The following is a 72,089-nucleotide window of genomic DNA, read 5'->3' as shown; positions in this document are numbered from 1 at the left end:
TGACAATTTCTTATCGAACAGCGCTTTGAAGTTTTTGAAATCTGCCAAGTTCCATATTGTGCACTGTGTATTTACCTGATGTCTAACTAGTTGTTGCCAGTCCTATGGTGTTAAAATGGCCAAATTGGAGAGTTTCTTTCTTTTTCTTTCGATTAAAGCACGAACACTATCTGCTTCTATATGTGTGTGCCTTTTCAGTAAAAACTTTTGAGTGATCGTCTTTATTTGAGGGTACGTACGCAGTATCCATAAATAGCACAATATAATACTTATATTTTTATTTTTTCCATAGCAGTTATCGGTCCAAAGAGTGATGTCCTCTACTTGACTACCTGGAATTGTATTGTCAGCCCATTTCAAAATTGACGAGGCAATTTCATTTGCACCTCGGGCCCCTTTTGATTCGTCCCACATCATACATTGCACAGAAGAATCACTGGCATCATATAATGTGAAATCTAATGTCCGAAGCTTCTTTTTGTAGAAACTAATACAAATGTTTGTTAGTGGTGAAGGCAAATATTTTTGCAAATCACCAGATAGTACTTTGTATTTTGGTGACTCTTTTGCCATTATAAAGTCCAATTGTTTTAAGTTATACCGAGTTTTAGATTCAATTAGGTGAGCATCATGATCAGCCTGTACACTGGTTATTTCATCTGCAGTAAGATTATTTTTCAATTGAGCGGTGAATGTACTGCATCTATCGCAAATGTCTCTTTCGGGTGGTTTAAACGACAACTTGAAGTCTTTATTAAAAATATCTGCGTACAACCACTTTTTTGCTCTGAGTTTTGGATCTTCATGTCTTTCATTGCATTCATCAATGTACAGTTGATACATCTTTTCTATTGTAAGTTCTATGCCCAGATAATTTCTCTTACTCCTTTCTCTGGAATAATGACTCTCGTACTTTGGGAATGATTTAATATGTTGATGTATACTATTTATGATTTCGGTAGGAGTTTTATTGATTGGCGTGTGTCTACCTCTTTGATCAGCTTTTATTAACATAACCTTGCACACCTTCAATAGCTGATTGTTCACTGTAAAATAGTAGTGTAGTGTATTATTTTTAGATTTGGTAGAATTTAGGTCTTTTTTCTTGATCGAAGAGTAGGTTGGATGTCGATACATGAGATGATAAATTGCTTTTTAACATACGAAAAGTTTGTCTCAGTCCAGTATGAGTTGAAAATTTTTTGTCTTTCGTATTCTGGCAATCTTTCAGAGCATTTCATGCGACACATGCAAGAAGGCTTTAACATTTTTGCAAGCATGTTTTTGCCTCTTTTACTGAGATACTCTTTCCCACCAGCTATTTTTCGTTTGCGAACATTACAGGCCCAATTTTGTTCATTTACTACACGTTTTTTACCTTTTTGTTTGATCTTAGTTATATTTTGTACCTTTCTTTTAACACATTTCTCTTCTTCTAAAATAACTTTATTATGTTCATTGAAATTGCCTGCATCACTGCTTATGGATAAATCGTCCTGAAGAAGATTTTTTGTTATTGCCCCACTAATCTTAGGAGTAATAATAGCTTTCTCTTTTACCTTTGTTTTAGCTGGTTTACTTATACGTCTCATATCATTGTCGTCCAATTCTGAGCTTTCACCACTTAGAGGCTCATAGATTTTATCAATATCCGAATTTTTATCTCCAAACTAATTATTATTTTTGTCCACTTCTTTACCATTACTTTGGAAGTTACTGTAGTGACCAGGTGGTTCTGAAACAATTAGATACCGTTTTTTGTTGTTAATGATAAAAATAATATTTATGTAAACACATTTTTGAACGTTATTTCTTTTTATTTAGATTTAGCGCAATTCCGTTATCTGTGATGGCAACAATGAATTGTTTCACGAACCATTGTGTCCAGTCTGAACCAGATATATGTAAGAGAGGCTCTCTTACATATCTCTGGTCTGAACACTGGTTTACATTGGGAAAAAAAGTGTACCATTTTTATATGACGGGAAGTGTACAAGGGTACATAACACTATGTCCGGATGGTAAATGACGGTGCACACATATAGTAGAGGTAAACAACACCAAGTCCACATGGTGTTGTTTACCTCTGACTGGAAGTGGACTTGGTGTTTATTAAAAAGTCGGTAACTTGCCGTGAAATTGTCTCTGGACATAGTATGGTTTACCTATGTGTAGAGCCAGAAAAGTTATATTCAAAAGTGCAATAATCTAAATTTCGATAAAAATGGACATAGTGTCCTTTACCTCCGGGGTACACAGTTATACATAGTAGTTTATTACAGAGCTACTTAAATCTAAAACAGTATTTTTGATTAATTACTAGGTGTACAATAAGGTTAGAATGTCATATTTTACAATTGTAATTAGGGTTTACAAAATATTAATAGTTACAATTTGTTTAAAACATTAATATCTTTTAGGTAGTTAAACATATTTGTAACAATGTGCTCCTTAGACTGCTTTTATATTGTTAGGTAGTGAGTGTTTTTGTCATTCACTGATATATTTATGATACTCTATTAATATATGTTCTACATTAATGTCGCAGTTACATAAGTCAAAAATAGGGCGATTTAATTTGGAGATTAGGTAGCTGTGTTAGTCTGCTATTACCTATACGTAAACGGGTTAGCTTAAGAAACAGCTGGCGATTTAAATTTATCTCGCACCAAGATTCGGTTGAGAGCTTTCAATATGTAGAATCGATTGAGAATGATTCCATTCGTTTTTCCAATCATTTGTCACTTTTTCTTTAAGAAACTATTTGTAATCGGAAACAGACATTAAGTTCACTAACACTGAAGAGGCACTGTGTATTGCTTCTTTGGTATGAAAATCTGCTTGTTCATTTCCTTTAATTTGTGATGGAACCCATATAAAGCGTACTTGCTGCCTCGCGTTGTTTAGCAAATGTAATTGTTCTTTTATTAAAATACCTATGGGATTACTGGTATATAACTGTTTAATCGTATGTAACGCACTGAGAGAGTCGGTAATTATGACCGAATTTGGAATTTTTTGGTCACGTATATAAATGAGGGCTTTCAGAATTGAGTATAGTTGAGGAGGTAATTTTTATAACCCCACATGTCCACATTGGCAATTTTTTTAGGAGAGTAAAAAAACCGATTTATTTATATTATTTCACCAAAACATATTTTATGTAATATAGTTTATAGTTCAGTATTAATTTATGAGCTAAGAAAACTACTTACTTGTGTAGAAAGTGGTATAACAAATTAAAAATATAATACATATGAAAGTTGTTAGATGTGGGGTTATTCATGAAACACAAGTCACATGTGGGGTTATGAACATAACAGGTTTGGATGTGTGGTGTTTAGATCATATAATTTACTATAGTTTAGCCTAAGATTATTTATTTTAGTGTAGGGTTGGACTTAAAATTGGACAAACTAGTAAGCACAGTAAAAAATATATTAAAAATAAAAATTAATGGGAAAATCCCAGTAGTTGGCTGTATACCATCGTTTAAAAAAACATACAGAAGTTAAAACACTTCACCATTGTATTTAGGTATATAAAAACATATAGTTAAAACTTTTATAAAAAGTATCACATAAAGTGTCGTCAAAATTTATACAGTAGCATAACGTTTTCGATTTAATCAGATCATCTACATAAGGCACTGAAGATACGACATACTTCGACAATGCTCACCGATTGTTAAAGGAAGATTATACGCTGATGACTTAGTTTTACTTGCCAAAGGAAAAAACTGTACATCTATTCAAAAACATTTACAACAAACAATAAATTAGTAAGATTCATTGTCTAGGACTATCGGATTACAATTTTCACCGACACAAACTAAATGTTCACACGAAAACGTAACACTCTAACTCCACATCTGAAGCTATATTATCAAACCCTCAGTTTCACAAATAATATCAGATTTTTAGGTATGGTGTTCGACCAAAAGCTTTCCTGGTAAATACATACAGAAGAAGTTAAAAAATCATGCCAATCAGGATTAAATTTTATGAAAATTGTTTCCAGCAAAAACTGGTGAGCAGATCAAAATACACTATAACATGTATATAAATCTTTAGTTAGATCCAAACTCGACTATGGTGTGATAGTTTATTCATCAAGCAAACTATCAGTATTGAAAAGCTTATAAACTGTTTAAAACATAGCTCTACGAATAGCTACAGGTGCGTTTCAAATGACACCAGTTAAAAGTTTATAATGCTTAACAGTAGAGTTTAAGTTTACGATGCAAATACCTTTCTCTTTCATGTGCTTCTAAAATAGCTAGTAATAAAGAACACCCTACTTATACCAATACTTTCACAGATCGATTTCAAGACACAATCTCTACAATAACACTAGATCCACCATTTTATGAAAGAGTTAGAAGAAACCTTCATGATCTACATCTTGAATTTCCTGAAATTCTCCTAACAAATTTCCTAAATTCTCCACCTTGGTAAATATCAATTTCCAAGATTATTACTAACCTTAGTATACAGGGATAAGTGCCTTAAGAACCCGCAAAATAACGCAAAAGATAGAAAACATAATACGTTGTGAAATAAAAAGAGATGCAAGTGGTAGAGGTGAGAAATTATCGATATAAACCTATAATTTACTTTACATTATATTAGATCTATCGAAAGTTTCCCACCTTTAGACATTAGCTTATTATGAGCTGGTTGACTTCAGTCATAGTAATACGTATCACGTAATGTAAGTAAAAACAGTTCAAGTACGAGTATGTTTTTATCCAAAATTAAAGTATTGATCAATAATTAACTCTGATTTGAGACGTCGCATACACTCTTCTCAATACAGAATTATCATAGCTTGTTATTCTGTATTCGTCAACACAGAATTAATTATCAAATTACTACAAATTAAACTGTTTACTTACATTTGCTTTATTGCCTTCAATCAGTTTTTACTTTATGCGAAATTTAAAAAATGTTAATGTTCGACGTCATACTTGTAATATTATGACTGAAGTCAACTAAAATCGTAAGCTAACGTCTAAAGGTGGGAAACTATCGATAGTCCTAATCTAATGTAAATTAGAGGTTTCTATCGATAATTTTCCACCTCTACTACTTTCATCTCTTTTTATTTCACAATGTATTATGTTTTCATCTTTTGCGTTATTTTGCCGGTTCTTAAGGCACTCATCACTGTATATAAAAAACAAGTGGAAGTTCTCTGGACATACCATAAGACAGAAAGACGACAGATGGAATAATATGATTATACACTGGAGACATATAGTTACAAACGAAAAAGAGGAAGGCCACAAATGCTATAATCAGATGACTTGAAGGAACGCACAGACCCTAAGTGGATACAAACTGCCTACAATGGAGAGACGTAGAAGAAGGAAGAGGAGGCCTATGTCCAAAATTGGACAGCAAGGGCTGTATAGATAGATGGATGGATAGATATATAAAAAAAGTGAGACTATAATAGACCTGATCAAACAATCATTTTTATAGAAATGGAAACTTATAAAGTCACTATAAGATATACACTGACGCATCCAAATCTTTAGACGGTGTAGGTACAGCCATCGCCACACCCAATACATCCTTAAAATTTAAATTCAATCCCATTACTTCGTCATACACTGCAGAGTTCTTTGCAATATTACAAGCACTTATCCATCTAAAAGAGTCGAAACAGTCCCCGTCTCTCATAATAACTGATTCACTAAGTTTACTTCACACTATCAAACGTTTATATACCAATAATTGAATTGCCTCACATATCCAATCAGAAATAGAGATTCTAAATATTAATAAGATCAGTGTTGACTTCATGTTTGTTCCATCACATTCAGGACCACAAGGAAATGAAGAAGCAGATGGACTAGCCCGGTTAGCATCCTTCAGCCAGGACTCCATTCTTATTAATGAGGTTTCTTCAGATGACTTTAAGTCAGAAATAAAATATAAAGTGTTAAGTGCGTGGCAAAATAAGTGGAGTGCATCACAAAATAAACTCAAGAAAATCAAACAATTAGTTAAACCGTGACTCCAACCCACAGAGAATAGACACGACCAACTTAGAATAACACGTTTGCGACTAGAACACAGTAACTTTACACATAAATACCTCTTTACGCGAACTGTGCCGCCAATGTGTGAAAATTGTCAAGTAACAATCTCCGTGAAGCAGATACTAACTCAGTGCAAAACATACGAAGCAGCAAGAAAGAAACACACTATCTTAAATAATATAAAGGAAGCCTTAGGAAAAAACATGAACATTAAAAACAAAATAAGTTATCTTAAAAACTCATAACTGTATCAATTGTTCTAATTTTTTCTAACTTTACCTGTATTATATTATTTAGGTCGCTAATAACCCTTGTGGTTATAGCGTAAATAAATAAATAAAAAAAAGTAAATAATTGTAACATTATCACAACTAATCTATAATCTATTTCTAATGAGTGTAGAGTAATAAAATCTCATGAAGTATTCAAAAGCGCTACAGGGTAATCCGTCAATAATCCGTCAATAAATTCCGTCCGCATTGCAAAATTCTGTCGTTTCATAAAGAGCAGGTAGGTATCACCCTGTTTTAAGGGATTAGTCCATTGTTATCGACAGATAAACACTGAGCCAGAGGCGCGCTAGTGGGTTAATTGACAAAAGAATATGCATTCTTAAAAATCATATTAAAGGAAATAAAAATGTAATACAGCAGAACAGTGTTATTAAAAAAATATAAAATGTAACAATAAAATATATACGAACCGAAATCGGGAAATACTCACAAACACACACGAATGAACTTTACATATTGAAACACTTGTGGGGAGTTTAAATCAATTTATTCACAAAAACTACAAAAACTTTACTGGATACGTTATTACAATTCTACATCACTATAGTCTTCATCCGAAGAACTGTCATCATCCCCTGGTGTTATAATTATAGGGTCAACCACCTGATCGACCAAGTTGTCCAGTTCCCACATTTTATCTTCCTCTTTTAAAACATGCTGGATTGCTTTTTGCCAGTTTTCTGATGTGATTTCCATAATGGCTTGATCAAACAATACCTTGACATCTTTCATTTTAAATGTGGTATTGTGCCTTGCAACATATCCTTTAACTTGTGCCCATATAAGTTCTATGGGATTTAATTCGCAATGATATGGCGGTAGGCGTAGCACAGTTACTTTATACTTTTCTGCTACATCTTCTACGGCATATTTTATGAAGCGAGATTTATGTTGTTTTACTACGGCTAGTAGTTCCTTCTTTATTGAATTCGTCTCAAACTGAATACCTTTATTTGACAGCCAGTTAATAATTTCTTGCTTTCTCCAAGCTGAAGTTGGTACCTTCTCTATGCGCCTTGAATGGTAGCTTGCATTATCCATAACCACGACCGAATCAGCTGGAAGAAATTTGAACATTTCCCCGAAGTAGTCTTCGAAGACATCCGAATTCATGTCATGATAATCTCCCGTCCGACACGACTCAAAGCTTAACAAACCTTCTTTTAAAAATCCTTCTTCGCTTCCAATGTGAGCAATTATAAGCCTCTTCCCTTTTCCCGAAGGCACTTTAATACCCGTCGAAAGGCCTTCTATGAAAGCTTGGCGAGCACTTGTTACATTTTTATCTTGCCACATTTTTTGGACTATATAACCTTCGTTTATCCACGTCTCATCAAGATAAAAAATTTTCTTGTGCTCTCTGCGGTACTGTTTTATAGTTCTCAAATATTTTCGTCTCCAGCAAATGATTTCATCACTTTCCAGTAATAGTGCCTTTCGATTGTGCTTTTCCCAGGAAAAATTCATACTTTTTAAAGTTTTCCATAAAAGTTTTCTGGATATCAAAGGAATATCGTTATCTTTGCTTATCTCCATTAGTATTTTGTCAAGGGTGGGTATTTCCTTTTTAAAATAAAACGAATGAACTTTTCTTCGAATGTCACGTTTGGTGTCTTCACCTAAGATTTTTATTGGTCTTCCTGATTTTCTCTTGCATGGACTTAACTGGCCTGATATCTTTCTTTCTCGCAATAATTTAAAAATCGTGGACTGTCCAATTCCAGTCATTCGGGCACATCGCTCAACACTTTCTTGCACAGACAAACTAGGGTGATCGTGTTTTATGCAATCATATACATTTAAAATTATAACTTTTTCACTAACAGATAGCGGAGAATTTTTTACACCTCTTTTCTTTGGAGTAAATGTCGCCATTTTATAACTTTTTCACTATTTCTATATCACAATATTACTGTACGTTTAATTGGTGTAGTAACAATTACTAACTCGAATGTCGAATGTCGAATGATAATAATAAAATAAAAGAGGGATTATAATGAAAGTGTAAGTAACACCTCATTACGCGTTATTAGTCTTCATGTTGATTTATTTTAGTTCTTAGTAATATTAGGAGGTGCGTCATACCCTTATCAGTTTCTTCTAATGCTTTTATTCGTTCAGTAAGGAAGTGAATTTGTTTTTATAAATAAAAATGTAATTAGCTTTAATGACCATATAATGGAATACGAGTTTGAAGAATAAGTTAATCGAAAAATTAAATAAAATTGGTTATCACAAAATATCCAAAATATGATATTTTGAGGTACATCAATTTTTGACGACGAAGTTGACATCCGTCCATTTGCCTACGCCCATGACGACACCGAAATTCAGGCAAATTTTATGACACTTCATGATTTATTACTCTACACTCATTTGAAACCAATTATAGAGACTTCAAACCTACATGTAGAAACTAACTCCAATCTCAGTGTTATTAACCAGGAAGCTTTTTGGATAATTAATGACTGTTTTTGTCTTTATTCATTTAAGTTGTTATTACGGCGCGGCGCCGCCACAATAATGGCAATCGTTTAAAGTTTTTTTTTTCATGTAAGCACCGCTTGTACATAATGACGTCAGCATTTACGGCAAAGGTATATTTTAATTATAATTATAGCTTGTTATACACCGCGTATAATATATAAAAGGGATTTATTAAAGTCCTCTGCTGACCTGCAGTAAAAACTGACTCAGTTTTAATTGCCTTAATGACCGAGTCGTTGACTGCAGTAAACCTTCAATTATAAGTAATAGGTAGCGAGCTATTTTGTACTTCAAGTTAATCTAACTGCATATTTAAAACGCATATATAGAAAGTGATTGTGGTTTATTGTTTATAATATAAATATAGAATGGAATTTAGAAGCTTAAATAAAATTAAACTATTACCTTTGACTCAGAAGCAAATCTCTTAAATATTTTTTGAGTAGCCAAAAAAATATTTAAACAAGTATTTTTTTATTATATTATAAAGAAATACATTAAATACATAATATTGGTACAATTATTAATTATCAATTTCTTAACTATTTTATTTATTTAGCGTATGGACTTTCACAGTACGATAAATATACAAATACAATAGTATATACATATATATTAAATATATTATTTAAACACTAAAGATAGAATGAATGACACTAAATATTAATGTCCAATTTATATAGCCATTCAATTGCTTCTGGGGAACATTCCTCAAGGTCCTGGAGGTTTCCACGGTAGGCACGATTCAAACAGTCTGAAACACAATGGCTTATGGTCTGTCTAGATTGTCCGCAATCGCACTGTGGACTTTCTGCACGACCCCACCTGAACAGCGAATCAGCACATTTACCATATCCGGTACGTATACGATTAAGCCTTGCCTAAGTGGACCGGGGCAGATTTGATCCGATGAAACCCTGAGTTGGGGTGGTATCTTAATATAGTCCGATTCTACTGTTGGCATCCATCTTGTTGTCCATTGCCTATGTATATCATAGGAATTACCAATTTTTCGGGCAGATCGTATTGGAGGATTTCTAGATCTCAGTCGCTGGTGCTCTTTTAAAATGTCTGGGATATCTTGATGTATTGGTAATTGTACGTTGGCTACAATTTTCTGGTACTCTCTCACTAATGCTGCTTTACGGCATAGATCTGGTGGAGCAATATTGCTCAGAGTAGGCAGCCATCTCACTGGCGTTGGTTTTATTGTTCCAGTGATTATTCTCATGGTTTGGTTAAGTTGGACATCGATTTTGCTTGTATGAGCACTATTTAGCCATACTGGTGCACAATATTCTGCCACTGAAAAAACCAAAGCTAGAGCAGAGGTCCGAAGAGTATCTGCAGAAGCACCCCAAGTTGTTCCAGCAAGTTTTGATATTAAGTTATTTCTTGTTCTTAGTTTACCGGCTGCGTTTGTAAGATGACTTTTGAAGGTGAGTGTTCTATCAAGTATGACGCCTAGATATTTGGGGTTGTTGTTATGTTTGATAGCTGTATCATTTAGAGTTACATTGAGAGTATCGCCCGCAAGTTAATTCGACAGGTGAAAGAGACAGGTTTCAGTTTTGCTTGTGTTAAGACGTAAGCGCCAGTTTTTATAATAGTTACTTAGTGTAGTTAAGTCCTCGTTTAGAGCACGTTCTCCTGCTTCTTTACTATTATCTTGGAAGCCAATGGCCAGGTCGTCAGCATAAGCAAATTTTCTCGATTTTGTTTTAGGTATATCTGCTGTATAAAGGTTAAATAATAAAGGAGCTAGCACTGAGCCTTGAGGTAAGCCGTTGTTAAGTTTTCTAACGTTACTCTGTGCATCATTCATATATACCTGAAACAGTCTATTAGTCAGTAGATTGTTTATCAGCTGACAAGTTTTGAAGCAAGGTATGATTTTCATCAGCTTATAAATAAGGCCCTCTCTCCACTCAGTGTCATAGGCAGCCGTGAGATCTATAAATGTTATGGCAGATTTTTCACGTCTTTCAAAGCCAGCTTCAATAAATGTAGTTAAGGACAGCACTTTGTCACAGCAACTTCGTCCTCTTCTAAATCCAGCTTGTTCAATTGGTACAGCATCCTCAATGGTGTTACATATGCGGTTATATAAAAGTCGTTCTAGTAATTTATAACAGCAACAGCAAAGAATTTTTTGAGCCACTGTCGTGTTTTTGTACCAGTGTGGACTATAAACTCAGGATACATTCCATCGAAGCCTGCTGCTTTTCCTGTTTTAGTTTGGTTAAGCGCTTCGTTTATTTCATCCAATGAGAAGGCACGTGAGTATTCTGATGTTGCGGGAGTATTTGCTTTAAGTTGTTTAAGAGCTCTTTGTACGGTAGATGTATGAGTTTTCTCAGATGGCGCTCGGGAGTTCTCAATTATTCTATTGGCTATTTTATTTGGCTCAATTGTTGATTTGTTTAAGAGTTGCGCTCTGCTTGCTTCGTCCAGTTTGCGGATCAGTCCCCATACCTTTCGACTGAAACGTGAGAAATCAATATGTTTTACGGTAGACTTCCATTTATTAAGTCTTGTTGAGTCCAGTGACTTCAGTAAGTTGTCACCAATTTCGGGATCTTCTGATTTCAAAAATTCGTCATTCTTAACTATGATTCTTCTTTTAGAAAACTAAATTTCCTGGTAAAGCCTGGTTTCATAGAGGAAATTAGATAAGGTTTTGAAATTAATCTGGCGAGCTGAGAATATTTTGTAGGTTTTGACTCAAAAGATTCTTTTTTCTGTTGTTGTTGAAATAGAGACAGTCTACGAGAATATGTTTAACAGATAGAATATTACCACAGTGTGTACATGTAGGTGGATCTTGGGAAGTGATTAAATGTTTATAAGTTAGTCTTGTATGGCCTATTCTAAGTCGGCGAATTAAGATTTTGTTTTTTCGTGTCATGCAAGAAACCTTAAGCTTTTTTACGGTGAGATGAATATCACAAAGCTTGGAAGGGATTTTATTCCAGTGATCTTGCAAGACATTTGGAGAATACTTTTAAAATACGACTGTAAATCTGTATATAATTGTATGTTTTCAGTCTCCATATTAGAAGATGCCGTTTGTTTTGCAAAGAGGTCGGCTAGTTTGTTACCAGGGATTCCTACATGAAACGGAATCTAGATTATGGTTATGGATACTCCCAGTGAGATTAAACTATCAAAAGAATTTTAAATAGCTTGAACCAAAGAATGTACCGTGTACATACTTTTGAGAGATTAGATAGACGCTAAAAAGTCTGTATATATTGCTACTTTTTTATAAACTGGTGATAATAAGTTTGCAGCTTAGAGAATAAAGAATAATTTAGCAGTACGTATGCAGCAGAAGAGCGGAAGATTACAAGATATGATTAAATCTGTGTTTGAAGTTACAGCACATCCAACAGCTATATGAATCTTAGAATTATCTGTGTATAAAATTTGGTCAAACCTGTTGTTAGCAATTAATTCTTTAAAGGTTTGTCTTAGAAATTGTGGATTTGTCTGATGCATATCATAATTAGTTAACGAGAGGTTAAAATCTGCTTTCAATTTATTTCAGGGATGTTTAAGTGATATTAATATTGGAGTTGTAGCTGAAAGATCGATGTTATTCAGATGTGGTGAGAGATACTGTGGCATAGATTGAAGTTTAATAGAAGGAGAGTATAAAAGGTCATTACTAAGTAATTTTTTCTTAGGCTTGATTTTCGCTGTTAGCTGAGATTCGAGACGAATTCTTTAAAAGGAGTTGCCGGCGACGTAACCAGAGAGGAAGTTCATTAGCTTCTCTGTAAAAAATTATCTGTGAGGCTCGACCTGAAGGCTCCAAGGCAGACTCGAAGTGTAGTGTTGTGTAAAAAATTAAGAAGTTTTAAATCTGATGGGCTAACTGACATCCAAAAGTCTATTTTAGAACGAATAAGACATTTTTTAATTTGAAGTGCGGAGTCTTCGTCTGTACCGCAATGATAATTGGACAGAGTTTTTAATATGTTAAGATTTGTCATGCACTTAGTTTTAAGATATTTTAAATGGCATTTCCAAGTAAGTTTACTGTAGAATGTGAGTCTTAAATCCGTATACTCTTTACTGCTGGTAGACAAGTATGGTAATTTTAGGATTTATCGTACTGGCTGTCCTTAATCCAAACATCCAAACCATTCTCTCAGGTTCTTAAGCCATAAAATTCGTCTTCTTCCGATGCTTCTTCTGCCGTCTATCTTTCCTTGCATTATGAGTCGCAGAATGTCATACTTCTCGCCCCGCATCACATGTCCGAGATACTGTAGCTTTCTTTATTTAATTGTAAGTTCAACTTCCTTTTCTTTACCTATTCTTCTCAGTACTTCATTGCTCGTAACTCCATCTACTCAGGAAACCCTCATAATTCTTCCATAGGTCCACATTTCAAATGCCTTAAGTCGTCTTATTGTGTCATCTAAGATTTAACGTCCATGATTCCACTCCATAGTATACGTAACATTTTGTTAGGCGTACTTTAAGAGCTAATGTTAAATATTTGCCACATAGAATAAAATACAATGCATCTATGTTTGACCACTGAAGAAAATAGGCCTGTGTTCTTTCAAAAATCAACTTTTTCGTTCATTTAACTGTGAATTAGTGCGCTTGTCGTACAGTGAGCACCTAAAGCCAATAACTTCAAAAGGATGTAGCTTTAGAATGATTGTTTTTTTTTTAGTGTCTATACACTTATATAGTTTGAGTTTCTAAATCTTATACTATATTAGATTAAATATAGTTATAAAGTACCTTTTAATTTTAATTATCTTCAGTGCTTGATACAAGTGAAGTATTATAGTAAAAACAAGGAAAAGACAGTTAAGATTTTATTTCACGTATAGGGAGCTTGCGCATCCGTTTATACGTATTTCAGCCCAATAGGCATCATCAGAACGGCTTTCGCAAGCGCTCTGAACGTGAAATAATTCTTCTCTGTCTTAGGAAGCAACTATAACATGGCTTCGTATAGACGCAATGTAGCGACATCTGATAATAAAATCGTAGACTAATTTTCGAAACCAAATTCAAGAATTCCGCTTTAATCTGTGCCTTCTAAGAATTGCAAGGCAAAAACAGACGTTGATAAAGGTGTTAAGAGAGACATGGGGAATCTAAAACTTGCATTCCACAACATATCTTTTCAACTAAGCAAAAATTATAGTAAAGTATATTAACCTCAGTGCAGTGTAGCAGTCATCAAGATTTACTGTAAGTTATCATAATCAATTACCTTCAATTATCTAGGCGACTAATATGGTTATCATATTATCTTCAACTATCTGGGCGAATCTGCGTTCGATTATTTCTTCTCCTGTAGTTAGGGTTAACTACTGATTTTGCTTTTAATTTAAAGAACATTTAATATTTGCTTACAAACTTTCAAGCAGATATTAAGAACTTCTAAATTACGAAAATTTAATTCTCAGTTAATCATTAAACAACAGTGCGAGATAGATAATTAACTTAACCAAGTGCGGGTTGGTTAAATTTTTATTTCTGTAATCTTTTTGTATTCTTTGAATTTAACTTTAATTAACTTTGTGTTATTTGTTATTCATTTTTTTATTTACTATACCAGTTTCTCGAAATATGCCCATTAAACAACAAAGAGAGACTTTCTTTAATCAACTTTAGTTGAATATTTTCAAATAGCATCAGACTCTCTTCGCTGATAATTTAATTTGTGTATGATTCCATTATATTGTATTTGTAAAGACATTTATCAATCATAATTTTATTTATTTTTTATATGTATATCACCATTTAATAATTGATGGTGTATTTATTACTTGAGTGTACATTCAGCCGCCTAAATCATTGTGTTGTTGAATATATTGTTTTTGTTTTATGTGTGAATTTTATTTGTTGACTCCCAACAAGTTTCCTGATAACATAATAACTCTGAATATTTGCTTATTATATTAACCTATTATTATACCTTCGACCGGAAGAAAGATCAAGCTGATTAAGTTTCGTAGGTAAGTAGGTGGACGGAGACCACCTAATATATTTATTATTTGTTTATATAGTGTGTTGACCAAATTTATTTAATAATTAACTGTTGGTATCTTTTCTTGGATTTGGTCTCAGAACCAAAATATTTTTCTTTATCTTTTTTCTTTTTTCTAAGGTTTCTGAATTATATCCTTAAACTCCAAAAAATTAAGTGGCGCTCTTTTCCTATCTTATCTTATCTTTGATAATTTTACCCATCTATCTTTTTGTTTATTTCGGTGTCTTTTCTAATACGTCTTATTCTATCATATCTTTACTTATTTCATCAGTTGGACCCATTCCCGGTTCCAAAAACTAGTTTCGAACCCACGACTCGCTCTCCACCAATCATCTGGCTGCCGTCCGCAGTGTCTCCATTGGTGACCTTTCTAGCACCATCCAAAAAAGGTTTCCGAGGTTATAGTTTATTTTTATGAACGAGAGAGTAATTAGCATAATTTTAACTGGTAGCTCCGACCACTCCATGGGGTGCTCAAGATTAATTGAAAAATTACTTTGAATAATTGTAAAACATAAATGAATTATTTCAGTGTTATAAAGTGTTATGTGTATGTAAACAAAAGTGACCTCTTTTATCACACACTATATTAGAACTGACTGGCGTACATTAAAAAGGGTTTTAAAAAATTCACATTTTTTTTAATTTTTAAAAATTACAAAAGAGAAAAAGAGTTTTTAAAACCGTCTAAGGTATGTTAAATAGATGAATAAAAATATTAATATAAAACTTACAGCTACTTGTTACAAATCCAAATCAGATTCAGAAGATGAACTTTCAGAACCAAGATTTATAATAACTGGCTCGATCATTTTATCAGTAATATTGTCCAGCTTCCACATATTTTCCTCTTCTTTAATAGTGTGATTTACTGCCTTTTCCCAGTTTTCAGGTTTTACATTATTTACGGCCTCCAAAAACAACTGTTTAACATCATGAATTTTAAAAGTGGTATTTTTTCTTGAAACTTCAATCTTTATCTGTGCCCATACCAGTTCAATCGGGTTTAATTCACAATGATATGGTGGGGATCTAAGTACTGTCATTCCACGATTTTTGGCAATTTCATCAATTTCGTATTTTTTAAATTTTTCTTTATGAAGGGCACACAACGAATAAAGTTCCTTTCTTATAGATCCGGGATGGTACGTAATATTTTTTGAACTCAGCCAATTCTGCAAGTCTTTTTTTACCCACTTGGTTGTGGGCAGTCCTTCTATAAGTCTGGAGTGATAACTTGCATTATCCATTACTATTACACAGTTCTTAGGAAGAAGATCTATCATTTGTTCGAACCATTCTTGAAAGACATCAGCGTTCATGTCTTCATGGTAGTGACCGGTACGAGTTGATTCAAAAGTTAATAAACCACCTTCAACAAAACCGTCTGAACTGCCAATGTGTACTATTATCAGCCTGCGTCCCTTTCCTGATGGTGGGTTTAAACCAGTAGATAAGTTATTTACAAAAGCGTGCCTTTGACTTGTAACAGTTTCATCCTGCCACAATTTATTTGGTGTATGACCCTCGTTGATCCATGTTTCATCAAGATAAAATATTTTTCTTTTTTGGTTTCTCATTTCCTTTATGGTTCTTAGAAAATGTCTTTTCCATATGACAATATCGCTTCTTTCTAATAAAATATACTTTCTGGGATTCTTTTTCCAGCGGAAGCCTATTTCTTTTAAAAGTTTCCATAACGTACTTCGACTCATTTCTGGGTAATCCTTATCATCTCGAACTGAGACAAGAACTTTATCCAATGTTGGAAATTCTTGTCTAAAGAAGAATTCATGCACTTTCCGTCGAAGTCCTTCTTTAAAATGATATTCTATTTGAAATTTTGGTTTCCCTGGAGCATTACGTGGCATTTGAAAACTACCACATTTCTCTTCTTTAATAACTCTGTAAATCGTAGATTTTCCAACACCAAGTGTACTGCTAACTAACTCAACGGTCTCATCAACACTTTCACATAAACGTTTGTCTGTAAATGATTTAAAACAATTAAATATTAATGTTTTTTCATTAACTGTTAGAGGACCAATTTTTCGGCGTTTACACGGCACTTCCAAATTTTCCATAACACTAGTATACACAATAAACTGCACCTTGCAACTGAAGTACCTACTTTTAGTGAACTGTTAAGAATTTTGAATACGCCACTTGGACCTTTCTATATACAAAATGGAAAAACCCACTATCACATTTTCTGTGGAATAAGTTTAGAAGGTAATTATCTAGTCAATTACTGTCGTAGATTCCTGGAATTAAAGAATTAAATGTTTGATTGTTGAAACCCTTACTTCGTGGAATGCACTCATTTCAGATAAAATAAAACGTTTTATTTTATCTAAAGAATTAAACTTTATTTTGCAAATAGGTAGGTACTTATTAAACTTTTATTGGTTATATATAACCAATAAAATAAACATCTTACATTTCTTGCAAATTCATTAGTACCTGTTAACCTCCATCACTCCGACACTGGCAACCTTATTTAGGGATTAGTAACCCTCACAACTATTGTATTCTATTCTGCTCCAACCTTTATACCTGGTGGTCATACTCAATTTAAAATTGTTTTCCTATATACTTCTGTAAACTTGTTGACAAATATCTGTTTTTCATTGAGTCACCCGTATCAACAGTTTAGGGATTTGCATACATAATTTATTGTTTTATTACTCTCTCATACATAAAAATACACTATAGAATGGGTCATTTTGTTAGTATTAAAACCACATATCGCAGTAAAAAAAGCACCTTAAGATTTATTTTTAAATTGGGCGGTTATTTTTCGTGCAACTCATGTTTTCTCAGCCTTATAAATTTCGTTATTGTGTGTTTCGCTGCATACCGTAAAGAGTGTATTCTAAAAAATAACAATGGTGCCCAATTATTTTTAATATATGTCATACTATCTTAATACTTGTAATCCCATGTTAGACACCTTCACGATAAACAAGTACTAGTTGTTCATGTTAATATTCCTTTTATGGACATTATAATAATTTATAATAATCATTTTTCTTATATTAAAGTACAACCATTCATTCTAAGCGTGTATTAACATTCTCCTCATTTACGTTACGGAATGTGTCCTTGCTAGTTTACTATTTGTAAAAACCTAATAGAGAAAATAGTTCTTGGTAAAGGTAGTAGTAGTAGGCGACGCTGCAGTGATAATACAGTGTGATCTGAGCAAGCTGATGAAAGTTATTAGTTGAAAATACTTAAAAGAAATATTATGGTTTCAGAGAATGTTCGATACATTATAAATTATTCTTTTATGAGAGCCATATATTAATTTGTTGCTGCTTTGAATGTTGTCATATATTTTTAAAAATGGTCCAACAAGTTAATTGGTAAAAAGTAAAGTAAAGTACCTTAAAGTACCTTATTATAAGCTTTACATAAAACTTAAAATTTGCTAACAGGTTGACTGCCGATCTATATTTTAAGATCACGGCTGACACCAAACATTTTATTTGCTATATTTGTAACGAATTTATTTTGCCTACCACATGGGGTATTACTATTAGGGGTAGAAAATTGGGGACAGAAACTATGGGGGCGAAGATAGGACAAGTGAAATAAACGCTACTTGTGCGAACGGCACTCAGGGTTTGTTAGGAGAGCTGGGGTCGTGGATAAGTAAATGACAAAGGGTCAAATTGGGGGCAACTACAAAAATATGAAACAAAAAGGTCATTAATCTCTTGGGATAAACAAAACAAAAAGAAACAGGAAACACTTCTAATAATTTATAAAGAGCGCCACTTCGAGGTGCCTAATTATAACTATAACAACAACTAGTTGTAACTAGGGAAATAATTATCAGAAATGCAAAACATATCTTTTTCAAATGAAACTCAAAAAAAGGTTAGTTAGAAAAATAAACAAAATGTTAAGAAACAAATTTAACATTTATTGTTGTGTCACCACAAACAGTTATAAAATGGACAATGCAAAAGCGTTACAACAATAGTCGCAAAATACAAAAATATGAAAAAAACTTACATGTGTCATCTGTTTCCAAAATCCAGGAGTTGGAGCTACTACATAAACTTACAAATGTTACCGCACAGAGATTAACCTTTTTTTTTAATAAACAAAACAAATAAATATCGAAAAGAATAAAGCTAGCTGTCATATGTTAACATTAAATTTAAAAAAAACTGAACAAATAAATTGACAGCTAAAGTCAAACCCTAAAATTTTACTATTTTAAAAATTACAATTTTTAAATTTTAACGAAAGCAATTATTACTTTTTTTTTTTAAATGTCTGTGTTTACTTTAAAATCTAAACAAAGTTACCTGGATTTCATAAAAAACACAAGTTTTAATTTATTATTCAAATTCAAATAATAAAGCTAGCTGTCATATGTTAACATTAAATTTAAAAAAAACTGAACAAATAAATTGACAGCTAAAGTCAAACCCTAAAATTTTACTATTTTAAAAATTACAATTTTTAAATTTTAACGAAAGCAATTATTACTTTTTTTTTTAAATGTCTGTGTTTACTTTAAAATCTAAACAAAGTTACCTGGATTTCACAAAAAACACAAGTTTTAATTTATTATTCAAATTATTAATTTGAAAACGCAATATCGGGCGGTTTGAACAAAGAAATATCGAATAATTTGCACCTTTGATATAAACAAACAATAAAATGATTTATTATCGACTTGGCTACACAAACAGAACGAAATATTATTTGGGTCTTAAATTGAAAGATACGAACTAAGAAACATTGAAAAAATTCTTCGTTATTATAATGCATATATAAGGGGATTTCAATTTATCACATATACTTTTCCAATATATTTCAATTGCTACATATTTACAATTTGTTTTGCAAAATGTAAAATAAAAAGTAGCTCATAAAAGATTTAAGAGTTGATTTTTTGTACAAAACGTAAGAAAAAAACTCACTCCATTCGGAGTAGCGTACTAAAATCTTTATTAAGTGCCGAATACTCCGATCGGAGTGTACATGTATATTGTGTTAAAAACTTAACAAAAGACATGTTGCATTTTAAAAACAAATTTAATATAAATATTTATACAGTTCTGTGATATTCATAAAAACACTGGAGGCAAAAACCAGGTTTTTCAGGACATATTTTACATTCATGGACCGATTGCTTTCGGATTTTCCTCAATCTGCATGCTTTGCATTCTTTTCTTTTCACCCTTTTAGATTATTTAGTTCCCTTAGTCTCTTTTGTCGTTTCTTCTATTTTGCTAATAGTATGAGCAATAGTCGCTGTATGAGTAGAAACTGTAGGTAAATGTGCAATATCGCGCCCGGCTAGCAAACTCTAATTATATGTAACCAAAAATCGCACAAACGTAAATTATCAGACTGAGAATACTTATTGAATAAGAAATGTGCATTTATAAGGCTCATTTGCAGCACATGTACAAATATTTTTTTGTACCAACGGATAGTTTTACGATGACATGGATAATAAACCATCATTTGGTCTTGCCTGTCTTCTCCGGACATAAACGCATTGTACCCAATTATTGAATCGGGTTTTTCTGATTCCTGTCCTCGTTTGTTTCTAAAAACACCCATTTCACTGCCAAACTCTGTACTAATGTATGGCACATTACGTTTGTCACGCCATTTTCCAACATGTACTCCATCAGAAAATGCAAATATATTCTCTCCCCGTTTTAAGTTTGCTGTGATGCCCTCTTTTGGATTGTCTTTTCTATCTATTCTTAAAGTTCCAGTACAGTATGTATTTTTCTGTAGTAACTTAGACGCCAACTCAACACTATTATAAAAATTATCTAGATATACGGCATGTCCTTTACTTATATTGTCACCTCGGGGGAACAAATAAGGGTCTATACACCTTCTGTTATCTCCGGGTGCTCTGTAGAGGGCTTCGAATATCGCAGTCGAGAGCACCTCTACCCAAGTCCATTTACTTTGTATGGACTTGTAAATATTTATCTTCTGATGGCTTGTCAGGAAGTACGGGATGCAATAAAACACCTAAAAAATAATAAATCTCCAGGAAGTGATGGTATACCCGCGGAACTTATTAAATGTGGAGGTGCTACTCTGACTAATCATATAAATAAAATCATACTGAGAGCCTGGAATGAGGAACAAATCCCAGAAGAGTGGTGTATTGGGATCGTTTGCCCGCTACACAAAAAGGGCGATGAATTAGAATGTAGAAACTATAGGGGAATAACCCTCCTTAATACAGCATACAAAATATTTTCGAGTATTTTATATGGTCGCCTGAGTGAATATTCAGAGGAGCTTCTTGGCGAATATCAAAGTGGTTTTAGGCCTGATCGATCAACAACAGACCAGATCTTTGTGCTAAGGCAAATACTGGAAAAAACCAATGAATTTAATATCGACACATACCATCTTTTCGTAGATTTTAAATCGGCCTATGATAGTGTCCTGAGAAATAAATTGTATGAAGCCATGGATGAATTCCACATCCCCGATAAACTGATAAGATTGGTTAAGGCTACAATGCGTAAAGTTGTTTGCAAAGTCCAAATACAGGGCGAACAATCACAGGCATTTGAAACGCATGTTGGGCTGCGACAGGGAGATGCGCTGGCGTGTCTCTTTTTCAACATAGCTTTGGAAAAGGTGGTCAGGGATGCCCAAATAGACAGCAGAGGAAACATTTTTAATAAATCATCCCAAATTTTGGCATATGCAGATGATGTTAATCTAGTTGCACGCACAACACGCAAGCTAGAAGAAATGTATACCACCTTGTCAAACGCCGCAAAAAATATGGGCCTGCAAGTAAATGAAAATAAAACTAAGATAATGGCATCAACACCCAACAATAGAGCCAGAAACATCGGCCACCAATTCACGGTTGATAATTCTACCTTTGAAGTGGTGGACAAATTCACATACTTAGGCTCCTTGATCACCAAGGAGAACGTCATGACGGAAGAAATCAAGCGAAGAATAATCCTAGCAAACAAATGCTATTTTGGACTGAGTAGACATATGAGAAGCAGAAACTTAAGCCAAAAAACAAAAATAACCATATACAAAACCCTTATACAACCAGTGTTGACATATGGGTCGGAGACATGGACCATTTCCAAGGCAGATGAAAATCTCCTGCTTATATTTGAACGAAGGATCCTGAGAAGAATATTTGGTGGCATCTGTGAAAATGGTGTTTGGAGAAGGAGGTACAACTACGAGATATACCACAGATATAAACATATATTTGGAGGTAAAGACGTAGTATTCTTTATAAAAATAGGAAGACTAAGATGAGCAGGACATCTGGCAAGATTACAGCAGAACAACCCTCCTAGAAGAATCCTTATGTCACAACCTGTGGGAAGTAGAAATAGGGGTAGACCAAAACTCAGATGGAGGGATGGTGTAGATGAGGATGGTAGACAAATAGGCGCAGCAAACTTGCAACAGTTATCAATGGATAGAACTGACTGGCGTAATAGACTTGGGAAGGTCGAGGCTCTTTTATAGGGCTGTAGCACCAATGATGATGATGATGATGGCTTGTCTTGAAAAAGACAAGATATTTCTTACATGACAAAGGTACACCAAGTCGAAATAAAGCATCAGGTCGTGGTCTTCTGAAGGCTTGTCTTGAAAAAGACAAGATATTTCTTACATGGCAAAAATATAGGTCGAAATAAAACATCAGATTGTAGTTGAATAATATCTCAGCTACAGAGTATAATTGGAACAGCAGGAAGCAGCGCCCCAAGAGCACTAAGCTCTCGGAGGGCCCGTGAGGGACTGACCTGAAAATCGTCAAAAAATAAAAATGTGCCGTTCGAGTGATAAATAGGGATTTCCAGGTCAAGAGCCAATGGGAAAATTCGAGGCGGGGCGATGCGCATCGAAATGCGCGCTAGTCCACAGACTATGGCATTCGATGACAATATTAGGCCATTTGGTTCTGTAAGCATGTATATTAAATAATTTAACGCCATAGTTATGGCGCTTGTTTTGAATATACTGCTTAAATTGTAGACGGCCCCTCCACAGTACCATACCTTCATCTAATGATAGCTCTCTTCCAGGGTAATTAATCTCATTAATTTTTTTATTGAAAAAATCTACTACAGATTTATCTTTCCAAGACGATGAGTTGTAGGTGTTTGTGAAGTCATAAAATTAATCTATTTTGTGCCATATATTTTCTAAAAACTGGTATGTCAAATAAAAATCAGTTTTTCAGTAGTCGTTTAGACGACTTAAATGAATTGTTCCCGTGTGGAGAAACAGACCCAAAAATATTTTTAATTCGTCGAAAAACTAAGTCTTATCTCGGACGCCTGGGACTGGAATGCGGCTATAAACCAACGCCAATGAAATAATTTACTCCGATCGGAGTGGCCGGCGTCATCGAAGATGACTACTAGCATTTTGAGATAAAGATTTTCTCTTAGGTAAAACTTTATCAACGTCAAGGACTGTATTATAACGCTTTGTAAGATGATTTCTGGAGAACATTTCTTCCACGGTTTCATTACTATTTTCTAAAAATAGTATGTTTTGATAAACAATATTGATTGTTATAATTTATAGCTTACCCAAACGTTACATTCTTTATTTCCTTTAATCACACAACATTTAAACCTTTCGAAATTTGCCTCTTTCTCTATCTAATCGAGTATTCTGAAGGCGCGTACACATCTGGCGAACGCATGTGACCGAATTCGTTGGATGTTTTCGATGTTCGATGGAAAATTTGGTCTTTCGTACACATTACAGCAAAGGAATTCGTTTGCAGTCATTCGATCAGTTTTGCGGGTATTTTTAGCGATTCTTGACGCGGCAGTTATTTATTTGATGTAAATTGTAAAATAAGATCGGATGAGGATATAATTATTGCAAGTGCGATGTATAGGTATTATTAGTGAGGCGGAGGCCGAAGCAGTGAAAGACGTCCCAACATCATTGTTCAAAAGCAGAAGTCGGTGTAGAGGGATAGACTTATTTAATGATCTAAAAGCTGATACGGGCTTTTTCAAAAAGTTTGTAGAATGAAGTCTACTGATTTTGAATGGATATTAAATAAAATTGGTCTAAAAATCACGAAAGAAGATACAAAGTTTGAAGAAGCGATAACAGAAAGGTTATTGTTAACCCTACGATGTTTAGCTACTGGTGACTCCTATACAAGTTTGATGTATACTTTCAAAATAACTCATTTTAAGTATAATACCAGAAGTTTTAAAAGAGTTATCTTGTTTTTGTCTCTTACGCGTCGGAATGACAATAATAAAGATTCCATTTTCTTTTTGAGCTCTTCTGTATCGCCTTCCATAATTTTGCTGATGTCGTTCCAGGCTTTCTTTTTTTTTGTAATATTTATGCACTGAATTCAATAAAACTTTCCGCTTTCGAGATATAAACCAATAAGTTCTTAGCAAGAAGAATTAGTCCACTCCATTAGTGCAAATTGAAAAATCAAAACAAAATCTCGACGACGTTCGACACTTTAACTCGCTAGCGTATACACTTCTTCTTCTTGCAGTACCGTCTCCTATCGGAGGTTGGCTACCATCACAGCAATCTTTACTTTGTTGGCTGCAGCTCTGAACAACTGTATTGAACTGCACCCATACCATTCCCTTTATTTTCGCAACCAGGAAATCCTCCTACGTCCCACATTTCTTTTTCCCGAGATTTTTCCTTGGATTATGAGTCTAAGCAGAGAGTACTTTTCTCCTCTCATTAAGTGGCCCAGATATTCCAGTTTTTTCGTTTGTATGGTTTTTATGACTTCGCATTCCTTTCCCATCTTGAGCAGAACATCTTGATTTGTTACTCTTTCTGTCCTTGGTATTTTCCACATTCTCCTGTAACACCACATCTCGAATGCCTCAATGTTTTTGATGTTTATCTTTTTCAGTGTCCAGGCTTCCATGCCGTACAGCAGAACGGAGAAAACATAGCACCTTAACATTCTCGTTCTTAAGTTTATATTTATGTCCCGGTTGCATAGGAACTTTTTCATTTTGACAAACGATTGTCTCGCTATCTCTATTCGCCTCTTGATTTCTCTTGTCTGGTCATTAGTATTAGTGAAGCAAACCCCTAAATATTTGTAGGACGTAACTCTTTCAACTGGCTAATAATTTAGGGTTAAATTCACATCAGTGTATAGCTTCTTTGTTACAATCATGAATTTAGTCCTTTTGATGTTCAGTTTTAGACCATACATTTTGGTATGGGTGTTTATGTTTTTCATCAAAAACTGTAAATTTGCTAGGTTATCTGTTACTATTAGCGTGTCATCAGCGTATCGTATATTGTTAATTAACTCTCCGTTAATGTTCACACCAATGTTTTGCTCTAGGAGCGCTTCCTGACATATTGTTTCGCTATATATATATTGAATAATAGCGTATACACTAAACACAGTCAAACGAATTCGTTCTTCAATTTTCTTTTGATATACCGCCCAGTGAGCGAACTCTAGCGAAGGCAAACACACGCGTTTGCTATCGTTTGTTGAGGCGTAGACATTTACCGAAAGCGTTTGGTCACAAGGCTTGGGCCACATGCGTTCGCTAGATGTGTGCGCACTTTTAGACGAACAGCATCATCAGCAGATAGAACTCTACCTGCTGTTTTAACTCCAATAAATGGTGTGGTTCTGACACCCGTACCATAACCAAATTTTTTAATGTGTTTTTTGTGGAGTCCAGTGTACAGTCTTTTTTTATTAATAAAGAAAAATAAACTAAATAAAACCAGCTATTTCTGTAAATGATCTCTCCCAATAGTGATACTTAAATATTTGACCATAGCTCTGAAGATGGCTTTGTAAGCCGAAAGCTCTCAACTAGATAATAAATGTTTACACACTTCAAAAATACTTCCTTTTTTCATCTTTTGATTCGTCATAATCACCATTATCATCACCCAGCGCTTTGCGTTCACTGCTGTACATAGGCCTCCCTTATTTTTGTCCATTGTGCCTTATCTTGAGCACTTTTCATTCAATTTCTTGACATTTTCCTGAGATCGTCAGTCCAACGAGTAGGGGGTCTTCCTCTTCTTCTTTTTTATAACCTTCGCCTCTACTAAAGCAATTTCTTCGTTCACCTTCCATCGCTGTAATAAACGTTTTCCATTGGCTGCCCAATAAACCTAGGTTTATTCTTCTCCGTAGTTCGCATGTTTGGTTGTCTCTTGTGATCTTTATTTGGTGTCGAAGTTATATTTATTTTTCCACCAGCTCTGCTTCGTTGTCTTCAATATTAATATTTCCGCTAGGTACTAGGTTTGTCATGAATTTTGTTTTGGAGATGTTTATTTTAAGACCCACACTGGCACACACAAACTGAAGTTCATGTAGCATTATACATTTATCTCCTTAAGGTTGTTTGAGAACAAAACTATGTCGTCTGCGAATTTTAAATTTGTTAATCTTTTACCGTCAATATTCAGGCATTTTTATTTCCAGTTAAGTTTTTTACAAGCGTATTCTAGTACTGTGGTAAACAGTTTAGGTGATAAGGTATCACCCTGTCGGATTCCTTTGCCGACTGGGATATAATCCTTGTTTTTATGCAGTTTCACCGACATAGTTGCGTTCTTGTATGTATTGTAAATTAACCTTGTATATCGGTAGTCAATGCGGCATGCTTGTAGTGCTTCCAGGATTTTGTCAAATACTACCGTGTCCAAGGCTTTATGAAAATCTACAAAAGCCAGAGCGAATATTCAATTGTATTCGATAGTCTTTTCTATTATCGTTTTAATGCTATGTAGGTGATCATTTGTTCCAAATCCAATATAAAATCCCGTTTGCTCTATTGGCTGGTAGAAATTAAGTTTTTCCTTTAACACAATCCGTTACTATTCTTGTAAGGAGTTTGTATAGGTGACTAAGAAGACTTATAGGTCCTTAGTTTTCTAATTTATGGGGATCTCCTTTTTAGTTTTCTATTTTCTTAAGTAGGCAAGTGCCTCTGATTTTGATTGCATCAGTTTTTGCAAATTTTTTATTCTTAGCTTTTCTTAGGGCTAGTTTTATTTCATCTATTGTGATTTCCGGTAATAGTTCTGATCCTTGGTTGACAATGCCCTTTTTTCGTGTTAATATTTCTGGTACTTGATCCTCTCTGCTATTTGCTTTGTGTTGGCTTGTGTAAAGCAATTTGTAAAAGTTTTCAACTATTTTAACGGTTTTTTCTCTGTTGGTTGTAAGATGATCATTTCTATCTTTAATCTTTAATATCTGCCTTGTCCCCGTTCTTAGTCTTTTTCTCAATACTTTCATACTTCTATTGTTCTCAATGGTACGTTCGATTTGTTCTTGGTTATATTTTCGAGTGTCTTTTCTCTAACAGCTTTGGATATTTCTTTATTTAATTTTTGTAGTTCTTCGGCTTTAATTTCTGTCTCACTTCTCATTTTTTTTCTTTTATGCATTAGTTGCCTTGTATTTTGGCTAATTTTTACTTCTTTTTAAGTTCTACGATAGAATTTGTTTTGACTTTTCAGTAAGGCATTTGTTAATTTCGTTATTTAAGTCGTTTATATTATTTTCTGTTTCAGAACTACTAAGTATGTCGAAAATACATTGCTGAAAACTATCTACATCTGATGGTTTCATTCATGATTGTCATTTGTTCTTCTTTCAAACTATCTTATACCTACCCTTCTTTAAGCTTATTTCTATTTCACCTCGTACCATTCTATGATCGCTACTGGTAACAAATCTGTGTAGAACCGTGATGTATTTAACGGTGTGTTTTTTGTCCGTGATAAAAACCTATTTCGTTTTGAGTTTTTCCATTGCCATGTTCATCTTCTCTGTGGTTAAAAAAAAACTGGTTATTTGAAAGCCTTTATGTTGCAGCATGAACCTAACAGTAACCCACCATGTTCAGATCTACCATCCAAGCCAAAGTTTCCCTGTGGTGTTTCTGTAGGGTTGGATTTCATTCCTATTTTGCGTTAAAATCACCACATATGCAAGTAAAATATCCTTGATGGTCTTTAAGAGAAGCTTCGATATCATCATAGAATAGATACACTTCTTCTTGATCATGGTCTATTATTGGTGCATAAACCTGTATTATTTTCATATTATACCTTGTATTCAATTTAAGAGTAAGACAAATCACTCTTGTGGAAATTTTCTTGTGTCATAAGTGTGTACAAAAACATATCAGTCTTTTCATTTGTTAAATCTATTATTATCAGGGTAAATTCAAAATATAACGAAATATTCACAAATATGTAGCTTTATCCCTATGCCTGGATAATTCTAACTCTCTCCGAGTAATTATATTATTATCCCATATTTGCGTTTTAACTATGTACTAATATGTAATAAGGCAGACAGCTCTTTTAATATTTTGCGGATCCACTCTGTATACTCATTATTGATATAAATGGCTGAGATTGATCTTAGACTTCTATGAATTAAGCTTAAGAGAGAAATGGTGGGCGACTGTAATTTAATGATAGTGGAATATATCACTTGTGCTGTCAATAACAAAAAAAATTAATCAGTTGAGTTCATAAAACTTTGTCTCGTAGAACGTGGGAAGTAATTGTAATTTAAGTAGATCAGTACAAAGTAAGACAATAAATAAAATTATAAATAATAAGAGTGAATAAAAAAACGTACGTAAAGGTATATATATATATATATATATATATATATATATATATATATATATATATATATATATATGTATGTATATATATGTATGTATATGTATATATATATAGGGGGTTGAGGTTAATTGGATATACAGCTAATTGAAAGCCAAGTGTACTCTGTTCAACAGTTCATTATATTTCGCCAATTTTCATTGGCATCATCAGATGAGAGCTACAATTATTTAAAATATGGTAAAATGCAATTTAGTAGTTGTTTCTTATTATATCTTATATTATATATTATATTTATATCTTACTTCATTGAGGTTAACGGCAATATGATTTTTTAATAACATCAAGTAATGGTTTATGGGTACAATGTGTGTTGCAGCTATATTCCACATGTAACATTTAGTTGTATAATTTACTTTATCAATTAAAATACAAGTACAAATACAATTCAATTAAAAACAAAATAAACACAAAAACATTTAGTTGAGTGACTGTCATTAAGGTTAAGTACCAGAAATACCAAATATCGAATGTTGCTGATTGACTTATGCCAGAAGATAATTAGTTTCATGTCGTTGATGTAGTAGTTGTTTATATAAATTTTTATATAATTGTATTTTATATAAATTATTTGAATGCCGTGTTGCCATTCTAATAACTATAAATCTGGGTCTTCCCCTTTTCCGTCGACCTATCGGTTGCCATTCTATTACTTTTTTTGGGGAGTCTTGATGCTGGCATCCGTTGAACATGCCCATACCACCTTAATTGTTTCTTCTCTATATCTTGAGTTATATTTCCTTCTATTCCCATACGTTGTTTTATTACATCATTTCTGATTCGGTCTCGTCTGGAAATACCTAAAGATCTTCTCATTGCATCCATCTCTACTGCTTCTATTCGCTTTTTGTTCTTTTCACTAATTCTCCATGTTTCAGCGCCATAAAGAAGAGTAGTTTTAATCATGGTCTCATATATATTAAATTTCCTTCCTTTCGTTATCTCTTTACTCCACAGTATACCATTGAGACATCCTAAGACTTTCTTTGCTTGAGTGATTCGTTTTTCTATTTCCCGTGTATCAGTTCCTGTATTGTCAAAGGCAACACCCAAGTAGTCATAGCTCTGACAGCAGGAAATATGTTGTCCGTTTTCGAGGTCTATGTTATCTGACTCGTTTCCAATACAAAGATATTTGGTTTTGTTGTATTGACATTCATTCCCCAGTCGTGATATTCTTCTATCAGTTTTCTTAGCATGTACTGCATGTCTTCCCTGTCGGTCGCTAGCACTACCTGGTCATCAGCAAACTGGAGTGTATATATACATTAATTGCTAAGCTCTATACCCATCCTATGTACCTTTCTTTTCCATCTTTCCAATGCCGCTGCAACATATATCTTGAATAAGGTTGGTGAGATACAGCATCCCTGTCGCAAGCCTTTTGTAACCAGGAATTCTTCCGTTAGATATTTTCCTGTTTTTATCTGTGCCTTTGAGTCTCTATATAGTTCTTGTACAGCATTTATCAATGTGTGGTTGATGTTAGATCTTTTCAACGTTGTCCACAGTTTTGTTAAGGGGATGTTGTCATATGCTTTTTGCAGGTCTACAAAAGTAATATGAGTTTCTAGATTCTTAGCCGATCTTTTTTCTATTATTTGTTTAAGACAAAATACGTTATCGGTGCACGATCTTCCTGCACGGAACCCGCTTTGTTCTTCCTCTTCATTGTGCTTATATTCTTCCTCGATCATATTTCTCAAAATTCGTCCATACAGTCTGCTCAGGGTGCTGGTTACCGATATGCCTCTATAATTATTACAATTCCTTTTGTGTCCCCCTTTTTGTGTATTGAGGACATGTATGCCGTTCTCCATTTTTCTGGTACTGGGTGTCCATTTAGACACTGATTGATCACATAAGTTAATATTTCAAATAGTTTATGAGTTCCATTCTTAAGCATTTCAGCATAGATTCCCTCAGGTCCAGCGGATTTACCATTCTTTAGGGTCATTACAGCCTTCCTTACTGTTTCGATGTCTACCCTCGCTTCCTCTCCTTGTATATGTACTGACTGTGTTGGGGAGTTCGCTAGGTATTCTTGTCTTGTCTCTGTCAGCAAGCTTTCATAGTGATCTTTCCATTGTCTTGGTTTTATGGTGTGTATGTCGTTATATATATATATATATATATATATATATATATATATATATATATATATATATATATATATATATAATATATATATATATATATACCTCCCGATAAACTGTATGCCCAGCATGATTCAACTCGTAAAACGATGAAACTTGCTCTTATAACCCGGATTTAAATGATGCTGTATATAAGTGGTTTACTCAAAAAAGATTCCAGAAAGAACCTATCTCTGATCTGATTCTGTGAAAAAACAGTTCAATTTAATGAAAAACCCAGAGAGCTGTCAAATTTTCAAGCTGTCAAGCTTTAACACAGGCTGTTAAAAACGATTTAAGTCGAGACATGGCATTCATGATCTTTATGGAGTTACTGAAGAAAGAAAATTACGTCCTCCAAAAAGTTTACAATGTAGACGAAACTGGGCTTAATTGAAAAACTTTGACACGAAAAACTCTTGCCTTATGTCGTGAACTTGATAGTCACATGTTGATTATATCTTCAATAGTCTTAATATTTAGGGCTTGGTGAATTTACCTATTTTTAACGTACCAATGGACACCTACACTACTTCTTACTAATTTGTTCTAAAAGTGTTGTATCTCTACAATATTGTTCTTGCTAGCACAACCCCAGAGCTCAGCATTGTATGACCACACCGGTATGAGTATTGATTTATAGATCAAAATTTATTTATCATTTATTATTTATAAAGAGCTCTGAGTTTCTTCCAATCAACGAGTACAATTTACCTTACTACCGTACGACCGTCTAACAAAGTCTCGCATCAAGATACATACCCAGGTACTTCGCAATATCTGCTACAGAAATCTGGGTGTCATTTATATTAATTTACACATATTTCCTTTTCTTATTAGTGATAATAACATGCACTGATTTGGTCTTATTCAATTTTATCCTCCATTTTTGGTTCAATCATAGATCTCGTTTACTCAAGATTGTAGATTTCTTACAGCTTCTTCATAAATATTTTTCACTGCCAAAACAGCTTTTTTATCCGTAAATGTTGCGATTGTTCCATTTTCGAGTTCAGGGATATCGCTAGTGTATAACAAGTAGAGAACTGGTCTGAGTACAGTTTTCTGCTGCACTCCCGCCTTGATTTTCTTTAACTCTGTGTAGGTATCCTCCTACTATATTCTGAAGTGTCTTTCAGACACTTTTTAAGTGCGACTCTAATTGTGAATACTGCCTCGGTAAAGCTCTATTTAATTTATGGAAATGCTTTCATATCATACCTTATCGAAGGCTTGGGCCACATCCGGGAAGACAGCTGAACAGATTTGTTTTCCTTTCTAGGGCCTTTTCAATGAATTTGGTGATTCTATGTACCTGATCTATCGTTAAATGACTTCCTCTAATGCTAAACTGACTAGGTGGGATTAAGCTCTTTTCTTCGATGATGATCTTTAGCTACATATTATCTATCTGAGTATGGAAACTGTGACCGAAGTAATCAAGAGAACAGCAGCAAGTCACGAGCAGAGGCTACATAGTCATATTATGAACGTCGAGTCAATCCAGCTTCTTGACAACACTTAATTAAAAAGAAGACTCATAATGACAAAATCATTTGAGTTGGGGTAAATGTGTAACAGTTAATTGTAAAAAGCAAAGTGTAGTGCTGTGATTTTATTTCATGTTAGTTGTAGTACCATAGTTAATAGATAAAATAAGAGTTAGCCATAGGGAAAGCCCTTAGATTTAAGTCTTTGCTGTTTATTAACCCTCAACCACTGACTTGCGGTATGGTATACCGCGCCGAAAATATATTTTGTTGTAAAACGTGTTTTAGAAAAGATTCCTAGAAAACCATCTGTGTACCTTCAAGTGGTGTGTAATTATAGGTGCTACCAACTACTGCAGTTTTAGTATGGGTTTAGTCTTTGAGCTACGTTGACGTAAAGTTTTCTTGCGGTATCACGTACCGCATGTCAGTGTTTACGTTTCTATAGTTAAGAGTAGTCCAGTGTATTCTTTCGCTATAAGTATGGCAGCAAGTTCATTAAGTTGTTCCAAATTTACTTGCAAATCTGTAAAACCTTTAGATTATGATTTTGAGGCTGCTTTAGCTCAATGGGCGACGACTCTGGATGGCCTGCAGCTAAGTACCTTTCTAAAAATAGTTCATAAACCAAGCGCTTTTGTTTGATTAGTTTACATTTAGCCGGTTGCGAGAACAGATGTTATTGGAGTCAACGAGACTCAACGTCACCGTTACTTACTTTATATCGAGAGTTTTATATTTCTTCGTATAAACTATAATGGATCATCGACCAAGTACGTCACGATCGGTTAGTGTTACAGATCCGATATTTGAAATTTGAATAGAAAGTGTTACATTGGTTTAATGATTTGGACTGTAAATATAGTGATATTGATGATATTGACAGTGATGCGGTAATACAAAGCAGTCATGAGTCGGCATCTGAGCAGTCTGATAGTAAATCTGATCCAGAAGACAATATTCCAGAAACTTTAAACCAAGACTTTAATGGTAAAAACAGATTTAAGTGGTCAGCTAGTGCACCAAAAATATTCGTACTCAAAGCATAATATTATTGTACATTTACCGGGGCTGCAAGGAAAGGCTCGGTCTCTTGGTCTTTCGGCACCTCCAGGAAATTTGGAACTGTTTATTTACAAATCAAATGTTAAATGTTGTAGTCGAATGGACAAATAATGTAAAATTGGCGAGTGTTAGGGTCAAATACAAAAATGAAAATGGGCCGGAATTAAAAAATGTCGATCAGGTCGAAATGGAAGCATTTTTAGGCTTGTTTACGTTTTGATGACCCTTCCACAAGAGAACAACAAAGAGCGGTAAATCCACTAGCACCAATTCAAGAACTATTTGAATCTTTTATTCAAAAATTGTCAAACGAAGTTTTCTGTTGGTGAATATGTACGCATTGATAAAATGTTATTTGTTTTCCGGGGTAGATCACGCTTTAAAATGTATATTCCAAACAAACCACGAATATATGGACTTAAAATTATGATATTAACAGATGCAAGAAACAACTATGTGTACAATGCGTATGTATACACAGGCCAAGATTCCGACGGAATGAACCTTTCAGTAACTGAGAAAAAGCTTGCTAAACCTACTCAATCTGTGTCACGGCTTTCTAAGCCATTATTTGGCAGTAATCGTAATGTGACAGCTGACATTTGGTTCACGTCTATAGAACTAGTTCAGTTGTTGAAATATTATGAAATAACATATGTGGGAACTATCAAAAAGGTTAAAGGACAAATCCCTCTTGAGTTTCTTCCTCAAAGGCATAGAGAGATTGGTTTCTTAAACCGTTAGATACGGTTTTACAGAAGATATTACCCTTCTTTCGTACGTTCCTAAAAAAAAACAAAGCCGTCATACTAGTATCCTCCATATATCATAGTAAAGCCGTAGATAAAAAAACACAAAACCCAGAAATAATTAGTCTGTATAATATGAGGAAAGGTGGCGTTGATGCTTTGGATGAAAAATGTACGGTTTACAGTTCGTCCAGAAGAACGCAACGTTGGCCAATGGCTATATTTGATAAAATACTGGATATGAGTACAGTTAACGCTTTCGTTATGTATCAGTGTTTTAGACAATCCAAACCCTTAGACAGAAAAGATTTTATGAAGGTACTGGCTAAAAGCTTAGTTGAAGCACACGTGAAACAAGGAACGTATAACAGCAGAATCCCGACAGAAATAAAAGAAAACATAAAGCGAATACTATGCATGATTGAACTTCCTTCTATTCAAGAAGATCGGTTAGCAGTTCAAAAATATTGCTACATTTGCCCATCAAAACTTCATAGGAAGACAACTTATTTATGCATCTGTTGTAAAAAAACCCATTTGCTTAACTTGTTCTCATAAAATATGCAAAAACTGTAACGTTGAAAAATAATAAAAAAAAATAATCCCCTTTACCATAGATTATTTAATATTTGTTATACCTAATATTAAAACCATTTGTACATACTAAATCTAGAAATATTAAAAAAAAATTAAGTTTTGCCACGTAACACCGTACTTTATTTATCTGCAACTTTTGACAAAAATGTTAATACTAAGAATAGTTAGTAACAGAAAGAACTAAAAAGGCAATAGGATATTGCAAAAATGCCTAAAAAATAGATTATTAGAAACAATATGATAAAATAATTATTTAAATTTGAATGAGACCAGCATATTTATGATGAGTCCCGGAGACTCCACGTCACCGGTTATGTTCCTAAAATCGGACGTCGCCGGTTACGGGTTAAGAAAACATAGTAGCCCTGCGCTAGTCGACAGTTTCACTTTTTTTTTAATTTTTTGGAGTTCCTTGGCTCCTTATCTATATAATCCACTATAATATTTAGACTATTATATTTTTAGATATTTTTATTTGCCACTCGTATACAAACGTTTTCTTTTTTTCTTTTAATGTGTAAGCGTAAACTCCTATATAATATTTCTAGAATATGCGAGTTCAATAAATCTTGCAGTCGCGGCCCAAGTGACTAGACTTTTCCACTCCGGTAGCAGACAATCATTATTTTTATAACATTTTAATAATTCAGCACGTGCTAGACAAAATCCACTAGTAGTAGTCATAAAAAAACCAGCATAAGTTTCTGGCGACTAATATGCGGCACCGGCTTGATATTTGAGGTAACGACTTTCATTAACTGTAAAATTCAAGTACGTTGCTTGATTTTTATGACAGCTATAATTAAAAGGTAAAATTAGTATTACCTGAAGATTAGCATCTTCACTTACTTTAACCGAGAATATATAAATTTGTTGCATTGAACAATTGTAACATCATTTAAAAGCTGTTACTTAGAAGTAGAATACAAAAAAGTTTTTTTTGCAATATACGATTTCTTGGAGTAGTTTACTGAAAAACTACCACAAGAAGAAGCTAGTTGATCGGGTGAAATCCGTACCGCCTTAGAATTAAATAGCATGTCTAAATATTAATAGATAAAACCAAAAAAAAAACAATCACAAAAACACATTATGCATAAAAATTTGAATCAAAAGTCGGACCAGGGGAAGTATTATTGAAGTGTATAAAATATTTTAATTCTTGGCTGAGTGCTTCGGCTTATAAAGCCATATTTATAAAGTATCCTGCCTACTAGGATAGATCATGTGTTAAGATAAAAATAAAAAGAGTGAAAAAAAACACACACAAAGGACTGTACACTTGGACTCCTCAAAAAAAAAGTTTTCTTCTTCTTCATCTTCTTTCTCCTTGTCTTAGGCTTTTGTTCTTCCAGATTGTATCATTAAGAGATCCCGTCGCTTTACTTGCTTTTAAGCTTTGTTGTCGTACTTCTTCTTTAACAACTCCGTAACTAGTTATGTCTATTCCCAGATATCTAATCCTTGCTTCCTGCTTTAATATTTTTTATCAGTTTTGATTTTACATCGCAGTAGGTATTTAGATGTTGTCATACATTTGGTTTTTTCTGCTCATATTATCATATTGTATTTCTTGGCTGTTGTATTGAAGATGTGTTTTAATCTTTGGAGCTCGTTTTCTGTCTCGGCGATTAATGCGACGTCGTCTGCATAATATAATATTTGATTTCTTTGTTCCACATTCTGTAACCATGACCTTTACATACTGATTGCATTCTTTCATCCATTATTATATTAAAGAAAAATGGACTTAACATGTCAACCTATATGACTCCGCTTTGTACTGGTATACACTGTGTTAGTTTTTCATTTATCTTTGACTGTATTCGATTATATAGTCCATCTAGAAAGTATCCGGAATTTTATATTTTTCCTAATTTTAATAGATTTCATTTTTGTAACATTTAAAGACAAAAGTAATGCATCAAGTAGGTTGTGCCGATAGTAGGTTATGGACAATATCACATGACAACACCGTCTGTCAAATATTGTTGTTTGTAAACAGACGTAAGATTTGTGAAATAACGTCACAAGTAGAAAAAAGGAAAGTGGTGGAATATTTGTATAGAAAGGGTGTCCGAAACGTTAAAAAATTAGTGCAATTGACTGAACTCGCAATAAGGGTAGTGAATGAGACAATAAAGAGGATAAAAATGTCATAATAGATATGAGACATAGACCAGTTTCGGGTAGACCGCGTAAGATTCGCGGAAACACTTTAAATGCTTTCCTACAATGACCCCTCTGCAAAGGAAACGAAGAAAAGATTTTTGTCAACGTTTTCAAGAAGATAATTTTAATAATGTCTTTATATCTGATGAAACTTGTTTGCAGCTTGGTGCAAAGCATCTAAAAGTCCTATCAAGAGAAAATGCAACCGTTCAAATTTCTAAATTTCCCACTAAAATAATGGTTTGGGGAGAAATATCTCAGCGTGGTCCTAGACCTCTCTGCATAGTTAATGGTACTGTTGATAGTGCGAAATATTGTGACTTCCCAAATGGTTTTTTTTTTAAAAGTCTTATGTTTTATATCCAGAGGGATGGCGTTTTTAGTAAGATAAGGCAAGATGCCATACTTCTGTTTATACTCAAGCCTGGATGCAAGAACACGAATTGGCAACAATTCCTTGGCCAGCAGCATCTCCAGATCTTAGCCTCATTGAAAACATATGGGGACAAATGAAGATTGAAGTGGAAGGAGCAGCGCCACGAGATAAAGAAGGTTTGATTCGGTCAGTTTTACAGGCCTGGAACACCATTACCGAAAATTATGGCCTTGACCTAGTTTCGGGTGTACCTGGACGTTTAGTTAAGTGTTTAGATTTAAATGGAGATTGTATAAGTAAATGAGATGAATTATTTGTTGAAATTTTATATGTTAAATGATAGAAATAAATACCGTAAAATTATAATTCTGCTTTCTTTTTTCCGGATACTTTCTAGACGGACTATAGAAGTAGATGTTTTCGATGGTTTATATTTATATAATATGGATTGGTATGTTTCTTTTATACAGTAGGTATAAGACGTCTTCGACTTGGATCGAAAGCTTTTGTCAGGTCTATAAAACATAGATATGCTTGTTTATTGTACTCGATGGCCTTTTCTGTGATTTGTCTTAGTACAAATACGACGTCTACGCAGGATCTTCTGAATCTGAATCCTTGTTCTTCATCTGATTAAGTTGTTATTTGATTGATTTTGTTATTTGGGACTTTTGTGGTAAAATTAAGTGGGGTGTTCAGTAGATTTATACCTCTATAATTGTTGGGGTCTTCTTTATCTCCTTTCTTGAACATTGGTATCAATATTGTTATTTGAAGTCATTTGAAGTGATCAGTGATCAGTTGAAGTATCACTGGGGGAAATGAAGAAGTTCCAATTGACTAAAAAAAGCAACTTCTACAAACAATTCCAGGCAATAAGGAACCTATCGATTTTTTTAGATATAATGATGATGAATTAGTAAATTTATTTGTTGAGAAAACTAATCGTTATGCTAAAGAGCTTTTTTGTTCGAAAGGAATTACTAAGAAGTCAAGAGTTACACGATGGAAACCTGTAATATTCGAACAAATGTTGACTTTCTTAGCACTAGTGTTGCACACAGGAACAATAAAGTTAAATATATTGCAAGATTGCTAGAAAGGTTTCTGTTTAATAAATAAATCTGCTTAATATAAAATGCTTTACTGAGCACATGAGTCGTGACAGATTGCTATTAATCATGAGATGTCTACATTTTATCAATAATGACATACAAAACTCTACAGATTGTCTGATAAAAATTAAACTAATCATCAATTTTTTCAACAGAAAGATAGGAGTCATTTATTATCCCAGAAAATTTTTTTCTCTGGATGAATCATTGGTACTATTGTCCTCCGGAGGCGTGTCAGCCGGGAGCTGACAGCCGTGCCGGACGCATCAAGGAATTTGGATATCGGTCAAAATACTTGGGAATTCCAAGTTTGGCCAAATCCAAATTTCTAATTGATTCGATGCAGGGAAATTCCACTTTTGCTACGTAAAACAAAGGATTTGTTTTACATAAAAGCAGGTAGATTTTCTCTCATCGATCAGTCGAGCTTGCCTCTTCTACTGTAGACCTAGTCGGTGCTATTATTGTACCTACTAAGTTATTGTTTTATTTCTGATTTCCTATATACCATTTTTATTTGAGCATTATTGTATATTCAGACCTTTTCAGGTTAGAATATTACATTGATCTATATTTATTCATGTACTGATTGTTTGATATTTTATTTGATTATTTTGATTGTTTATTTTTCTTGTATTTTGTGTAAGTTGTTCTTCCGTAAGTTAGAAACACTTAGAAATATTTATCTTGCTTTTTCTATTTTATATTTTGATTTGTACTTTGTCTAAGTAGTTCTTTCCGGTAAGTCAAAGAACTCTTAGAAATATTTCTCTGAATATTTGACTTGTTATTTTAATTGTGCGTCTAAGCCGTTCTTTTCCGGTAAGTCAAAAGAACACTTAGAAATATTTTCATAATCATTGTTGCATTATTATTTCCGATATTTTATCTAAGATATTTTCTTCCTTAAGTTAAGAAAATACTTAATACATTTGTCCCTTTCATTTTCTATTATATGCTAAGTTGTTTCTTCCATAAGTCAAGAAACACTTGCAATATTTCCACATCTTTTCTATATTTGATTTTTCTTATTTTCTATTATAACTCGTTTCTTCCGTAAGTCAAAAAACACTTAGCAATATTTTCACATCTTTTCTATATTTGATTTTTCTTATTTTCTATTATAAGTCGTTTCTTCCGTAAGTCAAGAAACACTTATAAATATTTGTGCATTTATTTTACTATATTTGATTCTCTTGTTTATTTTCTGTTGTAAGTTGTTTCTTCCGTAAGTCAAGAAACACTTAGACATATTTCTATAATTAGTTTCATTTTTGCATTTCTCGTTTTATATTTTGAGTATTTTATTTTTCCACTCTAAGTCGTTTCTTCCGTAAGTCAAGAAACACTTAGAAATATTTCCATAGTTTACTCTCACATTTACATATTTCATTTATCTATATTTCTGTCCTAAGTTGTTTCTTCCGTAAGTCAAGGAACACTTAGAAACATTTTTCTTTGCATTATATTTTTATACCATTTAATTTACTTGTTTACTAAGTTATTCCTTCCGTAAGTCAAGGAATACTTAGATCATTTTTACCTATCTGTTTTCCATTTTTGCTCTGTTACTTTGTAACTGTTCCTTGGAACCGTTACCTATAACAGATATTTGTCACTGGAACTGTTATTTATAACAGCGGTGGTATTTAACCTTTCTACCAGCGACAAACCAAAGATGGTGAATACATGATCCAATTCCGGGGATAGGAAGAAGCCCGAAGAGCCGGCGATGGGTCCTACAGGCCCAAATGCCCCCTCTCGGCAACACTATGGTGTGTATAATTTGGTGTACAGTGTAGCAGCCGACAATATGGGAGGGAAAGGTCATAGGTATAGGTAAAGTGGTTCAGTATCTATTGGAGGCCTATCTAGATTCTGGACATAGGGTCTACATGGACAACTTTTTTAATTCAAATGAGTTAGCTCACTATTTAACCACACGAAGTACACACTGCACTGGCATACCCAATGTCAAACGAAAAGCAAATCCTAGATTAGTAATAGCACAAAAATTAAAAAAAGATGAAAGAGTTGCGGCCTACTGTAATAACATATTGGTAGGAAAGTGGAAAGACGTTGAGGTGGTATAAAAAATTACGAATACATTTCCTTCAAACAATGCTAATAAATTCCCATTTGTTATACAATGAGTACTCAAGTCATAAAATGTCGCTCTATGATTTTCGATTATCGATTGTTACCTTACATTTACCAAATCAACAAAATAAAATTATTACAAACAATAAAGCACCACATATTATTACTAAAATTTCTGCAGTAAGTCAAGCCGGCAAAAGAGAAAGAAAACGTTTTAGGCAATGTTCAAAAAATAACTTACGAAAACAAACAATATATCAGTGTGAAAACTTTCCGGAAAAATCTGGACTTTGTGTTGGCAAGTGCTTTACTGATTTTCATGCTTAGAGTCGAGTTATATATGGACTTTTATTTATTTGTTGACAAAAATAGACATCAAATTAGTATTAAGACTCACATGAGCGCCAGTCAGCACATAGCAAGAGAATCTTACCAGGGTGCGGATGACGCATATGTGAGTCGGAAGTCAAAAATTAGTTAACACCCTGATATATCATTTTAAATATTAACATTGTCCTCTTAACAACAAATACATAAGCATTTTTACAAAAATCCTCTTCTGCACCAGGCATACATTATCACTAAGAAGTGCGCAGTCAACGTGTTAAACAAACTCAAAACAAAGAAGATTGCCTTTCTCCCAACAAATTTCCTAACTTCTCCATCTTGGTTAATACCAATTCCCAAGATTAATACTAACCTTAGTATATATAAGAAACGTGAGACTATAACAGACCTGATCAAACAATCATTCTTAATAGAAATGGAAACTTATAAAAATCACTATAAGATATACATTGACACATCCAAATCTTTAGACGGTGTTGGTGCAGCCATTCTCACACCCAATACATCTTTCAAATTTAATTTCAATCCCATTACTTCGTCATCACTTCGAACAATTAAGAGTAACTCAACGGGCCATGAAGAGGACCATGTTTACTATAAGCCTCAGAGACAAAATTCCTAACACCGAAATACGTAGAAGAACTAAAGTAACCGACATCATGGAAAAAATAGCGACATTGAGATGGCAATGGGTAGCACATGTAGCAAGACAAGACACCAACAGATGGTCTCATAAAGTGACATTCTGGAGATCACGAGAAACAAAAAGAAGCGTGGGAAGACCTACAAAGAGATGGATATACGATATAATAGCTGTAGCTGGATGAGAATTGCAAAAGATAGAAAAGCGTGGAAGCAATTGGAGGAGGCCTATGTCCAACAATGGATAAATGAAGGCTGAAGAAGAAGAAGAAGACTTCGTCATACACTGCAAAGTTGTTTGCAATATTACAATACTTATCCACATAAAAGAGTCGAAACAGTCCCCGTCTCTCATAATAACCGTTTGATTCACTAAGCTCACTTCACACTCTCAAACGTTTATATACCAATAATCCAATTGCCTCACATATCAAATCAGAAATAGAGATTCTAAATAATAATAAGATTAATGTTGACTTCATGTTTGTTCCATCACATTCAGATATACAAGGAAATGAAGAAGCAGATGAACTAGCCCGCTTAGCACCCTTCAGCCAGGACTCCATTCTTATTAATGAGGTTTTTTCAGATGACTTCAAGTCAGAAATGAAATATAAAGTGTTAAGTGCGTGGCAAAATAAGTGGAGTTTATCACAAAATAAACTCAAGAAAATCAAACAATTAGTGAAACCGTGGCTCCAACCCACAGCGAATAAATACGACCAAGTGAGAATAACACGTTTGCGACTGGGACACAGTAACTTTACATATAAACACCTCTTTACGCGAACTGTGCCGCCAATGTGTGAAAATTGTCAAGTAACACTCTACGTGAAGCATATACTAACTCACTGCAAAACATATGAAGCAGCAAGAAAGAAGCACACTATCCCAAATAATATAAAGCAAGCCTTTGGAAAAAAACACGAACATTAAAAACACAGTAAGTTATCTTAAAGACTCAGGACTGTATCAATTATTGTAATTTTTTCTAACTTTACCTGTATTATATTTTTTAGGTCTCTAATAAACCTTGTGGTTACAGCCTAAATAAATAAAAAAAAATAAGATTGTCAGAATTTTGACGTTCGAATGTACATAGGTATATAAATTTATTTTTGGATTAATTTGAACTTGAAGAAAACTGAAATTTACACCTAAAGTGGATTTCTAGCTTATTTATTGTTATGATATCGGGCGTTATCAAACAGACGATTCTATATCGTCACACTTTTGAAGAGTTCGTGGATAAGGCAACATACTATAGATAAAGTCACGTTGAGATGGCAGTGTACGGATATAGGATAACAGCGTTGCCAATTCTACTGCCATTGTAAGTTTTGCTACTTTTGTAAAATAAGCAGGGCCAAACTCACGGTAAACTAAGATATATATTTAGGTAAGCTAAAGTTGTTAATAGAAAATTCGTGAATGAAATAAATGGTAATAATTCCTAAAATGCTTTTATACATAATACCGCAGTTAATAGGGAAAAAAATATGAAAAATATTCTACAGGTTTTTTAATGTTCTAAACGGTAGATAAGGGATAACTGATGATAATTCCTTGAAGAATTACAGCCAATTTTGCTTTGTTTATTTTTTAAAGAAAGATGAAGTTTGGAAAAAATCATTTTTTTGCCTATTTTGTTCCTCGTGCATTTTAGGGAAAAATGTTTCAAATAAATGTTGCAGATCTTAAACAGTTTTTTAATTTTTTAGTTTGTAAATTAAAATACATAAACAAATGACTGAGATAATTGCAAAAAACCCCTAATTGAGGCCCCTAGAACACAAGGGTGTAAGTGCAGTTGCTTATCACTTAGCAACTGATATCTAACAACAGGCACGTACTTTTGGCTTCAAACTTTCTACATTAACAACAATAACACCATCAAAAATTACATGTCATTGAAAACATGCTGAAAACTGAAAAAGTGCTACCTAGGTTTTTAAATTTATATCGAACTTTGAACAAAGATTTTTCAAAACTTTGTTTTTGGCACTTACACCCCTTGTGTTCTAGGGGCCTCAATTGTGCACTAATTTATTAAATGTTCATAACTTTATTTTTTGCATAATGACGTCTAATATACCTACTTGAAATTATGTCGAATAATGAGTTATTTAAGTGTGCTACATTTCAACCAGATCAACTAAATATTTTATTACCTTTACTGAGAAAAGAATACCCCCGAAAAACAATTTTCAATCATCTTCATTTTCATAATCTAGTTCATCTTCAGAGTCATCGTTTAATGAAATTCTAATAGGTTCAATGTCATCTTGAATGTTGTCTACTGTCCAAAAATTATTCTCCAATTTTATAACATGGTTGACGTAATTTTTCCAATGTCCATTGTTCTGTACTTTATCATAACCTTCATAAATCAATGTTTTAACGTCGTTTTGTTTGAAACTTGAATTCTTAGAGGACACGTACCGTTTCACTTCACTCCACACCATTTCTATTGGGTTCAGTTCACAGTGATAAGGCGGAAGTCTTAAGATATGTACATCTACGCGGCATTGTTCGTCACTGTGATTCCTGTATTTTTCACCAATACAATCAATTTTGTATTTGTCATAAATATTTTTAAATACATTAGCAGTTTCCAGAAGTTCATTTTTTAAGTAATCTTCTTCAAAATAAATGTCCTTTTCATAGAGCCACTCCTTAATTTGACGTTTCACCCAATATTGTTTGGGAAAATTTAATTTCCTAGAGTGATAAGATGCATTGTCCAAGATAATGACATTCTTTTTATTTTTTGGGAGATTCGGTATTAACATCTCTTCAAACCATTTTTCAAATAGATCTCCGTCCATCTCTTCATGGTAATCTTCAGCACCTTTTTGGCAAGAAAAGTGATGTCAGCACCTTCAACAAATCCGTCTTTGTTTCCTGCATGGACTAAAACAAATCTTGGTCCTTTTCCGGTCGGAGTTTTTAAACCTGTGGTATGTCCATTTACGAAAGCCTGTCGGCTATTTTTTATTGTTGTATCTTGCCATACTTGCCCATTGGTTATTCCAGTATTAACCCATGATTCGTCCATATAAATGATATTGGCTCCTTCGTTCCTCCGTTTCTTTATTTCCCGGAGATAGTGACGCCTCCAAGCGACTATTTCTTGTTTTTCTATTAATATTGAATTTCTACCTTGTTTGCCATATATAAAACCCATGTCGTGCAATAGTCTTCTCAACGTACTCTTGGAAAAATTCGGAAGATGCTCCATTTGCTTAATTTTTTCTAGTACTACGTCAAGGGTTGGAGGAATATTGTCCATAAAAAAACCGTGCACTACTTGTCTTATTCTAGACCGAGTTGCTTCATCATATCTATTCTCACGACTATTCAAATAACCGGTTCTTTTTTTTCTTATAGGAGTTACGAGTGGACCATTTTTACTTTCACTTCTATATCGGAATATCGTTCGCTCAGAGACTCCAGTCATAGCAGAAACTTCCCGCACTATTGTTGATACACTTTTATCATTATTACTGTTTGATAAATAGTTAAAAACATTTAACACTATTTTTTTTGCATTCACTATTTAACAAATTACCGTTTTTGAATTTTATTACACTCGCGGCCATTTTGACACTGACACGACACAAACGTCTGATATCAACTGAAAATTCTTTTAATGACTCTCAAGTATTTACCTGAATTTATAATTGCTGGCATTAGACAATAATTTTGAATTTATAAATAGGTATATTTTTTTAATTCTAAATTATTTTTTAATGTCTGTAACTGTAAATGCAGGTAGAGAAAGTGTGTCATTAAAAGGACATTAAGATCAAAAACGGATTATACAAATAATTATTTCATTTCCACGAATTGTAAACAATTTTGAACAGAAGATATAATTCCGAAAAGACCAGATTTCCAAAATATAACTTTCTATTTTTAAAATACCAACAGAAAAATTATATAATTAAAAAAATGTAGTATTTTTCCGTTTCACATTCATAAATATTTCCGAAATTATAATTCTTTTATAGGAGCCGGCCCATAACGTACGATTGTAGGTACGATTAAAAACTGACAACAATGTAGTTATTTCTGGCATATAGAAAGTACAGGCCTATCTCTGGAACGCTGCCATCTGAATGTGAATTTATCTATAGTAAAAGTTTTTTTGACATATGCGTAAGCTATGGCAAACAGAAATTAAGCGTAAAAGCAAAGCTTTTTAATTCAGATAGATAAAGTTTTAGTTCTCTTAGATTTAAGCAGCTGTTTAAAGATAGTTTTTGCTGAAGCATGCATCGTATCCTAATAAAATTAAACGCAATAATCTAAACTTGATCGACAAACTACAAACAATATAAAATAATAGACTCCTTATAAATAAATAGATATGAATAGATCACTAATATAAAGTATCAATAATTTTGCTTACAGAAAGTTTCAGGTACTGAGTCAGTCAGTACCAAGGTCAGAACTATGGGAGGAAATGTACAAATTAGAAATACAGACGAAACTTATAGAAGCTACAAAAGCTCCGTATAAAGAAAATAAAGTGTTTATTAAAATGGGAACAAGAATCATTGGAGACTTTACCACAACAAAAAAACTCCTGAAGGGTTGTTCCACATCTTCAACCCTATGCAAAATATACTTAGAGAAAGTCTTGGCTACATCAAAACAAAGACATGGGAGGCAAGGAAAAGAAAATACAAAGGCATGGGAGTACCGGTACGAAACAAATAACTATATACGTTAAGCTTTGCAGACGTTCAAGTAGTGATTGCACAAGAACAAGAAGACCTCAGTTATATGATGAAGAACCTGCAAGAAGAATATACCAAGGCTGGCCTAGATATTAACCTCGCGAAAACAGAGTACCCATCGACAAGTGAAAAAGACATAGATCTACATATTGACGATAACGTAACAATCAAAGAAAAGGATAAATTCAAATACTTGGGATTTATAATCAGAAAAAAGGCAACAACAGGAAGAAATTAAGCAAAGATTAGGAAAAACAAGAACAGTAATCCGACAACTTAACTCAGTATGGCGGGATAGACACCTAAATATTAACATAAAAACACAGATTTATAAAACATTAGTGCGAAGTATTATGACATATGGGGCTGAAAATTCGATTATAATCAAGAAAAACAGCAGTAAGATAGTAGCAACAGAGATGGAATGCCTACGAAGATTTGGCAGAGTAACAAGAATGGATAGGAGAAGTAATGAAGAAATAAAGCAAAGAATATCAATAGAAACAAACTAACATATTATAGAACAAAAAAGACTAAAGTGGTGTGGACATGTAAGAAGAACTAGCGATAGCAGATGGATAAAGAGAATAACCGAATGGAGCCCAATAGAAGGAGGAAGAGAGGACGACCCCAAAGATCCTGGAGGAACGAAGTAGACGACGCCATGAGTAAGAGAGACCTAAACGATGGAGAATGGGACAACAAAGAGAGATGGAAACGGTTGAGCAAGGGAAGGCAGTGAATACTGTAGAATCTCTGAATATATATAAAGTTTCAGGGAGAAGTCTTCATCGATCATCTCCTCTTTTTAAAATATTCTAGTAAAGATTTTAAAGCAAAGCCTTCTATTTTGTTGTAGCATCATTTTGATGTGTTTCTTTTTCTTTTAAAATAATTTGTTTACTACCACTTTATATTTTATCAGAAGATAATTTATTGGCTTTCTTAAGGGAGGTTCTAAGATAGTTTTCTCTGAAATTTCTACTGGAGTCTTTATGGTAGTAGATTTATTAGTTGTTATATTTATATTTTCACTTTTAGAGCCTGTTCTTTTGTCTAAGACAGTTTCTTTTTTGCTAAAAATTTTTGTAGTTTTAACTTTCCTAATTAAACCATTTGGAAAATCGAAAATGCTGAGTACAGAATATTTTTTAAGTTGTTGTTTTGAACTGCAACCGCTAGTAATAAATGAATCCGCTATGAAATGCTTGAAGCAAATTTTAATGCTCTTTGTTGGTTTAAAACTTTCACTTTGGAAGGGAAAAGTAGATTATTAGCTACTAAATTTCTGGTAGGTTTTATGAATTTATTTACCCATGAAATGATGTATCTGTTCCGTGTTTATAGCTGACTATAATTAAATGCACTGTAATAATGTAAAAATTAATAAAAAATTAATGTATTGAAAAAGTTTTAAATTGAAACCTAACACTAATAAAAAGTTTGCAAACGCCCGTAAACACAAGTTTCCAAAGTTTTCTACCGTAAACTGACGTCACGCAGCAGCAGCAGCAGCAATTTGACCTGAGAGACTTCATCCCTTTGAACGGTATTGGGGTGTTACAATTCGTTGGAGCGAGGTGTATTAATTCTTGAAACTAGATCTACCACAGAAAATAATAAGTCTTAAAATGACCAATTGACAGAAAAGAAAAATAAAAGTGTTTAAGGAAAAGAACAAAAGTCGATATTCAAATATACAAATTTCCTTATATTGTTCATTTATATAAATATGATAGTAACAATACATTTTCCAATTTGTAAAGTATATATCATTGTACATAAGTTTATGACTCAATGTTATACAATTTATGAGACCATTACTGCAGGAATTTAAACATATAGAAGGCAATAAATTCTCCTTAAATGAATATAATCTAGCAATCTTATGCTTGAGTAATGTTTAACTAACAACAATTAATTTTTATTCTTTTGCATAAAGGAACGAAAAGTTCACGGACAATAACACGACAAAAGATAACTGTATTTATATGGGAAATAGTTACGTAAGTGATTTGTCTAATATTATTCCAATTAAAATTTCTATATATAGCTTTATACTTAATTTTAAATAATATTTGAAATAAAAAAGGTCGTAGAACACAATTACTTGGAATTCTCTTATTGTGTGTGTGTCATTAAGTGCTACTTGCACCAATCTTTGTCTTTTATATTTATTTATTTGTAAGGTCAGACCAGCATCATACTTTAGTCAATTTTGTTTTGTTTTTTATAGTAGTAGAAGTATCTAGTTCCGATCTTAAGGGAGTTATGATCAAACTACGGTTAGTTCGATTTTTTTTCAGCGTTTGAAAACGTGAAAATTATCATCATAATTAAATATCGTCTATATAGAGGTAAAACTCACTAAGTGGCATTTTAGTCCAAAACCATGTTTGTATCAGTAAGTAACATTTAACATCTAAACTCTTGCGTGCACTAGGTGCTACATCTAATAATAAAGCAGTTATAGAATGGTAAAAAACATTCAGTGCACTGTTCTGAGGTATGCAATATCATTACTTTAAAGTAAAGTAATTTAAAATTACTTTAAAACAATTAAAATTTTATTTCAGAGATTTCCAAATCGTATTACACGAATGTTTGCCTGTTCCATAACTACTAGGATGGTCGAAAGTGTGTTACATAAAGAAAATGAAGAACCCATGACACTAACAAAAAATGTAAATATTTGCTTCATACTTAAAACGTTTTTAAATAAGATGTGTATGTAGTTACTGAATTTTGTATTTAATTTCCAGAATGAACAAGGAATAAAAAATTATTTATTGTTTACTGAAATTAATTCCGGAAGCGTACAAACCAAGATCAATGAGTTATTTGGTCACATTGAGGCTGAGACTGTTACAGATTAGGTAAAGAAACACATATTACTTATTATATTTGTTATCTAAGTAATTCATAATCATCACAATAATCCAGCCCGATGTTGCGTCCACTGCTGGACATAGGCCTCCATAAAATTACTCCATTCGGTTATCATTATTAACCATTAATAAGGGAGATTGTGAGCATGCATCTTGCTACTGCTGGAATGAAGTTAATGGAAAGCGTGGCAGCAACGAAATTGGATCTATTCTGTTAAAGTATATTACAGACTTACCCTCCACAGTTCTGAAAATATCGTTGTTTGCAGACACTTGTGGAGGTTAAAATAGAAACCAGCAAATGGCTGCTACACTTCTTTTTGCAGTGTATACTACGCACTTGGAATGCATAGAACATAAATTTTTGGAGTCAGGATATAGTCATATGGAGTGCGACTCTATGCGTTCGGCGATAGAGCATTCAAAAAAAAAACCAAACAGATTTTATCATAAACGATTGGCTGAAAATATTAAGTTAGCACGGCAGACAAGATTACATAATGAGCCGAATGCAGTGCGAGAACTTAAATATATAGATTCTTATGATCTAAATAATTTGGCACGAACAATAATAAAAAATGGAAAGAAAGATGAAGACGGCTGCACAGTATCCTGGCTAAAAATTAAATGCTTCAAATTTGTAAAAGAACATACTGATGTGATTTTTTAGATATGACCATTCATCGCCGTATAAAAAAATAATTATTTCTTGTGGTCCAGGAAGAAGGAGTATTCGGGATATTTCAGAAATAAGGTTAAAATCTTTCTATAACGATTTACTTCCGATTTCAACTTTGAAAAAACGAGATCTAGTCAAACTTTGCAACGAAAATCCCATACCAGATGAAGTTCATCATTATTATAAAAATCTACCAACAAGTACCTCTACAAATGACAACCTGCCAGAACCAAATTTTGATGAGAAATCAGAAAATTTAACATCAATTCATCCTTAAAATAAGTTTTTTGTTATATTTTATTACTTTGTATTGTTATTATTATAATTTATAATAGTAAACGAAATAATAACATTTTTCATCACTTCCTATTTTATCCTTTTAAACTTTTAGTAAAATTACAAGAACCCTCTTCTCACTTCAAACGTACTTTGGTTTTCACAACTAAATTTTTTTACATTGTATGAAATATTATTTTATGAATATTTAAAATTAAATTTTTTTTAAGCATGACAAAAAAGGTTTTGTGAGTTTTTCTCAACAAAATTTTGGCGTTTGACAAATTAAAAACTTAATATAAATATACAGGGAGTTCGTAAAATACTTGAAAAGCTAAGGAACAGAAAATCAGCAGGTAAAGACGGGATACCAAACGAATTACTAAAATGATATCGAGCGGCAATGACAGAACAATTCTTCTTTTTCTTTTAATGGCGCTACAACCTGTAGCTTTGTGAGTCTTGGCCTGCTTAACAATGTTCTTCCTTTCTGCCCTGTCGGATACTTTTCTTCGCCACTGCCTGATGTTCATGGTTTTAAGATCCCTCTCTACGTCGTCTATCCATCTTTTACGGGGCCTTTCTCTTGTTCTGTTTCCTTGGGGCTTCTATCTCTGGACTACTTTTACAGCTCGATTATCTGGCATTCTTTCTAGGTGACCAAGCCAATTTAGTCTTTGTGACTTTACAAATCTGACAATATCTGCGCTCTGCATTAGTTCATGCAGCTCGTGGTTCATTTTAATTCTCCAAGAACCATCGCTGCATTGGGTGGGTCCAAATATCTTCCTTAGTATTTTGCGCTCAAATATTTTCAGTTGATTTTCATCAGTGGTTGAGAGGGTCCACGTTTCACATTCATATGTGACCACTGGTCTAATTACTGTTTTGTAGATTCTCAGCTTAGACTCACGATTCAGTAACTTACTTTTCATTAAATCTTTGTATGCATAAAAGCACTTATTACCGCTAAAAATCCGTGCTTGTATTTCTTGACTGATGTTGTTGTTGTCATTTATTATTGAGCCTAGGTAGGGAAAAGTGGAGGCATATTTGTAGGTATGGTTGTCTACGTTCAGATTCTCATGTGCTTCATTCGATTTTGTGCACTCCATATGTTTTGTTTTGCTTTCATTTTATATAGACCAAACGTAGCAGCTTCTCGTTTCAGTTCTATAACTTTTTCGCTTAATACCCTTTTGTTGCGACTTATTATGGCAATATCATCCGCATATGCGCATATTTGCATTGATCTTGTATTAATACAGCCGTTTATATCCAGTTTGACAGAACAATTAACAACATAAAAAAATAAAATTATAAAACAGAATAAAACACCGGAAGATTGGGGTACGACCAAACTAATTCTACTATTAAAATAAGAAGATAAAAAACAGCCAGAAAACTATAGAGGTATAAACTTGTTAAATACTTTCCTAAAACTTATAACATAAAATATAACAAGAACTAATGAATCAGAGGATAAATTTAACAGATTAACAACAGGGTTTTCGTAGTGGAAGATCATGTACAGATGCAATATTTGTCATAAAGCAAATTACTAAGAAATCACTTAGTGTAAGAGTATAATAGACGAGCATTTATCTGTCTGATTGACTTAAAGAAAGAGTAAGACTCAAAGATGTAATCCATCTTCAGCATAATAGAGAAGTGCCCCTAAATATTATGGAAGCCATTGAAAATATCTACCATAACAACAAAATGGAAGTCAGTATAGATGGACAACTTATAACAGGGGGGACCAGACAGGGGAGTCATTGATAGCTATGCTCTTCAATTTAATCATGGATGAAATCATCAAAAGCGTTAACAAAAGAAGAAGATACAGAATGGGAAACAAAAGTGAAAATACTCTGTTACACAGAAAACGCAATATTAATAGCCCAAGATAAAGATAGTCTATAAAGACTGGTCCGCAGATTTAACACAAGAGCAAAAGACAAAGAGCGAAACAATCTTATCTCAGAAAACTAAAACAATAGTATTCGGCAAATAACCGACCAGATGTAAAATATAAATTGATGGCATCAGTATTAAACAGGTAATGGAAATAAAGTACCTTGGAATTATACTGTCTAGCTATGGATACCTGAACAAAGAAGTCAGAGATCAAGTACAAAAACAAATAGACTGACAGGGTGGCTTAATAAGACTATATGATAAAACAGATACATTAACATTGAGATGAAGTCAAGAATTTTTAAAGTCAGTGTAAGACTAATAATGACATATACATCAGAAACAAGACCCCACACAGCTACAACATAAAGGCTACTTGAAACAGCAGAGATGATAGTACTGAGAAGAATTACAGGAAATACGCTGGGAGATCAAAAGAGAAGTGAAGACATTAGAAGAAAATGCAACGTACAGTATATAAACGAATGGAAACTTAACAGAAAAAAGAATGGAATAACCACATAAAAAAATGGGGAAGACCCGTGTCGTCAAAAAAGCAAGAGATAAGTCACCAATCGACAGAAGAAGTATCGGACGACCGCGTAAAAGATGGAGTGACAACCTTCCATAGAGGTATTAATCCGCCAATGAATAAGCAGAATTGCTGATAAGAAGTAAGAAGAGAAAGTAGAAGAAGAAGAAGAAGATGCAACTTTTAATGAGCTATTTTTTCGCTTATATTGGAGCTACAGCACCCATCAGTAAACCCGCCATTGTTTTTATTTTATCAAGCTACATTTTTTAAAAGAATTATTTTTTTGGTAAAATACATACTTTTTGGGTAATTCGTAAAAAAGCCGTTTAAAAACGTGTTTTTGTTTTGTTAAAAAATTTTTACTTGCAACAAAATTTGCTTAAAATTAGTTAGTTTATTCATTTTCAGTCCTATTTTTAATAAGAATCCCCCAAGATTGGGTCCCCCGTAGGAAAAGTAAACCTTACGGCACAGGGTCAACTTTGAAGTAAAGAGTAAGTAAATTCTATAGCCAAATTTTGATGCCGTTCGGTGCAGGCTCAAAAAATTATACAGTTACGCTGTATTTTACCTTCAATAATTGGACTATCGACCTCGTCTTCTTTGCCAAGAAGTCTTATAGTTTACATCCTGACAAAATTTAATTTATATAAATATATACACCGGTATTTTAGGCGGTACGCCCTTCCGGTAGGGATCTATAAAGGAGTATCACCGAGCTGCAAGCCCTTATCTCTTGCCGTACTGCTCCACCACAGGACGTTCCGTACACCGAGCTGGGGATCGAACTCACATCCACTGAACCACTCGCAGTGAAGCGAATGAGAACCGGCAGAATAGCCCGCTTGGCTCTCTGACCGACCAAAATTTAATTTAATATTACCTAAGTATAGGTTTTCTAATGTCGTGAAGGCAATACATGTAACAGTTGAGCGCGACCAGTGGAGAAATATCAGTAATCAAACTATTCGAGCTGCTGAAGTTCAATGATGCACAACACATCTGCTAAGGTCTAACGACTTAAAGGCTTTTGTTATTTATCGTTAGTTGTATTGTAGTATTTGTCGAAACCATCTCTTTCAGGGCACACTGCATAGTTATTTATCTTAAATTTAACTTTGCTTGCTAGATCGTGACAATTAGAGTCGTGTAATTCTTTTTCTTCTTCTTTGGGAGTTTGGCGACGATTTCTGGAAAGTTATCTTTATTTTGAGCTCATCTTATTAATGGTTCATGATGCAGTCCTTTCCATTTCTTGATATGACGCAGTTATGTTATTTTTTGTCTGCCAGGACCGCATTTTTCTTCTAACTTTACTCAACATCTAACTTAACATTTTCATTTCAGTTACCTTCATCTTCTTTTCCTAAATCTTCTTTACAGGCCACGCTTTACCACTGTACACTAACGCAGGTCTCAACATACTCTTGTACACCTTTTCTTTCAGACCTTTTCCGATTTTTTGATCACAAAGTACTCCGCTTCATTCGCAACCAGCCTGTATCCTATGGGCACATTCTTGATTTAGTGTCCCATGGGACACTAGATCAAGAATGTGCCCATTTTCGGTTATATAGGAGAGAAGGTATTTAAATTTAAGTTACTCGTCCTAGTTTTTTTCCAAGCATCATTCTATGTCCCCAATCATTCCTTTTCCTCCCAATCACATATACTCCGCTTACGACCTGCTAACCGTAAGTTCTCCCTCTTCATTAGCCCTTATTCAACTTCTCCTTCAACATTTCTTTACACTCGTCTACTAAAACGATATCATCAGCAACGACCATTGACTAAGGAGCCCCCTTCCTTACTTTCTCTCTCAGTACATCCATAACTACATTTAACAGGTAAGGACTCAGTAAAAAGTCTTGATGCAAACCAACCGTCACTGGAAAGCTTTAGGTCAATCCGACAACAGTCCTTACTTTGGTGTACGCTCCCTCAAACATATCCTTTCCGAGCCTTAAGTACTTCTCAGGAACCCATTTCTCCCTCATACATCTCCATAGCTCTTGTCTAGGAATTGTGTCGTAACTTCTCGCTGTATTTCTTTATCAACTGTCTCAAAGCAAACAAGACATTCATTGTCCTCCTTTCTGGCATAAACCCAAACTGTTCTCCTATCAATGTCTCTCTCCCTAACCTTCGCTCTACAATTCTCTCCCAAATTGTTATTGTGTGGGACATTAACTTTATCCTTCTATAGTTCTTACAGTCCTCAATGTCCTCTTTGTCTTTATACAATGATACCATCACACTATCTTTGCATGCATTGTGTGTGCGTTCTTCTTCGTAATATATATGACTCATTATTTGCCACAAAATATTAACCCCTTTCTTTACTAGAGCCTTCCAAACCTTCACAGGTATCAGGTCCTCCTGCTTTACTATTTTTCATCTTATTTAACGCCTTTACAACTTCATCTCTCGCTATTCCCAGTATTACATTCTCATTTGGAATCCCGCATCCTCTGTTTCTCCTCTAGTGCCTAAGCAAGCCCTATCTATTATCTGCTGACCACAAACCAGGATCACAAACATTTCGGTCAGAAAGACTCATGCATGGATGCCGAGAGCCTGGCTAGATTAAACTCCGATTAAACTACCATACATTCTGCATAACACACTGCAGTGCAAGCTCTCGTTGCAGTGCATTTACTCATCTCGGTCAGGAAATTGAAAAAAGCAGGATGAAAACTCAAACTGGGGGCCATGCTGTTCTGTAGAATAGAAAGCATAGGACAACAATCTTGTCTCCAAATGTCACAATAAGCTATCTGCCCATTCATTCCCAACCATTATCTAGAGCAGGTAAAACGATAGTTGTCGTTTCGTTGGAAAAAGGTGTCGAATCGCCATTGTGTCCTCGCACGCTCTGTAGAGGGCTTCGACCGTCGCAGGTCAATAATCTTCTGCTAAATTCATTTTGGCCATGGATTATTCTCAAATTTTTTGGTGTAGCTTGCCTTAAAAAATACAAGCTATTTCTTACAAAATAAATTAAATAATAACACGAATTATTGTTGTAAAAGAAATCAGCCTCAGAGTCGGTAATTAGAAGAAGTAAAGCCACTAGAGTGCAGGTAACTATAGGAGAGTCCATGAGGGACTGACTTGCCTGACTTAAAAATCGTTTACTTTTATACACACATATTCTAGCGATTCTAGGGATTTCCAGCTGAATTGGAAAATTGGAAAGATTAGAGGCAGATCGATGCATATCCTAGTGTGCACTAATCCACACACTAAAGCACTCGATGACATAGTCTGTCATCATTCTGACATTACACAAACCTCTACACAGTTCCACTGGATTAATAGAAATATTTCTACTGATTAGTATAATGACTTTTGAGATTGAGATGATTGAGATACGTCAGAGATATAAATGCTAGATACACTGTCGGCTTCATCATGTTCCAGACTTTTTTTTTAACTCCATTAAGTACAAAAATCTGCCCATTGGGCATTAAGCATTTGGTATTGTAAAAAATGCAGACATGTAGAGAGTTACTCCAGTGAGTAACCTCTTTAACAATTCTAAAATTAAAATTTTATTAGTTTGAATACATTTATTATGTTCAGTTGGACAAGTTGGACGGAAATTGCCGTTTTAGTCTACGCACTTCAAAGACGTTCCTCACATTTAGTTGTCGAGCAAACGCATTGGTTGCACTAGCACTCGTATTTAGTATTTAGCACTAAAACGTTGTATAGCTTGTTTCACGGATTCTAGGCGGATGTCGTGTTGAATCACCACGTTGGATACATAGTATGGCGCATTGACTATGGCACGCAGCACCTTGTTTTGGAATATCTGTAAGATGTTTGTATTGGAGACGCTAGCAGTGCCCCATAGCTGAATCCCATAAGTCCATATGGGCTTGAGGATGGACTTGTAGAGTAAAATTTTGTTATCCAAAGATAGTTTTGAATTGCGTCCTTTGCGTACTTTGTTTAAGATTTTTTCGAAGATTGGTATTATAAACGGTGAGTGGTCTGATGATAAATCGAAGCATGATTCAGCTTTACATTTTTTGGTATCAATGCCTTTTGTGATGCAGAAATCAACGGCATTAGATATTTTGTTTAAGTCAGACGGCTAATAAGTTGGTTCGCCAGTAGAGATTTGTTGCAGGTTATTTTCTAACATTGCTTTAGCTAATTCTCTGCCTCTTGGTGTTGTTAGTCTAGAGCTCCACATCGGATGTTTTGAATTATAATCTCCACCTGCAATGAATTTGTTCCCTAAAGTCTTGAAATATTCTGGAAATGTTCTTTTTTAACAGCATGTTTAGGTGGGCAGTACAAGGCAAATATTGTTACTGGGCCGTGTGCTTCCTCAATTGTTAAGCTGGTTGCTTGCAGGTAGTCTTTGTTATATTTTTCCCTTTCGGACTGTTTAATAGAATCACGTATAATCATGGCGCTTCCACTGTGAGATCTACCGTCTGGGTGTCTTGTATGTTACAACTTGTAGCTGGGAATCCACATGTAGTGTTTGTCTGTAAAGTGAGTCTCGGAAATTAAAATTATATCAATATTTTGATTAAGTATAAATGTTTTGAGTTCTTTAGCTCGTTGACAAAGGGCATTTGCGTTTTAGACTACTATTTTATATTTTGGTTGTGAAGCCATTAAGCTATCTTATTAATGACAGTAGTAAGCAAATTGAGCATTGCCCATTTGCTCCATGAGTTTTTTCATCGTTTCTTCCAGCTTGGCTAAGTTGTTATTAGGTTCGTTAGGTTTTGGTATTGCTTGGTTATTATAACTACACTGTGGTTGATTTTTGTTGACTATTTGAGCATAGGTTAAATCAGGTTGTATTTGTTGAGAATTATTTGTTTGAATAGGTAGTTGCATGATTCTTTTCTCTCTTAGTGTAGGGTATAGCTTCTGCTGTAGTTGAATGTGAACTTGCCATCCTCTATAGTTAGCCATGTGACCACCGTTCATGTGACCACCCGGCTAACTATAGAGGATGCGTTCAATTAAACTCCATGTTCCAGATGGAGTTTAATTTTTTTATTTATGCGTGTTATACTATATTTTCTAATTGACCTTTCTTGGAGAGATGGTACAGAAATTGCAAATTTAAGAGAAGAGATTTAATATCATTCATGAATTTTAATGTTTCTGTATAAGGATTGTTATTTCCAAAAGGTGTTATCAAGAAAAGATATTAAGTTGTCTTGTGGAAGTATGAATGCATCTGGTGTTTGATTGGAGGCCTCTTTTATATCCTTTTTAGTTTGTTCATTCCCGATTTCTATTAACGGATTTGTTCTTTATTTCTTCTTTTTTCTTCTTTACGTTTATCATGCTGTTATATGACTGGCAGGTGAAATGGGTGGACGCATGTTAACAGTATTATCTAGTGAGCTATCTTCGTTTGTTTCCGTCGATACTTCCAAACAACCCCGTTTAGGCTGGTTTTAGTACAGTAATTGTGTCATTTTAAACGGTTTCCGTAATAGGGGCCAAGCTGGAAGTGTTTGTAGACTTTGTGTTATCTAGTAGAAAGGTTAAAGATGTCATCTATGTGTTTACAGATAAAATACTCCATTTTATATGTTGATAAAAAAATTCTATTTTTATTACCTTCAAAAGATATTACAATTAAAGTTTGTAATGTAAAATTGTCTTCCGTGGGAAAAACATAAACTTGGCGTCGAAAACTAAGAAAATAAGAATACTCATCTCCTGGTATACACGCTCTTAAAAAGGAAATCGGGAAGGCTAATTGAAGCCCAAGATTTTTTATGACTTGATTTGAGTTTGTGAGATAAATACATATCCTAGTATTGGACATCCTAGAAGCAAAAGTTATTTTTTTTGGAATAAATAGCATCGCTTATAGCTTTAACATATTCCTGTAATTTAACGCTTTGACTGCGTATGGCTCTCATGTGAGTCAAATCGTTCTTTTGTCAGATGTGCATGGCTCGCTGGTGAGCCATTAGCTCATTCAAAATAAACACGTTAGTATTTCAACAGCATTAGTGGTACGTGTTTGTGAATCTATGAGCATATATGATAATGATGTGGCAGGTTCATTAAATCCAAAAAAAAACGTAAAATATTGGTAACAGGAGAAGAACTTTTAAAAATATCGCAGAATTTCGATGATGATGATTATTCAGATTTTGGTAAAAGTAATCGGGACTGCAGTTAAAGTGAATTGAATTCGGAAGAGCATACAGATGATGAGGAAGGTAATATAGGTAATAAATTTTTATAATTTGATACTTGGTTACAAAAAAAAATGTTATAGGTGCAATTGATGATATATCCATTCAACAGTCGGAGGTTACAAATGATGGTATTGATGGTATTTTGCAGTGGTCCGATATACCGTTGGAAATTAAAAAGTTCCAGCTGACTAAAAAAATCAGCTTCTACAAACAATTCCAGGCAATAAGAAACCTATCGATTTTTTAAATTTATCGTTGATGATGAATTGTAAAATTTATTTGTTGAGGAAACTAATAATTATCAGTTCTGAATGACTAGCTGAAGAGCTTTTTTGTTCGCAAGGAATTACTGAGAAGTCCAGAGTTATGTGACAGATTTCTATTAATCATGAGATGTTTACATTTTATTAATAGTAACCAACAAAATTCTACAGAAAAATATTTTTGTTAAAATCCTTTATAAAAGGTATATAAAATTAAAAAACCCAAACGGGCTATGTCATAAAGACAAAACGTTTTCGGAATCCATATTCCATCATCAGTGTCTAGGTGTACATGGTTTGAGCCACTAAATATCTGGGTAAAAACCCGTTAAAAGTTATATGTTACAATTTGGTTTACATTATTTAGTCTTATATATTAGGATGTTAAAGTTACCAGTGGATATGATAACATGGCAACGTATGACTCCACATGAAGTTGCTGGTCCTGAGAGAAGTGTCTACAAGGACTTGATTGAGGATATATTGTGATACATGGTATACAGCCAGCTACAGAAACTTAGTTTCCTTGTAAAAATTGTACAGATCGTCTAATAAAAGTTAAACCAATTATTAATTTTTTCTCAACCAAAAGATGCGAGTCATTTATTATCCCAGGAAAAGTTTGTCTCTATATCGTGGGCGTCTGATTTTTCGCCAGTACATTAAAAAAAACGCCATAAATACGGAATAAATGTATACATGTTAACTGAGGCAAATGGTTTAATTGTAAAAACGTTGGTGTATACTGGAGCAGCTCACAATATGGAAGGGAAAGGTCATACAAGTAAAGTGGTTCAATATCTATTGAAGGGCTATCTAGAGTCTGGACATTGTGTCTATATGGACAACGTTTATTATTAATTAGAGTTAGCTCACTATTTAACCACACGAAGTACACACTGTACTAACACCATCACTGTCAAACGAAAACAAAATCCTAGAAGAGTAATAGCACAAAAATTAAAGAAAGGTGAAACAGTTGCGGATTATTGTAATAACATTTTGGTAGGGAAATGGAAAAACGAAACGGACGTTTTGTATATATCCAATGAATTTGGCAACCACATGATTAAATGTATAGACAAAAGACAACAAACCTGCTCCCATATTTCATTACAATAAGCATATGGGAGGAGTTGACCGACAGTAGAAACTAAGTTTCTACTACCCCTGTGGCAGAAAGACGTTAAGATGGTATAAAAAATTAGGAATACATTTTCTTCAACTACTGCTATCAAATTTACACTTGGTATACAATGAGTACTCAGGTCATAAAATGTCACTCTATGATTTTCGATTATCGATTCTTACCTGGCTTTTACGAAATCAACAAAATACAATTAATATAAACAACAAAACATCATCATCATCATCATCATCATCCAGCCCCATTTTCACAACCATTGTTGGATATAGGCCTCCTTCAAACATCTCCAGTTCTCTCTATCTCTAGCTGCTGCAATCCAGTTTGTTTCTATTCTCCTTAGGTCGTCGGTCCATCGGGTGGGTGGTCTGCCTCGACTTCGCTTGTCGGCTCTTGGTCTCCACTCCAATAATCCCTTCGTCCATCTTCCGTCTTCCATTCTAGCAACATGTCTAGCCCACCTCCACTTTTGTTTATTGATTCGCAGTATAATATCGTCTACGCCAGTTCGTCGGCGTATCTCCTCATTTCTAACGCGATCTTTCAAGGTCAGGTCCAGCATTGATCTCTCCATTCGCCTTTGTGTTACCCTCAGTTTTTTGGCAGTAGCTTTCGTTAAAGTTAGGGTCTCTGTTCCGTAGGTCAAGACTGGTAAGATGCATTGGTTAAATGCCTTCCTTTTCAGGTGAATTGGGGTATTTGTTTTAAAAATGTCTCTCATCCTTCCATATGCCGCCCATCCCAACGTGGTTCGTCTATTTAGCTCGCAGGTTTGGTTGTCTCTGGTTATTCTAATTTCATGACTCAAGCATGTGTATTTATCGATTAATTCTACCTTGTTTTTATTGACCTGTATCTCTTCGCTGGGAACCATATTGGTCATCATTTTGGTTTTCTCGAAATTTATCTCCAGCCCAGTTTCTTGTAGTATGTCATTCAGTTCTTGGAGCATGTCTTTGATCTCTCTACAAAACACCACATATTATTACTAAAATTTCTGCAGTAAGTCAAGCCGGCAAAACACAAAGAAAACGTTGTAGGCAATGTTTAAAAAATAACTTAACGAAAACAAACAATATATCAGTGTGAAAACTGTCCGGAGAAACCTGGACCTTGTGTTGGTAAGTGATTTACTGATTTTCTTGCTTAGAGTCAAGTTTTTTATCTTTTTGTTATGCAATTGTTATAATTTAGTTCGTTTGACGTTTAGATTTTGACTGAAAAACAGTAATATTTTTTGTACAATATATAGATATCCTTATTATGTTGACAAAAATTGAAACCAAATTAATAAGACTCACATGAACGCCAGTCACCACATAGCAAGAAAATCTTACCAGGGTGTGCATGGCGCACATGTGAGTCGCAAGTCAAAAAATTTTTAACACCCTGTATATATTATTTTAAATATTAACACTGTCCTTCTAACAACACAGACATAAGCAATTTTACAAAAATATTCTTCTGTACCATGCTTACATTATCCCTAAAAAATGGGCAGTCAAATTGTTAAAGAGTTTCATCAGCAAGTACTACTACCACTTAATCTTTCTTAGGCAATGACGGCTTGGAATAGATTTAACTATTGATATATACGAAGTTGTTTGTCTAGAAGGTAGATTATCTGTAGTGGAGTAATTATTTTGCACATTGCTTGCCCATGTAGTTAAAAGCAGAAATAATATTTTGAAACATAATTATTTTTACAGAATATAATATGTTTTACAGCCATTAAACACAGCAGTGAACGATGTTCACTGGTAGAGGCAATAGAGACAAATATCAATAAAATAATTTAAAAAAAACTAAACTTACTTATTACTTATAAAATAAATTGTAAAAGGACAGTGACTAAAAGAAATTGCGGTTTTTTTAACTCTGATTACCAATTAGTATTTAAATGGGAATAAGCCACAACTAAAGGTTAAAGTACGTTTATTGAGTTTCAATTTCCACTTCGGAAATCGTTCTCAAAATACTTCTTCTTTTTTCCATCATTTTCCATCCACTCCTGAATGTAGGTCTCTCCCAATTGCTTCCATCTTTCTCTATCTTGCGCCAATCTAATCCACTGTTTGCCTGTCACTGTTCTTATGTCATCTACCCATCTTTTTTGAGGTCTTCCCATGCTCCTTGTTGTCGTCCTTGGTCTCCATTCTAGAATTCTCCGTGTCCACCTGTTGTCATTATATCGGGCTACGTGACCTGCCCAGCGCCACTTCATTTTTGTAATTTCTTCCACAATATCCCTAATCTTCGTTCTACGTCTTATCTCGGTGTTTCTAATCTTGTCTCTTAGTGATATTCCAAGCATGATTCGTTCCATTGCTCTTTGCGTTGTTTTTAATTTTTTAGCAGATTTTTTGGTAAGGGCTACTGTCTCCAAGCCGTAAGTACAAACTCGTAGTATGCATGTGTTATACACCTTTTTCTTTAAGTTTACAGGAATGGAGGTGTTTTTCAAGATATATGCTAATTTGCCGAAAGCGCCCCATGCCAGTTGTGTTCTTCTTTTAATTTCAGCATCTTGATTTGGTTTTCCTAGTTTGATAACATGACCTAGATATACATAATGTTCAACATTTTGTATGGTATGATTTTGTATTGTTATATTTGTCTGGCCTCGGCTCAGTATTTTTGTTTTGCTGTAGTTCATTTTTAAGCCTACCGCTCCTGAAACTGCATTTAATTGTTGTAAAATATCATTTAGTTCTTGGATATTAGCGGCTATTAAAACTATGTCATCTGCTAATCGCAAGTGGTTTAAGTATGATCCGTCGACGTTGATACCCTTATTGTTTCATTCTAGTTTCTTAAAAATGTATTCTAGAGCAAGGGTAAATAGTTTGGGAGAGATGGTGTCTCCTTGTCTTACTCCCCGGTATAGTCTTATGGGATTAGTTTTTGTGCTTTCGTCCAGCTTTATCTGCATGGTGGCATTTTCATATATGTTTTTAATTATGTTAGTGTATCTTGAATCTATACGTGCATTTTCTAGAGATTCAAGCACTGCCCATAATTCGATGGAATCGAATGCTTTATGGAAATCGACGAACGCCATATGAATTGGAACATTATACTCGGTGCATTTTTCTATCAGTGTTCTTACGGTGTGCAAGTGGTCTATGGTACTAAAATGTTTTTTGAATCCAGCCTGCTCGATAGGTTGATAGAAATCGAGCTTATGTGTTAGGCGGTTGGTTATGATTTTAGTTAGTAATTTATACAGATGTGAGAGCAAGGATATTGGTAGGTAATTCTCGATGTTTGCTTTGTCTCCTTTCTTGAATAGTAAAATGACTTCGGAGTTGTACCATTCTTGAGGAATCTTTCCTTCATCAATTACTTTATTAAATAAAATATTTAATACCTGTTCTATTTTTCTTCCACCGATTTTCAACATTTCGACTGTAATTTTATCCTCTCCCGGACATTTATTCGTTTTTAGTTGATTTAGGGCCATTCTTATTTCATAGTCGGTTATGTCCGGTATTTCTTCTGAGCCGGTATTAATTATTGTTCGTTCAGTACGTCGTGGTTGTGGTTGTGTATTTGCCGAGTATAATTTAGTGTAGAATTTTTCAATGGCCTCGCTTATTTCCTTTATGTCTCCGACGGTGACGTTTTTCTCATTTTTTATTTCTATTATTTTTCTTGTGCCGTTTGAGTTTTTTGCTTTGAGTACTTTCATATTGCAGTTATCTTGTATTATATTTTTTATTAGATTGTTAGTATAGTTTCTATGATCGTTCCTAATTTCTTTCTTCACGTTTTTGTTTAAACTTTTGAAGCTGTCCGAAGTTCGATCTGTTCTATTTCGTCTTTCTTGGAGTAGTTTAATTGTATTAGGTTGAAGTTTAGATGTTTTGGCTGTTTTCGTGTTTGAGCATATTTTCTTAACCGATGTTGTTACCGTTACTTTTATTTTATTGGCTAGTCCGTTTATATCCATTTGTCTCAGTGTCTCTACTGATTTTAGTCTTGTGCTTAGCTCTTTTTGGTATTCCGTTTGTTTTTGAAATAGGACATCGGTGGTTGGGTATCGTTCTCGTTTAATAAGTTTGTTTCGTTCTACTCTCGTCTGTATTTTAATATTCGCTTTAACCAATCTATGGTCACTTCCGGTATAGAATTTGTTTAGTACTGTCACGTCGGTGCATATGTTTTTGTTATTGGAGAGTGTATAGTCTATGTCGTTCTTAGTTTTCTTGTCTGGGCTGATCCATGTCCATTTACGTTGTTTAGATTTTTTAAAGAAAGTGTTAAGACAAAATAAATTTTCGTTGTTTAAGTAGTTGTACAACATCTCACCCCTTTCGTTCCTGTTGTTCAGCCCAAAGCGACCGATATATTGTGTGTCGCCCTCTTCTTTTGTTCCAGTTTTGCATTAAAATCTCCTGTGATTATTACGAAGTGTGATTTTTCTTGGTTCCTTGCTGTTGTCAGATCCTCGTAAAATGATTCAGCTTCCTCATCTGTTGAGTTTCCTGTCGGTGCATATCCATCTATTATCTGTAAGCTGTATCTGCTGTTCAAAGCGATGACAAGATATATGACTGTTTGATACTGCACAGAACTTCGTTACTTTATAGGGAGCTCGTTTGTTTATCAGGAACGCTACACCGCCTATGTGATGATTTTCTACGGAGTTTTTCTAGTATAGGTGGTGATCAGATTTTAAGATGGTACATACTTCTCCTGGTAAGCGAGTTTCACACAGTCCAATTATATCCCATTTGATATTTGAGAGCTCTTGTTCTAGTTTGTCAAGGTGTTCTTAACAAACATTCTTTTTTTGTTACTTAGTGAAAAATTCTTCTAGTAACTTAATTTTATCTGACTCATCTATATTGACAATTATTGATTACATGAAATCAACTTTAACTTGAGAATATCCGTCAGAAAAGATCATAGCATGTAATTCGTCTTTAAAAAGACAAATACATGCCATGATGACAGTAAAATTCTCCTGTTAGTGATTCCATAGTAAATTATGAGGGAAAAACCAGGACCTGACATGATAAGTATTTGGTCGTGCATTTAGTTTACCTTCAATAAACACCAAATTCTGATTATATATATATATATATATATATATATATATATATATATATATATATATATATATATATATTTAGGGATTCTACAGTATTCACTGCCTTCCTTCGCTCAACCGTTTCCATCTCTCTCTGTTGTTCCATTCTGATTTTATATGTTTGTTATTTAAAGAACAAATTATGTATCAAATGTAAATTACAAATAAACATGTAACAAATGAAATATGTATATAAATAAAGATGTATATAACTTTAAAATGTATAATGTATGTCTGAATTGTCAATATAGATGAGTCAGATAAAATTAAATTATTAGAAGAATTTTTCACTAAGTAACAAAAAAACAAAATTTGTTTGATTTACTAATGTTTGTATTTTGAGAACGATTTCCGAAGTGGAAATTGAAACGTCAATAAACGTACTTTAACCTTTAGTTGTGGCTTATTCCCATTTAAATAGTAATTACTTTAAAATGCCACAAGAAAATAGCTTCAGAACAATATTAAGAAAACTGATTACCAAATAACTGGTTTTCTGACATTGGCACTTGAATCCACAGAGTTGATAGCTCTTATATTTCAAATACGACGCGATATTACGTTGGCTGCTTAAACAATCGAAGTTCTCTGTTTGTAGAAAATCAATTACGTAAGCCTAAATCGCCTCATTTAAATTTCTATAATACCTACCCTCCTGTGTAGGAAAGAAACTACCACCGACCTAACCTAAAACTTAAATTTACGTTCCTCCAAACAAGAGAACTAATTTACATACGCTATCTTATCTCGCATATCTAACTTATTTTAGCATATAGATTGAATAGTTCATTGCTTGCTATATAAAGGATGGTGAATTAATATTCTTGTCGATTTCGCATTTTGATATTAATAGAAAGTAGTATAAATATCGATGAATGTAAGGTGTCTGATTATCATGCAAAAATTTTGGTATTATCATAGAAGAATACAAAATATATTTATGAAAATACTGAAGACGTTAGAAACGGGAATATCGATTTTAGAAATGAACGTGAAATTGTTAAAGAAATGCATAAATTAGTTATCAATATTATAATTTGTTATTCTGTCTGTCTTTCCGTAATAAAAACCCCAGCGCCACCTATCCTCAAAAACTAGTACTAATTTTAATAGTATATATTATACGTTATATGTCACTGGTTTATTATAAAAAAATATTTATGAAATAAATATTTTTGATTTAATAAATAAAGAAACCTATAAAGAAATAAAGACTTTGGAAAATTAATAAAATAATTTCTTAATTTTTTAATAAGTAGACTTTCTTTGGTATTTTTTATCTTAATTTAGGTGTTCATATTCACTTTATTTTTATTTTTATTACTAACCTTACCATGCTGGTTTACAAAAAACTGTACTTACTAAAAAAATGACTGACCAAGGGACAAAGTTTTGCAGTAGAATTGTTAAAATTGTTTCTATATAAAATTAAATAAATAATAAGTATTTGAAATAATACTGTGAGGGGCAGACGAGAGACTATAGCTTATTTGTAGTGTGCCGTTTTTATTATCATCATCATCATCATCAGCCTGTATGCGTCCACTGCTGGACATAGGTCTTTCACAGCTCTTTCCATCTGTCTCTGTCTTGTGCGGCTTGCATTAAGTGATTGCTAACACGCTTCATGTCGTCAGTTTATCTGGTTGGTGGACGTCCTCTGCTTCGTATTGCCTTTTGCCTTGGTCTTCACTCTAAAATACGTTATGTCCATCAGTTGTCTGATAATCTGGCGACAAGTCCTGCCCAACGCTTAGGTAACGGCTTTGACAATAATATCAACATTGTATTTTGTTATGACAACGCTTGTCTTTTAAGATTCTTGTGTTTTTGCTTAGTTTTTCGTTTTTCAATTCCAGAAAATGGAAATCAGCAGTAAAAGTGAAGCCAAAATGATTCCAGATAAGATTGGGAAAACTGTTGAAGCAACTATTTATGAATTATTGCCGGTAAAGTCAAGAAAGGGGTATGAATTGGTATACGATTTATTTTAAAAATGGAGCAATGGAAAAAATATACATACTATAAATGAAGAAGTCATTATTGCATATCTAATGAAAAATTCTAATATCTTGAAGCCATCAAGCCTTTGGAGCAATTACTCGATGCTTAAGTAAACACTGAACATTAAATTAGATATAAGCCGCTATCCAAAAGTTAGTGATTTTCTTGAAAGAAAATCCATCGGCTACAAACCAAAAAAATCGAAAGTATTGAATAAAGAAGAAATTGATAAATTTTTACCAGAAGCCAAAAATAAGATCTACTTAATGACAAGAGTTATATAATTAAATATAATTTCTCTTTTTTTTATTATTTTTTTTTTGTAAATTTTATGTTGCATTAATAGTTGGTTTGGCAGGCGCCTGTCGTCGTGAGGAGCTTTGCAAAATAAAATCCACAAGGAAAATAATTCCTGTAGCTGGCTGTATACCACGTATAACAAAAGAGGTTAGTCTTTGTATGTGGGTATATTTTATTTTATAAAATAAAATATACCCACATACAAAGACTAACCTCCTTTGCAAAATAAGTTTACCGCATCCCAAAGAATACACCGGGCACTGTCTACGAAGGAGCTCAGCCACTTTACTGGCTGATAGTGGTGGTACTATAACCAACTTGAAAAGACAAGTAATTAAATTCACATAGCTTTACAGATTGAAAATGGCTGCAACCATGTTAACCCATTAGCGCCCAAGTTTTTTTTTTAAATCTTTACTTTTAGGGTTAATTAGATGAAAATATTAATAATTTAATCCAAAAAAATAAGTTTTTCGGTTTCATGTCTTTTTTTAAAAAAATTACATGATGTTACCATATGGTAACGCTGGGCGCTTAAGGAATTTTTAGGATCGTTGAAATAAAAATTTTTAATTTTTTTTTAAATATTTATTTGAGAATATTTTTATCGTCTGGTGTGGTATCCTATAAAACAATTAACACACAAACCAAAGTTGCATTTTTGGCACATTGTTCGTCCAGATGTTGTACATCCTTCACCAGCACATCGCCTTCTACTGCTTGGTGTAACGAAATGATCGATGCGATCAAAACGAAGATCTGGCAAGTTCTGTCTATGTAGAGTAGGTCTTCCTGTATATAAGGGAGGACTTCCATATCTTGCGAGAAGAACTTGGGCCAATTCTCTCCTAAACGATAGCAAGGATATATCTTTTTTATTTTTTTTATATAAATGCCATGAATTATGGACTGCAACATCCAACAACCATGTTACAATTGGCCAGTATCATTTTTTACTGCTAATTGCTACTCGGTAGGTTGAAACACCTTGATCCATCAAGTCGGTACCCCCCATATTTTTATTGTATTCAGCAATACAGTGAGGCCGACTTACTTGAATATGGCGTTTTTCTTCATGAGAAAATCTTTTTACCGTGCCCAATGCTGAACCACCACAACTCGTAGATGCCATTGTGACAACAGAGTTATCTTTCCATCGCACCAGTAAGATACCGCTGTTTTATTCTATTGTATGTTGTGAATAGCCACGATTTCTTTTAGAAAACTCCTTCTTTTTTTCCAAGGGACAGCTAGATGGAATTCTGTTTTCTCTAATTGTTCCAATTGTGCCGTACCCCAAAAATCGTAGGTAACTAAATAAATTAAATCCTGAAAATAGGTTGTCAACGTGTAAATTGTAGTGTAAATCTGAGTGATTTATCTCTTCAAGCATTCGCACCAAAGGGGATGAACACTTGCCAAAAAGTTTATCGTATTGTTCATTTGAACGTGGATTTCTTCCTTGGTATAGGTCAAAGTTTACTAGATATCCAGTAGAAGTATTTAGCGACCACATTTTATAACCAAAGCGGATTGGTTTATTTCGTATAAATTGTTTACATTGATGGCGGCCATAATACTTTATCATAGACTCGTCATATGATAGATTTTTTGTTGGAACAAAATTTTCAAGACATTTTGTTTTTACTTTGTCAATCAATGGTCGAATTTTCCATGCTTTGTCACTAATATTAGGCTTTGTATTATCTGCGAAATGCAAAAACCTTTGAATTTGCAGAAATCTATTTCGTCTCATTGAATTAGAAACTAAAGTGTTCTTTACATCATCATGAGTATCCCAATACATTCTCTTCGATGGTAATGGAATGTACCCCGATAGCAGGAGAATACCTATAAAACAACGTATTTCTCCAGATGTAATGCATGGGTCAGTTTGGTTTACAAATTGTGCATATCGTTGGGATTCTTCCGCTAAGTAGTTTACTGTCTCATCATCAAAAAATATACTGAACATATCAAGACATGATAGATTTTCATACCTAGAATAATCTTCTTCTGGAAACGAAAAACTTGCAGACTGTAAGTCTCCTTGAACCCAAGCACAGTTTTTCATTAATATATCTTTTCTTTCATTTTGCCATAGTTGAAACGATGCTCTAGTTTCTCTTTCGGATGTCTCCACTACTGCTGGTAACTGTAATAGAAATAAATTTTAAACCTAAGCAAATTAAAAAATTACTGGTTATACTTACATCTGTCTGCACTTCTTCATTGTCAGTACCGATCCTTTCGTTGCTAGAAAGTTGTATTTCTGCTTGCGCTCGTAGCTGCCTACCTGTAAAAATAAACAATTATAATATGTACGTATATCATTATTTGTACAACTAAGCACCTGTTAGGTTATTTATGAATCCACCTTCATCTTCATTCGCAGAATCCTCGTCTGTATCAGCACCATTTACATCTGGCGGTGTTATAAAAATATTATCGACTTGCTCAGCTAATTTTTCGTCACTGTAAACCATATCTAGCGCTTCTGCTAACGAAAATCCACGACTGAAAAAAAAATTAAATTATGACTCCGTAAGCGCCCACCGCAACCATATGGTAACGGCGTACTTTGACTATTCCTACCAAATTCTCTACATTTAATTGTTGATAAAATACAACAATTTATAATAAGTTGGAGTATAATAAACTTAGTTTTTTTTAAATATGCAAATATAGTTACTAGAAGACTGTCAAAAATTACTTACGCAAAACGGACGTCCATCTTTTTCTATAAACTCAAACCACACTGTCATATGATTATCTCTCGACGGTTGAGAGAAGACTAAAATACGAATCCGTTACGTTTTATGGGTGCCTAAAGTATTCCTAGAAACGATAGTTTTCAAAATATGTCGCTGACTAGTTCCATGGGCGTACCGCAGAATTTTTAAAAATCATGTGTTGTACGTTACCATATAGTAACGGTGGGCGCTAATGGGTTAATATCTCAAAAAATAGTAAAAGTACTGACACATCTAACACTAATTTCAATACTGTCACTTCTGTTAATATTCCTAACAATATCAATGTAAATAATTGTTATAATTTTGTTATTAATATTCATAAGTAGATTTTTCTAATATCGAATTCACGAGAGTAACTTTAAAGTGTTTAATAAAAGTTCATAAGTAAAGTTTATTCATATTTTCTTTTTAACATACAAAACGGCTGCAGAAAAAATATTGTACGTAACACGATACAAAGAAATTTTACGATACTCACAGGATTCCAGGACTCGCCTACGGCTCGCCCTGGAAACTTCCTACTCGTCTCGTAAAATATCACTTTCTAAACTTGTTAGTTTATTGTGCGCTACTGGCTTTATCCCTCTTTGATCTGTAATAGGTGCCTCGCCTCTAAACTTTTTAAGAGCAGTCTTTATCCTAAAAGATGTAATACCAAAGGTTTTTACATACATCTTCCATTCATGATAAATTACAGTTCTATTTCAATATTAGTTGTCCTATTAGAAAAACCAAACATTACCAAAACCAAATAAAAAAAACATGGGTCAGACAAGCAGTAAAATCTTCTTCAGATAGTCTGAAGGATTTGTTTATTTTGAGTTAGGCATACCCTGAGCTAAAAACTCTATATAGACAAAAAAATATCAGCACAAAGTTCTTGTTGAGGCCACAAAGGGTCAGTTTTATTTTAACAACATCTCTGAATCCTCTAACAAAAACAAAACCACATGGGCTGTTATAAATGAACTTAATGGAAAACAAAAAAATAACAAAAATATCTGTCTAAAAATAGATGAAACTAGGATTACAGATTCAGATATAATATATAAAAATTTAATGATTACTTTATAAATGCACCAATAGATATAATTAGTAAAATAATTAAATCAGATTTAAATTTTCAGCATTCCAACGATTTTGTTCAAAATAGTTTGTTCCTATCTTATGCAACAGAGGAAGATATCTTAGACATAATAAAATATAAAATTAAAAACAAAGCATCGTGTGGTTTTGATGAAAGCTCAGGTATAGTAATTAAGAAAATTGCGTCTCAAATTTTGACACCACTTACTCACATTATAAATGCTTCTTTTAATTCTGGTGTTTTTCTCAGTTTGCTGAAAACTTCTATCATTTCACCGGTATTAAAATAAGGTGATCCTGAATTAATGTCAAATTTTCGACCATTGTCTGTTCCATCTGTGATATCTAAGATTATTGAATATGCAATGCTAAAACAAATTTTATTATTTTTAGATATCAACTAAATTATCACAAAGCATCAACATGGATTTCGAAATTAATTTTCTACTTCCACAGCCATTAACAGTTTCTATGAGGAAGTCTTAACCTCTATTGAAAACAGTGAAAATCCAACTGCCATTTTTTGTGACCTCAGTCGTGCTTTTGATTGTGTGCAACACGATGTACCCCTCGATAGATTGTACAGATATGGTGTTAGGGGAGTTGCCCATAGTTGGTTTGGTTCCTATCTGAAAGACCGGCACCAAATAGTTAGAGTGAAAAATAACTTCAAGATTTCAATGTCTGATCCGATTGTTAATAAGAATGGAGTACCACAAGGCCCGATATTATTTATTTTGTATATTAATGAACTACCACATGTTATGTCTGATGCATTTGTATCAGTTTATGCTGATGACTTAACAATACTATATCGCGATAAAGACATAAATTTTTTACAAGATAAAATAACA

The 72,089-nt window shown here is 33.7% G+C and overlaps 1 protein-coding gene across 1 annotated transcript; it reads left to right on the top strand.

The window, feature by feature from the left end:
• Positions 1–33,632: 33,632 nt before the first annotated feature.
• On the top strand, positions 33,633–33,992 carry LOC140450560 (uncharacterized). The gene has a single exon (XM_072544216.1). The coding sequence runs from the start codon at positions 33,633–33,635 to the stop codon at positions 33,990–33,992; it is 360 nt and encodes a 119-aa protein (XP_072400317.1).
• Positions 33,993–72,089: the final 38,097 nt, after the last annotated feature.

Source organism: Diabrotica undecimpunctata, chromosome 9 (genome assembly GCF_040954645.1).
Source record: "Diabrotica undecimpunctata isolate CICGRU chromosome 9, icDiaUnde3, whole genome shotgun sequence".
Taxonomy (NCBI): Eukaryota; Metazoa; Arthropoda; class Insecta; order Coleoptera; family Chrysomelidae; genus Diabrotica; species Diabrotica undecimpunctata.
Note: the sequence above shows the minus strand (reverse complement) of the source record. Positions and strands in the feature narration are given on the sequence as shown.

Excerpts from the sequence above, each read along its gene's own strand:
- LOC140450560 (XM_072544216.1), top strand. The coding sequence starts at position 33,633 with ATGTATATTCCAAACAAACCACGAATATATGGACTTAAAATTATGATA.